Source organism: Dipteris shenzhenensis, chromosome 1, assembly GCF_047967505.1.
Source record: "Dipteris shenzhenensis isolate YYH24624 ecotype China chromosome 1, Dip_SZ_1.0, whole genome shotgun sequence".
Lineage (NCBI taxonomy): Eukaryota > Viridiplantae > Streptophyta > Polypodiopsida > Gleicheniales > Dipteridaceae > Dipteris > Dipteris shenzhenensis.
In genome coordinates, this window is record NC_141596.1 from 55,516,166 (window position 1) to 55,588,254 (window position 72,089).

Below are 72,089 nucleotides of genomic sequence, written 5' to 3' on the forward strand. Positions count from 1 at the left end.
TCCAAACTCTTACTAGGTGATCTATTGATCACATGCATTGTAGTCTTCATTGCCTCAGCCCAAAAACCACCAGAAAGACTTGCATTGGAAAGCATGCATTGCAACCTTTCTTGAATGGTACGGTTCATCTTTTCTGCAACTGGATTTTGCTCTGGAGTACGAGGGGATGTGAGCTCCCTCTTAATCCCACGTGTATCACAGAAATACTGAAAGTCATGAGAGAGATTCTCTCCACCATTGTCAGTCCGTAGGCATTTAAGTGTTCTACCTGACTGATTCTCAACCAAGGCCAGCCATTTCTGAAATACCTGGAACACATCACTCTTCCGAGCTATAGCATAAGCCCACACTTTCCTAGTTGCATCATCAATGAATGTCACATAGTATTCAGCCCCGCCTAATGACCGTGTAGGCATGGGACCACATACGTATGAATGCACCAAATCAAGCATTTCAAACTCTTTCTTTCCCCTTCTTTTATGGGCTGATTTAGTCTGCTTCCCATAGAGACAGTGCTCACAAAATTCAAAATCAGAGAAACTCAAATGCGGTACATAACCCAAACGGCATAAGAGTTTCATTCCATTCTGGCTCATGTGCCCCAACCTGCAATGCCACAAAGAAGTGCTTGGCTGCTCGGTTATTGCAACAACATGATCAAATACCCCTGATACATGTAAGGGATACAAAGTCCCACACTTGGCACCCCTGGCCAAAAGCATAGAGCCTTTCTGAATTTTCCAACTCTGAAAGCCAAAAGTAGTGTGAAAACCAGCATCATCTAGCTGACCCACTGAAATAAGACTCTTGGTCAGCTTAGGCACATGTCTCACATGTTTCAAAACAAATGTAGACCCATTTGCAAAAGAAAACTTTATGTCACCTGCTCCCACTATGTCACATGCATAGTCATTTCCAAGATGCACACAACCTGTCTTTCCACTATCATAAGTGGAGAACCATTCCCTATGGGGAGTAACATGGAATGAAGCACCAGAATCCAAAATCCAATCTTGGGAATATGCATCATCTGAAGTGGTAAGCAACTCTGCAGATAAAGTAGACATGAAGAGAACATCATTGTCACTATCATGTGTGACTGCATTGATCTCCTCGATCTTCACTTTTCCTTTGTCCTCCCTTGGACTCTCTTCCTTTTGATTTGCACCCCAATTTGCATTCTTTTTCTTATCCTTTTGCTCTCTTTTCAGCTTGTAGCAATCCTTTTTCATATGGCCCTTCTTGGCACAATGGTAACACTCAATGTTCCGTGCCCTGGATTTGCTACGAGACTTCCCTCTTTCTTGGGACTTCCCCTTGAACTGTGATCTGCCCCTTTGCACATTTAAGGCTGCATCCTGCTTGTTGCCATCCATAGACTTCCGTCTAATCTCCTCGGCCAACAAGCTACCCACAACATCATCAAATTTCAGTACTCCACTAGGTGCAGAGTTACTGACAGCTGTACGGAAGGTATCCCATGAGGATGGCAATGAGCATAAGAGAAATATTGCCTTAGTCTCCGCATCAAAATTCATTTTCTGAGCCTGAAGCTAGCTGAAAATAATATTGAATTCATTCAAGTGAGAAGCAATGGAGACCCCTTCCTTCATTTGCAGCTCAAACAACCTCTTCATGAGGTAAACTTTATTAGAGGCAGTTTCCTTCTCATAAGTGGCACACAGTTTCTTCCACAAATCTTCCATAGTCTGCTCATTTACTACTGTGAAATAAACTGACTCTGCAAGATGAAGTCTAATAGTAGACTTTCCTAATGCATCCAACTCATTCCAATCATCCTCAGACATATTTGCAGGCTTAGCTTCAATCCCTGCCAAGGGTTTAATCTGCTTCTTTTGAATAAGCACATTCCTTATCTGTTCTTTCCACAAAGAAAAGTTTGTCCCATCAAACTTTTTAATGCTGAAAAACTCCTTTTCAGGCATGGAAGAGGATGCCATGATGCAAATAAAGCAAAATCCCAAATGCTAGTGCCTGCAAGAGAGAATCACACCAAATACCAGGTGCACCCAAATGTGTATGCCACAATAGAGTGAAATATCACCAAAACTCAAAACTCAAAGCATCTGACTCATGTGCATATACTATGCATCCATATGAGCAAATCTGGCCCAAAAGAAAATGCCAATAAGTGCCAAATGACTCAAGCATAAACACTGTCCACTGGCATATGCATCAATAATGTCTCATCCAAGAGAGCATAGCACTATCAGTGCATCACCTGCAATGTTTCAAAGCTATCCCTCAGCTTAAAATAGCATCCATGTGCAAAGCGTCCATAAAAAATAGCATCCCACAAGGCAATTTGGGCCTATCAGCGCATCCAATAAGGACCGCAATGCATCCAAATGGCCTATAAATCATCCACTGCACACCACGAATGAGCGCACACTGCTCAAACTGCAACCAGAGTGATCTGCATAAGGTATGCTCAAGAAATCATAGTCCCATGGTAATGAGCGCTACTGAAAATAGAACCTGAGATGCTTCAAAACATGGGCGCCATTGCATAATCGGACTCAGCAAGAAAATCTGCAAATATCTCTCTTCTGCCAGAACTCCAAAATCCCAACCGATGAGTGAGAAATGGGAGTCAACACTTATCCGCTACCATGTGGCATAAATCTAAGGTTTCAAAACCTTAGAATGAAAAATTCATAACAGAGAGACGAAATTGAATACACAGAGATTTATAACTCTGAAAATCCTCCACCAAATCGCGCAAGAACTGACAGGTAGGGGTTTTTGGGCATCCGGAACGCAATGGGACAGACGGTTTTGGAAACCGTGGTCTCAATCACTGGGTCCAACACACGGACTGAAAAACGTTTTTGGAAACAGAGCTGTTTGTAAACTCCACTGGAGTGCGAATGATGAGCAACATAGCAGTTTTAGAACCTCTTGAGTCCACCGGAACTGACAGATCTGCAAATGGTTGCTCCAAACTTGAGTTCCAACACTCGGGCAAAAAACGCAGAAACTGACACAGTGAGTCAGAAATCCAATGAAATGATCCCGGATTCAAGAATAAAGGTGTTTCCAGGCTCCTGAAGTAATGTGGACACCAAAAGCAAGCAATAGTTGCCTCTACAAGTCAATACGGAGTCTCTGTCATCGAACGGAACAGGGAAAAGCTCAAAAAACGACTTTTTCTTTGAAAGCTCTTAACAGGCTCTCAAAACCACTTTGCAAAGCCAAAGTGACTTTTCCAAAGGTTCCTCCAAGGTCTCTGCACACTCGGATGCAAGTAAAGTCACCCACAAAGCTTCCCACAGAGCTTCTCCTTCCTCCCACAGAGCTGCTGAGCTTCCAACATTCACGCACGCTCAGCTAGATCACCCGGGCTCTGATACCAGTTGAGAGTGCTCTCAACGGAAGCAAGAACGGAAGAGGGAGAGAGAGAGACAGAGAGCCACACAAGTTTTGGTGGGTGCAGAACCACCCTAATCTTCTTTTTCATTCATTTATATATGTGTTTGAGTATTGTACATAACTGGGGTTAAGGCACAGTGACCTTTAACCCCACAGTGACTTTGGTTTCAGATGGATACTGCGGGGCCAGACAGCGAGATACCTCGGATGCCAGGTGGGTATTGACATCACAGTAGAGCAGCAGATTGCCCCAGTCCTTGAGAGTGTTTGGCGCAAGCTTCTCTATTGGAGCTCAGCCAAACTCTCTCTCGTAGGTCGCGCCTTAGTGGCAAACCAAGTCCTTCTTGCCACTGCCTAGTATATTGCCTCCTACTAGTGCAAGATGCATTGGGCAGCTCCGACGGTTGGTACGAAACTTCCTCTAGGCAGGTTCGGACGACACGAGGAACACTAGGGCCCGAGTAGCTTAGCAGACGGTGATCATGCCGCAGGCACTGGGAGGCTTGGGTATCATTGATCTGGAGATGTAGAGCAGGGCCCTTCTGGGCAAGTTGGTGGTTCGTGGCCTCACCCCAGGTGCCGAGCCTTGAAAGCTCCTCTTAGAGAGAGGGCTTTTGAGGAACACCCCACGCACTGGGGGACAGTGGAAGCCTTCACATAGATGGATCTTCTTAGAGGCCCCCCTTATGGGGAAGGGTTCCCCCTGATGAGGAGTCTTCACAGGGTTTGGTAGAGACTAGTAGGGGGTCTCATCCATGCTCTGCCCAGTTGTAGAGAGGAGTTTGAGCGCCAGCCCCTTATGTGGCACCCAAAGGTCAGAGATCAAGAGGGACGTATGCTTGGGTAGCGGACTCACATTGGCTGGGCACAGTGGGACAGTGGTCCAACAAGGTTTTTTGGTCGCTGGAGTAGACTACCTATGGAGGCATAGGCGAGGCTTGATGCCCTAATGCATCTAAGAGGGGTAGGGCAGTGGATGGGTGAGATCGACTTAGCCATTCCTGAGTCTTAGTGGGAAGGACTTCACATTTGAAGAGACAGTAGATAGTTGGGACAGTTTTCTCGTACTGGTGTTCCCTTGAGGATTTTGATGCAGTGCGGCAGCATGCACCCTAGCTTCTTTCATGTAGGACCTGGAGGCCTACTTCAGCCCCTCACTGGGAGTGACCCTGAGATGGATGGGAGTCTTGATGGGATACATTGGCAGATGATCAGAGTGGTAGGACGCTTGGGGAAGGATCCTCCCAGTATTTTAGAGCAGGACACCTTTTGATGGCGCCTCTAGCTTTGGAAGGGTAGACCCCTGAGGGAGGTCCAGTTGGATCTGGGGGAGTGGTTCTAGCCCTCCAGGGGCAGCCTAGCTGAGACAATAGATGAGGTGCCTTTCCTTTCCTACACCACACGGATTGGTAGGAGACTTCAGATGGACTCGTCGAGGTGGACTCCCTCGAGGGAGAGACAACGGGTGACCTAGAGAGTGCCCCGAGATGTTCGCTCTAGGTTTTGGACGTGGTTGTGGTCTAGCTTGCAGCACAGGAAAATTTTATACTTCTTCTCTTTGGCAGCACACGGAGGCTTGCCCATCAGCCCGTGGTTGGAGCAAATGCGAGTGGAGGGGCAGTGCCACTGCTGCTCAGATGGTATCTTGGAGACTATCCCGCACTACCTATGGAGTTATCGTAGTGCAACGAGGATCTGGATTAAAGCCCTCAGGATCATGACACACATGCAAAGTCTACATAGAGACTACACCTGGGGGATGGTGGCTTGGTTGATAGAGGGAGGACACACGTTTTAGATTGATGAGATCTCCCCAGCCTACCGGATACATGGTCAGAGCATTTAGAGGATTGCACTCCACGAGGCAGTCCCCCTTGACACCCTAGCTCCTCCTTCTCCTAAGGAGGACAGTGTTTGGGAGGTGGTAGCCAGCATCATGGCTTGGAACATTTGGGTGGCTCGGTGCAGTCTTGTGATGGGAGAGCACCCAGTTCCACCCTCGGCTACCTTGGTTGCCATCTGGCAGGATATCATTTACACTCTATGGTCCACCTGGGAGTGTGGGACTCCAGGCTCTAGGGCGACTATTGAGAGGGGTGCTCGTTTCTGCACGGCTTGGCTTGCAGGTGTTTTCTACATCTTCACTCTGTGAGGGATTCATTGGCTGTATAGTCCCCCCACTTGGCTGTTAGCCCTAGTTCCAGGGATCCCCTAGGCAGTGAGCTGGGCTTCTCTCAGGCCGGTTTTTCTTTCAGCCTTTTTTGATTTTTTCATACTCAGCACCTTCGGGGCTGTTGTCTTGTATGAAATCTTTCAAGCATTAATAGAAGGTTCCTTTATTTGAAAAAAAAAAACCAAGCATTCTAGATGTTCAGCTACATCTAGTTGCCCATCGAGCAGATTGACAGGCATATGCAAAAGCATGCACTATTGTCCATGAATGTTTTTCGTGGAGTATTTTATGAAAGGGTTGAAAGGGCTTGTGAGGAGAAAGGCATGGATGGAAGGTAGCATGAAAGAAAGTTGGTGGTAAAAAATCAAAATTTTAATGTTGTAGGATAGCAATGATGCAAGAGTTGAAGGGGAATGTGGTACAAGGGAAAGGTATGCAAACAAAGATGAGTGTTGCATTGGATTTAAAGTATAAAAAAATTTGTCTGTATAATTCCAATAGAATGGAGAAATGGATTGAAAGATATAAATAGATAAAAAGAGAATGAGAGGAAGATAAAAGAGCTTTTAGAAGAAACAATAGAGGGATTAGGTACTTAAGTAGTGTGGAACAAGAAATTGCTAAGGGATGTAATCTTCATGTAAGTAGTAGTCTCCTCCTCTTTTATGGTTCTCATGATGGCAAGTTGGAAATAACATTGATGTCTTTGAAATACCAAAATTTATTCTTTTAAATTCATGTTCAATATATTTCTTTAATGAAATGTGGTTACATGGGCATCACTTGCACATAAAGAAGTTTGATGTGAAGCATAATGCATTTGATCGTGGAATCAAGGCAAAATTCTTCCAAGAGAGCTCATGCAAGGGATACCCAAACAGTGGAAAGTGAGCTAGATTATGTTAAAATGATACAGGCTAATATGTCCCCCAGCAAACTTTTGGGGGGGAAAATAAATGAATTAGTGGCCTCCATGTCACCGCCGCTGGACCCAATTTACCTAAGTTTGTGGAAATAAATGCGTCCTCACCCCCCTTAAGGTATAGACAAAATTAATCACTCTCGATAGTTCTAGACCCTTCTAGATGAATCTGGCTCCATCTCTCACTTCCTCTTTTCCCTCTCTGGTTGCCTTTCTAACTGTGAGCTCTCTCCCTACTTGATGGCTCTACTCCATGATGGCTCCCTTCCTCGTTGCTCTCTTGGCCTTCGCCAAATACCTAGCAACACAACGGTCCTCAGGTATGGCCAACTAGCTGCTAACGTGGACAAGAGCTTCTTACAAAACTCTCCACTGGGAGCCAATTCCGAATCGGGGCATTAGTCCAGACAAACGCGCTATCGACTCTAGCTTTTGCTAGACCTCTTGCATTCCACCAGGCATTTCCACATTAAGTGCCTCTGATCTTCTATGGCTTTGCTGCATCCCCGATTAACCTGCACCATTGGAGTCCTTTTACCCACACACTCGAGCGTTCCTTAAGATGAGAACCCTTTTATTAGCACTGCCCACCAGAAAATCGCCATTTCAGTACGCGTCTAAAGTGGACATCTTTAACATGATTTTAATCTCAGAAAAGTCGAGTTCGTCCCTCTGTCTCTCCCTCCACTCAATCTCGCCCTCACTTTCTCTTTTGAGAGATGTGAGCAAAAAAACCTATTTTCTAATTTTGTTGGAGGGTAGAGTTTGGCACCATGTGCTATCTTGTTGACATGGCTTGGTGAATTGTCACCTCAATGGTCCAAGGGCTTTGCTAAAATCGTACACACCAATAGTTTCATACAGTTTGCTAAAAACCTCCACTCGTACACTTCGAGACTCGCAAGTCCCTTATGGCTGACGAGGTTGGCGATGACATTGCAGATAGCGTATCCCACCTTCGCCTTCTTCCTGCCCTTCCCCAACCGGGATGTAGCTCGGACCACGGTTCTGACGATGACGACGATGAGGGGCAGCTCCCCGTGATCGTGGGTTTTGTCCAAAAGCCAGACCGACCTTGGTCCCTTGCTAGACAACTTTTTCCCAGCAAAGCCGGTGGCCCCCCTGTATGATCCTCAGTCCCTTTCTGGGGCAACGGATTGTTTGTAACGTTAAACATTCGATGCCACCTCTTTGGTTTATAGAATAGGCTGGCCTTTCCGACATTGTCCACATATAAGAGCTGTACAGTGTTCAGGAATATTTTCTTATCTTACTGGGATCACGGGGCTGGAAAAGAATACAGGCAACAAAAATTTTCGTTGTTTGTTCAAATGACTTTACCTTCAAAAGGAGAAACTTACATCATAGGGTTGATACAAATAGGGGCTTGGCTAGCTACAAATATTGGGGATTATATGGGAGCTACATGAAAGAGCCAGGGGGGAATAAATTTTCCACAACAAAGAGTACTGGCAACACTCTAAGGAAACATAGTCAAGCTGATCATTGGTAATTCCGCTACATACAATGGCATCTTCTCAGTCTATTACGAGTAGTGATAGTAACCTTCTAAATGCTCAGATTGTCTAAATGGGTAAAGGTTTGTAGATGGCGAGCAGTAGGAGTCAGAATGTACCTTCTCTTGCATAGCTGTGAAATGATGTCGTCAAAATGCATCCCTTTAATGGAGTGACCATGGTACTTACGGACCTCACGTGATATATGGATTCATTTTCAGTAGAAGCCCATCATGTAAGCCCATAGTTGCAATCAAACGCGTTGGCTTGAATTCCCAACATTTGGAAACGTTTGCGAATGTTTGGAAGATCAAAACTTCACACTTTCATTCATGAAATCATGAATGCTAATTGCTGTATGGCAAGTGCTTTTGACTCATGTTATATGATGCAATTATGTATATGAACGATGAACCAAGAATGCGAATTGCTGAAGGGAAATTCTATTGTCAACTTTTAGTTTGTGTGACTTCTAATGTCTCAATAGGTGAAGACCCAATGTGGATACATGAAGCATGCTGCAGAAGTAATATGTTTTTACAAAGATCATGGACTTTCTTATATTTATAGTACATGTATATTTATTTTTTATCTGTAGGGCAGATGTATGTGTTTAAAGGCAGGGGGAAAATACATAAAGTCTGCAAATGTGGCGTTTTCAAACATGCTGAGTGGTGGTGTCTCCTGTTTTGGCTCTTAAACCATATTTGCACGCTTTTTTTCCCCGGGGTTTCTCTTCTCTTTTCATCCCTCTTTCTACTTACGTAATTTTTGATATAGTGAGTTGGTTTCCTGCTATCGTTACACACCATATTGTCATGGCTAGAACTCTGTCCTTCTTCTTCAATCCTTGCTTTGCTGTCCCTGTAAGAGTCCCTTTGACACCCACTTGTCCTGCCTCTTTCTCCACATTATCCTGTTATTTTGCTTCTTGTACTCGTCGTCGCATAAGAGCCATGCAAAACAAGTTTGGACAGTGAATTTCACAAAAGTGCATTCTGTATGTCAAGCTTACCGGCATGAGAAGGAGAGCATGCATAGAGCATACATTGGAAAAGCAAGGAGCTGCATAGAACATGAAGGTTGAAGTGTAGAAAGAAATAAGTCTATTAATGCCACGGAAGAACAACATGCCTACGGGACAGCAAAAAACCCAGCTAGCACATCTGGTTAGGGACAGCACAGGGCAGCTCCCAAGGAGTGCAAAGCAACTCCAAATTATGCATACAGGCTGGGCCCGTAGTTTGTAGAGGTGCACATAGAGCTTACGGAGGCTCAACTTGCATGGGACGTGCAAGTGTACCTGTAGGGTTCAGATCTGCAAAAAGGCTCTATGAAAAGTGCATGGAAACATTTTCGAGGAACACTCGAAGCATGCAAAAATTTATAAAACCAACACATTTATGAAATCGTTTTTGGGCTTTAGCATGCGATGCTCCATAGATTATGGAGTGTATGTCTTTGTTATAATGGTAGTGAAATGTTGTGACTCTGAGCTAGGCTGTTAATTGTGACTAAGACTTCCCTCCACGTTTGTTTTCCAATGGCTGCAGATTGCATATAGGCTCTGTGTTGATTCTCCCGCTGATTTTGGCTACACAAACCTCTGGAAGTGTTTGTTCTCTTACACATCTTTTGAAGTATGTTCCAAGCATTCGGTGGTCATGATGTGCAACATTTCATTTCACATACAAAGTGATGTTGGACAATGCATGTCATGGGCATCCACAGCCCATGGCATGGCTGGCCACCTGTAAGCCAGTTCATGCCTATGACATACACATACACAGTTGCCTATTGAGGCCATGCCTATGACGTACACATACACAGTTGCCTCTGCTGAACTTCTATCTACCCTATATGCACAGATGTGTCTGCTGTTTGTTCCCTTGTTGCTTGCGAGTTGGCTATTGAGGCAGCCATTTGTCAGGCCATCGGCAGATTCAGTGTTTGATGACTACGTAAAACAGGCTTTCTACCCTAGATGGAAAACAAGGGGGAATTTTCAGTTTGATGCATATTTGTTCAGTGCCTGCAACAACCTTTTCGTATTTACCAGGAAGAGATTACAGTGAAAAAAATGTTTACCGGTCTAGCTTTGCTGACGGCATCAGAATCAACTGTGGATAATTGCTGCTAGTCCAGAACCATGGCTTTGCTAATTGACATTATCTTCACTGCATGTGAACAGAGCTTATGCTCAGTGTTTTCATGTTATTTTTTTGGGGGAGATGTAACCAGCTAGGCTGAGGTTTCTTATTTGTATGCAGTACTCCGCTTGCATCTATGGTTTTCCTGTGGCTGCACAAACTGTACACGGCTAGCTTAGATGGATAAAAATAATAGATGCTAGATTCATTTTTAATGGCTTACTATTGCTTTTTCTACAATTCAGACTTCTCGTAATTGATTGCAAGCTTGGTTAGATCCTGTGAATTTACCTGCAGGAATGGACTCTTGTTGTGGGATCTGTGAGAGACCTTGGAGCTCTTATTGCAGGCTTGGCAAAATATATATGAGTTGACAATGGTTTCCTCTGTTGACAATGATTGCAGGCTTGGCTAGATCCTGTTAATTTACCTGTAGGAATGGACTCTTGTTGTGGGATCTGTGAGAGACCTTTGCAGTTCTTATTGCAGGTATGGCAAAGTGTGTATGGGTTGACAAAGGTTTCATGTTGTAATATTATGTGTAGTGAAATGGTTCTAGTCAGGTGCTTCTTTTCCCTGTTATTGCAGGGCATTAAGCCTTTCTAATTAGATGAAGGGTTGGGTGAGTCCGAAACGATCAAATGGATACTATTTTTTGAATCTCTTAGTGTTTTCAGATGTGGAAAGTTAAGCTTGTTTACAATGGGTTATTTTTGTTAATTCTTCTCTTACTCTATATGGATCTTATGTTGAATTTTTTTCTCAGGTTTATGCACCCATTGAGGGGAATAGTGAGGCATTTCACAGGACCTTGTTTGTTTTCATGTGTCCCAACATGGCTTGCCTTCAGCAAGATCATCATCATCAGTTGAAATCATCTGCAGAAAAGTTGCGTCGCAGGTAGAGGGCAGGACAGCCCGGCTATAGTATGGGATTTTGGCTTGAAATTTTTATAACTGATATTGCATTTTGGGAAGTGTGAAGGTTTTTCGTTGTCAACTGCCTCATGATAATGCATACTATTCAAAAGATCCACCAAAGCATGATGGGCATGATGCAACGGTTGCGAAGGGAGGTATGTCCATCGTGGCACTTTGGTGACTTATGATTGGTAGTAATAAGTTTAATATGCATGGACCTCATTTTTTTCAAATCTGAGAAAGCTAGATGCATCTTCTTCTATTGTGAACTTGATTGATATTTTTCTCTTTATTTTGTGCCAGAGGTGAGTAGTTTAGTGCTCTAGGTCCCACACAAGCACAACGATTAAGTTTGAAATCAGACACATGATTCAGCACTTTACATACATAAATTGAAAGGAAAATAACACACTACAATAATGAATTGAGGATTCATAGAAAGAAGGTTCAGAGAAAAGATAGAGCAGTAGATGGGGTGTGAATGAGGCCCTTGTACTCAGCCTAACTAATAGTGAGTTGTTCTTGCAAGAGGAACAAACAAGGAAGAGTAAATTTTTCTCAATGTGTGGCAAAGGCTGCTTGGGGATAGCAGTCAAATAAAACACAGGTTGATGAAGGGCAGCCCAAGAAGAAAGGAAAATGCCACTATTATAAAAAGCGAGGTAACTATACAAGCGAAGCAAAACGAGATTAAGCTCAATTTTGCATCTCAAAACACACATTTGCCGAATTTTACAATAGCTACAAATAAGTTGACAACTCAGCAAACTTTGTGAAGGATGAGTGGGCTCTATGTATGTGTATATGTGTGTGTGTGTGTGTGTGTGTGTGTGTTTGTGTGAATGTTTGGCTCTATTGGACCCTATGGACTTTATGGATGGACAGAAATCATAGAGTCTTTGGTGATCCACTATTTTCATCTTTTCTTTTTTTCAAACGCTCTTTGCAACAATCATTCTACGATTGTTTTCAGACTCGTTTGATTGATCAGGATGTGTATACAGCTTATACTGAGATCTTTAGTTGAGTAGTAGCTACTTCGTTTTTGAAGTAACTATGAATGTAATTATTTTACAGCAATAAAAGATTTCTTCCCACAAAAAAGAATGTTTGGCTCCACGGGAGACTGTGCCTCATCTCCTTTCGCATTGCTTCCATACTCGTGATTTTTAAAGCTTCCTTGGGCAGCGTTTGTGTGCTCGCTTTCCAAATACTACCTTTGGAAAGTTCTTCTGGATCTTTGGGATACACCCATCTAGACAGGATTTTGATCTGTTTTTTGTTTGGATTTGCTACTGGGCACTCTTGACTCTATGGAAGGATAGAAATCATAGAGTCTTTGGTGATCCTGCTTTTTTACCTTTTTCTTTCTTCAGGAACTTTCTGCAGCAATCTTTCTGTGATTGCTTGCAAACTAAGTACATAGATCATGATGTGTATTTGTCTTATACAGAGATCTTCTCGTGATGTGTTTTTTCACAACCCGTTTTGATTGCAGCAATCTTTCTATGATTGCTTGCAAACTAAGTACATAGATCATGATGTGTATCTGTCTTATACAGAGATCTTCTCGTGATGTATTTTTCCACATCCCGTTTTGGGATAGTGATTCTGTAATATAAAGCTACAAAATTTTCACAAAAAAAGAAGAAGTGTGTATGCATGTATGTATATATGTATGTATGCATGTATAGCACACGTCTCTGAATTTGAATGAAACAGGCAACATGGTACTTTGATAGTGGAGCTTCAACACACATCACCTCCAAGACGGATTAGTTTAGGTCTTTGAGGGCTGCTCCAGTTGGTAAAAAGGTTGCCTGTGTTAATAATTCTGCATATCCAGTTAAAGGCATAGATGAAATAACTCTTACCATTGCTGATGGTATATATGTGTGCGTTTGAAAAGTGCTATTTGTGCTGGGTATGAAAAAAACTCTGCTATAGTTTTTTCTTTTGCAAAGCAAGGTTATGCTGTAAATTTTTGAGGATGACAAATGCACAATGAGGGATAGAGAGGACTACATGATAGTCACTTCTTGAACATTGGACCATGGCTTGTATCATTTGGACTCTTTTGGGAAGGGAGAATAGGATGCATATATGGTTGCTACAGCATCTACAACTACCATGCATGAGGCAAAGTTATGGTACGCCAGGTTTGGGCATGTGAATTTGGTAGCCTATTGTTGCTGCTGCAGATAGTACAGAATGTGCATCATGTACAAAGCATGTGTGTGAAGGGTGCATCTTGGGTAAAAAGCATAGGAATGATATTCCAAAGGGATGGGTCAGTAAGAGCTGTCAAGGAATTGCAGCTCATTCACAGTGATGTGTGTGGTATTTATATTGATGATTTCTCCAGATTTTGGTGCCTTCGTGCAATGGCAGAAATTGAATTGGATTTCAAGGTGCAGACCCTCTGTTCAAATAGAAGTGGGGAAGCTTTGTCAGATGCATTCAAAGCATACTTGGCAGAAAAGGGGATAAAGAATCAGTGCCATATATATCATATATGAATTTGAAGGCGCTGATCATGGGGGAAAGAGTAAAAAGCTGGCTGTTAGAAAAACCAGCCTGTTTCTAGAGGACCCAGCTCACTGGCTAGGGAATCTCTGGAACAAGGGCTGACAACCAGGGTGAAGGTCTATTCAGTCAGCGAATAACTCCCACGGTAATGACATAAAAGACACCTGCAGGCCAAGACTTGCAAACATGCTCCTGCCATTGTGAGTGACTATCATGAGATTGAAACTGCACTATGTTGTGTTTTTAAGGATGAGTTTGGGAATGTTCTTGGATTCATCTAGGTATATGCTTCTGCCATAGTAGCGGACATGCAAATTTCACCTTGTGAAGTTTTCGTCCAAGTTGCGGCCTGCTAGTATTGTGATAATTCTTTCTATCTTAAATGGTGCATTGCCCTATCAGCTAGATTTAGATTTAGATGCTCGTTGGGGAGACACTAAAATGAAAACGTTTATAGACTTCACAAGCAGTTGTAGCTTGAATGAAGAGATTTTGGACTACCTTTTGATTAGCCTTCTCCTTTAGTGCTAGCCTTCATCATGGCTGAGTCTGCCCTTCACCTCCGGAGTGCCGAAGACTTTGTATAAATGGATGCTTAAGTATGTGTGGGTGTGTGGATTTGTATGTGTGAGAGCATATTTTTGTACTATGGTCTACACCCACTGTTGGGCGCTGATGACGTCAGTGGGGATGTCATAGTAGCTAGTCCTTGCTATGCATGATGGAGTTTATGGTTTTCAACCTTGTGAGTGACTATCATGAGATTGAAACTGCACTATGTTGTGTTTTTAGAGGATGAGTTTGGGAATGTTTTTTGATTCATCTAGGTATATTGTCGGTCACTCTAGAATCTGAAGTCCCATGCTTCTATATGGCACATAGGGTTTAGATGATAACTTGCCAGATGGCAACGAGGGTGGCTGCTGGGAGAACTTGATGGCCTCCCATCACAAAATTTCAGTGGGCAACTCAGATGTTCCAAGCAATGATGCTGGACACCTTCTCCCATACACTATCCTGTGTTGAAGGTGAAGGGCGTAGACGAGAAGGAGGTGTCGCATCATGTAGCTCTATCCAGAGACCTCACTGGCCTTGGATCCCTTAGGCTAGAGGGGTTGGGTCAGTGAAGTAGGCATGACCTCCCTCTATCAACCACGCAGCCATCCCCCAAGTGACGTCTCGCTGCATCTTCTGTGTGCTAGCCAAAATCTGAATGGCTCCCATGCAAATCCTATGTTGCTCGGCAACCCTAGAGATAATGCGGGATCATATCCAAAACTTTGCCTGCACAACAGCAGCATCAACCATCTACTTGCATTTGCTTCGACCATAGGCAATAGGCAAGCCTCCATGCACCACCATGTAGAAGAAATGCTTTATCTTCCAAGGCCTACGGCTGGTCCCAAGACGTGATCAAAAATCGGATATAACCTCCAAGGGAACTTGCTGCTCCAACCAATGACGCTCTCTCGAGGGAGACTAGGCTGCTGCCCCCAACGGAAGATGTTGTCCTATATGAGTCGTGTTTGAGGAAAAGGGCATCTCTTGGGCACCCTACACGAACGGGCCAAAACCACTCATTCGGATCCCATTGAATCTCTCGAAGAGAACAACACTCCCATAACCATAGGCACCACCTTTCTTTCTCCTGTTCAGGCGAGATTGGAATTGAGTCAATGGCCCAATCCTTGCCCAAGCAGGCTACTACCCTGACCCTCTGCCACTCTAGCAAATCCAAAACCTTGTCAGCCTTAAGGTCCCTCATAGTCTCGGGTTGGAGAAGGTTCCTAGGTCCCACTTTAAAGGAGCCAAGGGACTGTCGCAAAAAGAGGTTCCTAAGAGGCACCCCGGTCCTCAAAAATTGTCCACACCAATGATGAGGCTCCGTGGCACTGTGCAATCCCTCCCACCATGCCTCGAGAACTGTTCGTACCAATGATCTCTGCCATCTGGGAGCCTATCTCCCTCATATGAGAGAGTGCGTGACTTTGCCTACGCGGGAAGGCAGCTCCAAGTCCCAAAGACCTAGTTGGGCTGCTGTCCCATTGTGCCGAACCGATGTAAGTCCACTACCTCGGCATGAGTCCCTCCTAGTCGTGCACCTACGGATGCCATATTGGTGGCTGCCTCTCAAACTCCTCCGAGCATGTTGGAAGGGCTTGAATGAGTCCTTTAGACAACCGTTGCCAAGCCCTATGCAGGCTCCTCATTAGGGGGGAGCCCTTCCCTGTGAGGGGAGCCTTTGAGAGAATCCACCTGTGGATTGTTGCCATTGATTTCTTGTACGGGGATGTTCTTGAGAAGTCCTCGCTAAAGTAAGAGCTTCCATGGCTTAGAGCCTAGGATGAGACCACGTATCACAAACTTGCCTAGTCTGCATCTCAGGATCAATAAGCCAAGTTCTCTCTTTGCTTGGGGTAGGATCACTATCCGCCAAGTGACCCTAGCTCTAATGTTCCTTGTGCCATCTGAACCTACCCATAAGAAATTGCGGACTAGGATCATGAGCTTACCCATGCAGCATCTGTGAAGACACCAATAAGAGGTAATATACCAAGCCGTAGCCAAGAGGACTTGATTGGCCACTAGGGCCTTGCCTTCTAGAGAGAGTTTGGCCAAGCTCGAGTATGCACCTCACACTCTCTAGCACCGAGGCGATCTGTTGCTCTGCTGAAATATCAATGCCCACCTTATAGCCTAAGTATCGCTATTTGTCCATGCGGAATCCAATGGAAGCCAAGCATAGCCCCCCAATCTTGGATCTTTGGAACCTCCTTAGTTGCTTTAAGGAAGCCAACTGATTTGGTTTAGTTGATCTTGGCCCCAAAGGCCAAGCAATAGGTCTCTAGGGCTTCTCGGACCTCCTCTAGGCTCTCCACCGTGGCCTCCACATACAACGACATGTCATCAACGTACTCTGAGTCCATCAGCTCCTTCTCCTGATGAATCGGGAGCTAGATCCCCGTGATACTTGCAGCTTGGGAGTGCAAAAAGTAACCCAGAGCCTCTGCCACAAAGAGGAAGGAAAGACGCAAGAGGGCATCCCTGATGAACTGAGCGGTAAAGAGCAAAGGCCTCTCCCGTGTGACCACCTATGAGCATATGGCTGGCACTCCTTGCATACATAGACAAAAACCCTTGAATCCATTTGTTTGATAATCCCAACCTCTACATGGTGCCTCTAGAAAAGACCACTCCACCCTATCATAAGCATTTCTTGAAATGGAGAAGAAGGATCGCGATAGGCTGTGACTCCTCCCAGGCCCAATCAACCACCTCCCAAAAGATGAAGATGTTGTCCAAGATACTACGTTCTTGAACAAAACCTGTATGCGTGTCATGGATAATATCGGCGAGGTTGGGCTACAACTGCAAGCTTAAGACCGTGTTTTGGCTAGGTTACAGCATAGATACCACAAACACTTTTGAGGTCCTTGGCCAGTCTTCTTGCATCAATGATAGGAGAGCAAACTTAGGAGAATCGAAGCCAGCCAATGTAATAGGCTTACCATCATGAATGAACTTTATTAGCATTCTGTCCAGATCCAAAGAGAACTCATTCCAAAATTACATCAATAGGGCCCATGTCAACAACAATTAGATCATCCACAAATGTGTCCTCAGATAGTTGCATCTAGTGGCTGAGCAACATTGCTTGCTTTAGGAGTGGTGTCCATTAGCCACCTCCACTTTAATTCCTTGAGAGGTATGCAGCCTCACTGCTTGGATGGACTTAGAGTTGATGAAATTATGACTACTACCACTGTCAACTAGTATGTGGACAGGGCTGTTTTGTTTGAATCCCTCAAATACAGAGTTCAAGCTCCTTTACAGCCCATTATAACATCTGCAGATATACTGAACAGTTCAGCTGTGCATCAAAATATCCCTCATCATCCTCTACACAAGGGTATGCATTGGGAAATCTGTCATCAAGAGAGAAGTAATGTGCAACTTTAATATTCTGGTCCTGACCAGCACATTGACACTCGACTTCGGAAGGGTATGCATCGGGAAATCTGTCATCAACAGAGAATTCATGTGCAACTTCAATATTCCATTGCTGACCAGCACATTGACACTTGACTGAATGCTCACTCGCTGAACCAACTGGGATCAAAGGTATAAGAAGTACCCTTTTTGGCACCCTTAGTAACATTATCATCATCTAATTTATTGTCATTCACACAATCATGGAATTCCATTTCCGTCGCAGCTTCATCGGAGGATGAGTCCTCATCAATCTCTATAATCATGGTGACTTTAGCTTCAGATTTAGCTTTACATTTGCTCCTATGGTTCTGCACAAAGGCAACATAAGTTCTTTTTTTTTTGTCTTGAAATCCTCTTCGCTAGGTGGTTTAGCCTTAGCATCTTCCTCCTTACATGATTTAGAATGTCCCATGGTACTACCATACACAGCAGGAATTCTGGGAATAGAGGGAACTGATGAGGATACTACTGGTTTCTGGTCCAATGAAGGGCTAACTTTCCTTATGGGCTTGTTGCTAAACAGCCTAATACCCTTCTCCTTTCAATTATACTTGGGCTCATAATGTTCAGAAAGTTGCATAGCCTCCTTCAAAGAGCCGGGTCTCTGAGCAGAAATATCAAAGGCTAGGCCAGGATGAAGATCATGGATAAATTTGAACATCTTGCCTCTTTCATCAATTCCATGTGAATAGAGATAGTTTCCAGACTCGCTTGATATAATCCTTCACTGTTCCTTGATGTGACAAGTCACACCACTCACAAACATATTGATCTCTAGCAAGGGTGGAACAAAGTCTTAAACATCTCTGCCTTGATCTCATCCCATGTGTTAATAATCGTTCCTTCCCTTTGGAGATGCCTCCACCAAGAGTGGGTAAAATCCTTAAGGTGCAAAACAGCAAATCTGATTTTGCCTTGATCTCCTTTTGGGTATAATTTGCTGAGCCTATCCTCCAATCTACTAGGAGAACACGAGTCACCCACCCTTGAACTTGGAGAGAATAATCTTGTCCTTAGCATCTTTATCTTGATGTGGAGCCCCTTTTGGTTCAGTTCCTTTGACTATTTGAATATACTGGTGAAAAGTCAACACTGCCCTGACATCTGCTGGCAATCCCTTATATTCATTAAAATTTTGATATATACCATTAGCATCAAGACTATTACCTCCAACAGCTTTAGCATTTGGAGAATCCTTATCCCTGTGAGCTGCCACTCCACTGGAATGATAAGCTCTCCTAGCAGAGGGCATGAACCGCACTAGATCAGCTTCTGGAACTGGATTATCCTCTGAATCAGGTTTTGCTTCAGTCACCATACATCTCTTCCCCTTTGGATTTGTCTTCTCTTAAGTTGATCAAACCCTCTGTTCATATGTCTCTTCCCCTTTGGATTTGGCTTCTCTTAAGTTTTTTTTTGCAAAGAAAGGAACCTTCTATTAATGCTTGAAAGAAAACCTCATACAAAACAGCAGCCCCGAAGGTGCTGAGTATGGAAAAACCGGAAAAAGGTTGAAAGAAGAAACCAGCCTGTTCCAGAGAAACCCAGCTCACTGCCTAGGGAATCTCTGGTACAGGGGCTAACAGCCAAGTAGGGGGACTATACAACCAGCGAATCCCTCGCGGAGTGAGCTTCTCTTAAGTTGATCAAACTCTCTGTTCATAGTTGATGAAAGTTTCTGCAATCTTGATCCATCCTCTGATTATTCAGCTTGATTTCATTGGTCAAATCCTTGAATACTCAGAGCATTGGTCTCTTGCAATTTTGAATTGATAGCTCTGGACAAAACTTGAATTTGATCTTGATTATTAGTCTCTGTAGGAGCTGGATCATTGCCTTCAGGTTCCTCCCTACGAAGTGATGCCTGAGCCTGCTCCCCAGCTACTGGTCCCAATCCCTGGATTGCAATGCCAGCAACCCTTATCGAGTCTTCAATTTCATTCCCATCCATTCTAGGGTCTGAATCAATTTCCTTCTTCAATTGTTTGCTAGTCTCCCTTGTAAGCATCATCCAGAATTCCACTAAGTCCTTGAATTTAGAGCGTAGTACAAATGCAAATGAAGAGCATAATAGGTGATTCCCAACTTTACTGGAAATTGCAGGGAGTTGGACAATCCAACGATCGCACCTGGCAGAAAGAGTATGTGCTCCGAAATTGGGCAATTCAAATCCAAATGGGATAATGCTTGGCACGACTCAGCTGGTCGTGATTCTTCGAATCTGATTTGAGACCGCGTCTCAATTGCTCTTGCATGAGTATGTCTAACATGAGTTGAAATGTTGGTGGTGCATCTTGAGTGACTAATGCATTCACAAACTGCCCATAATCTAGTCCAAGTCCATTGATGAGTTTGGTCCTATTACTAGAGCAAAACATACCTGATCGCCATGATAAGGACGGGACGGGTTGTAGTGGTGGCTACGTTGTAGGCGAGCAACCAAGTGGAGGGCTATCAAGTCAGCTGGGATAGAGGCGGCTGGGAGGGAGGGAGGGAGAGCTCTGGTACTCACCTTAGAGAGGAGATTGTGATTCAGTATATCCAATTGGATTGGAATTTTGGATCCTTACTCTAGGAAATCGTAGCAATTTTAGGAAACTGCCTTCATTAGCTCTCAACCCCCAAATGCAGCTCTAGACCAGAAATTTCACTGTGGTTTCTTAGGTCTTTGATGCAGGATGACATTGCGATCACATTGATGCAAAAACTTTGGAATTTTGTCTCTTTAACATGCTGACACATGGCAGGCACAGGTTGGAACAACTTCTGGTGACCAAATTTGGTACAGAGCTGTGTCATAAGGTTAGGATTACTTGCTCCAATTCTCAGGTGAAATCGACAACAAATCCAGGGTTTCCCATGATTTATGCTCTGATACCAATTCAACAGGACCAGTTGGCAGAAACTAAACTGGAAAAATGCGCAACCAGCTAGTCTAGGATAGCATTGCAGGGAAAATAGCAAAAAGTACCTTCTTTAGTTGAGGGTAATTGCAGGTCAGGGTGCTGGACCTAGTATCAGGACTTGTGAGGGGCTGCACAAGAGATGATCTCCTTCTTAGAGTATCAAGTACTCAGCTGTGAGAGTCAAAGGAATAATAGTTGAATGAGTAGTGGTATGTACAAATGAAGTACAACAATCCTTTTATAGTTATGAAGCTTGCTATCACTTACAAGATTGTATATGGGATTAATCCACTAGTGCCATGTGGAAACTTCTCAGCAACCTACTAAAAAGGCTACTAACTAGCTAACTAGATAGCCAACTAGCTGGGTGGGAGAACAAGGCCCTCTTGTGGGTGGACAACCGTGCATTTTTGTGGCATGACAGGCAAACCTCTACACCAAGCTGGATGGTGCACTCACGTAATGTCCATTGTTAACGTGCTTGAGCTGAACCTCTGGCCCCAAAGATAGCATAGCTATTGCTAGGCCTAATCCTTGTCTATTTGGTGAATAGAAGATAGGCGTGTCCCTGTGGATAATCCACAGCTCCCTCCCCTGCGGTCCCAGCCACTCCTCCATCATGTGAAACACGCTCATCATGAGATAAAAAAGCATGGGGTTTCACTTGTCTCTCTCCCATGGAGGGGAAGCTAAAACCTCGGAAAGGACGAGTGAAGGAACCAACTTCTGCAATGGACCCTCTTGGGCGGGGTTGTAGGACCACAACTGGCACCTCTAGGGCATGAGGGTAATCATCTGGGAAGTCGAGTAGTTGCAAGGTCCGAGCCACCAGAACTCGCATGGAAGGGGCTGTCCTGGATGAGGCCTTGGGCATGGAAGCTCATAAAAGGGGCCATTTACCTTAGATTGCTCCGTAGAGCTGCATCCTCTACCGGGAGAGGGCTAGGTTGGGTTTGAGAGAAAGAAGCATAAGGCTCAGAGGAAAAAGAAGTGCTTGTGTGCAAAAGCTTGAATAGTTCGGGTCACAGCCTTTGGTGGTTCTGTCGGGAGATTGAGGAAGATCTCGACCTCAGGATTTTGGGGACGTTTCGAGGAGGATCCATCTGTCTGCTTCCCCCAAGGTAGGGAAGATGTTACCAGATTTTGCATTGCCGGAAGGCTCCACCCAAGGGGTCTGGGAATCTTGTTGCTGCTTGTGTGGACGCTTTGCTCTGTCCGCACGAAACTCCCTCTATTGTCATTGTTGCGCAATGATGTTGAAAGGAAAGGCTCTAACTTGTTTACGTGAGTTTTGAAAGAGAAGCCTAAGACTTGGGCTGAGTTTGAGCAAGTATTTTAGAAATAATTCATTCAGTGTACCTATTGTTTGATGCGTACCTACAAAAGCTAAAGATCTGCAACCTTAGGCCACATAATGGATTTATGTGGATTTTTTAGTAATGGCTTGGCAAAGGAACACAAACTCCAGGTGAAGGAAGTCGTAGCAAAAACCTCGAGGACACAAGTCGATATGCGAACATTTATGATGATACTATGGCCAAACATTCTTCACAAGAAACTCAGCCAACTATAGGGACTGAACAAGATAATTTTAGATGAAGAGACGATTCCTTTCTACTAGGGCTACATAGACGCAAGCCACAAGCTCATCATAGATATAGTGAAGTGACTGCAAAGCGCATTAAGAAAGTGGAGTAGCTGCCTTGTACTCTACTTCAATGGAAGATAAAGCAACTATTTGCTGCTTTTAGCTGCTCCAAGTAAGTTGAGCCAAAAACATGACCTTTTGTAGACATTCTATCATCCGATGAGCTTGCCCAGCCTGTTGGAAAGGTCACCTCCCCATCTGTAAGCCCCCATATGTGGAGAGCATGGGGGAGGGAGACCTAGGGCAAGACATGCCCAGAGGGAAAAGCTTGGAGAGGGGGTTGCCACATGGGCAACACCTCACACTAGCTCATGAGGACGGGGGTGCAAAGAACAAGGCTCTCCTGTGAGTGGGTGCCTGTTCCAGAAAGACTGCCTTATGTGACTTTGTCGGGGGTTTTGAGGGCGAATAGTTTGTGTGTGTGCGACGATGTACTAGGGTGGATACCGGCTCAATGCCGATCTTCCATGCCCACTTCATCATGAAGGAGACTTTCACCCCGAGCCGCTCTGCACACTTCTGGAGGGGCCAATAGTATACATGATCCACCATTGCCTCAAGCGAAAATCAGAGGGGCTGCCACATGATCAGCAAACAGGCTGCCATGTGGGCAGTATATTCATGGACTTACCTGGCAGAGAAGGCACCTTATGGAGGGCAGAACAAAGGTGGAATTGCCATATGACTGTCCACGACTGGAGCAGGCCAGATTGCACAGGGTTTCCAGAAGCTATGGGCTGCGAAGAGATGGCGCTGATGTCCGCAACAGGTACAGGTGATGTCAGCAGTGGTACGGCTGTCTGCATCAGCACGAACGGACCTGGTTGAGGTTATTCTAGGGACCTGGAAGGGACCAGGACAGAGGCTGAGAGGACAGAGGCTGAAAGGCCGCGAAAGGGCCAGAAAGGGGCAGCCAATGGGCTGCCCACTGGTCGGTTTACAGACCACAAGGTCGGGTGGGTAGGGGCAGTCTGGTCGGCCAGACCTGACCCCTACCAGGTTGGTTGGTTCAAGGGCCTTGTGTCCTATATAAGGAGGGCCTCCATGCCCTTATTCAATATCTTCTGGAGTAGCAAAAGCAGGAGCAGTAGGAGCAGCAGACACCAGAACACTTGGAGCCTATCCTGGAGGACCAAGGGAGTTGGAAGGCTGCAGACCTAACTCAGCAAGGCGCTGCCCAGCTAGGCTGATTCACAGGCAGTAAGGTGGAGAAGAACACTCTGGATAGAGAGTCTACATACACTCGAGGTGGAGCACGTGGGCTCAGAGATCTAGAAGTGCTTGACATCTAGTAGGAGATCCTGTCCTACTTTGTGGACGGACGGAAATATAAAGTGTTGCTTTTATATTTGTCTCTGACCATTGTCTATTTACTGGCTTGCACACCAAGTGCACATTAAGTTAACAAGTTTGTGATTCCACACCCCACACCACACTATGTGAGCTCCTGGGCAATTCTATCAGTCTTCCGTTGTGCGTACCCCCTATTGGGTCATGGTCATTTGTAACATAGGCTGCATCAGTAAATCCATGAAGCTGTTACATAGACAAGCCTGTAATACATGGTACCTTTTAGATACCTCAAAATCTCTTCACTGTGACTTCCTTGATTGATGCATAAATTAATTCACTTTATGGCAATGTCAAGTCTTGTCGTGTCCAAGTAAATAAGGCTGCCCATGAGCTGCCTATATAGAGTGGCATCAACGAAAGCTGAAATGTTATTCACTGTCAGCTTATCATTGACATCCATGGGATCTTTTGAGTTTTTACAATTGTAACAAGCAATTGTAATCCATATCCTCACTTTTGGGAGACGAGTCTCTTCTGGACATATTGCCGAACGCCACATTTTAGACACAGAAGAACAACTGTTGGTGTGGGCAACACATGTGTCCTCCCCTTGGGGCCCACTAACCTTGCATAAGCAATCACACATATCTCCATGCAACAATGTGCTATTCTGCCTCATGGAATTCACTGCTAGTTGGAACAATAGTTTCCAACACTCTGGTGTGGGCAACACACGTGTCCTCCCCTTGGGGCCTACTAACCTTGCATAAGCAATCACACATATCTCCATGCAACAATGTGCTATTCTGCCTCATGGAATTCATTGCTAGTCAGAACAATAGTTTCCAACACTCTGATGCAGATCTCCTCCTCCTCCTTTTTTGGTGTTTTGGTTCTCATACGGATGGTCTTTTGTGTACTTTCCCGCAGAGACAAATGGTGCATTTTCCTATTGATATTATCATTCGGACATCAGCCTTGGGTATGGATGCTTGCTTTAGTGGTCACACCCCTTAGCTTTTATTCTTTCTGTTTTTTCTTCAGTCTCATAGATCTGTTTGGTCTTCCGAAGTTGTTAATGAACTTCTTTCTTTCTTTCTTTCCCTTCAACAATATCCCATAGCTCAAAAGCAACGAGGCAATTTTTGACCACATGCTTCTAAGTGCGATAATGGCTGCCTTGTACTCTGTAATGTTCCAAGTAATTCTTGAGCCAAGAGAAAACATATAACCTGTTGTAGACATTCTATCATTCACAGAGCTTGCCCAGCTTGCATGAGTAAAGCCATGAAGGTAGATGTCTTTAACTTTTTCTTAAACAAGCCCGTAATACCTGAATCTTTTTGGTTGCTTTCTGGTGTGACTCTCTTTTTTAATGTGTAAATTGACCCACTTCATGGACTGCGTATACAATGTTAGGCCTTGTAGTATTCAAACAAATAAGGCTGTCCCTAGCGGCCTATAAACAGTGGCATGGACCAAAGCTGAATGTCACTCATTGTCAGCTTATCACTGCCAACCATGGGAGTCTAATAAGTGATGCAATCCATACTTAAAATTTTCTCATCTTTGGGAGATGGTCCATGAGTCTCTTCACCTGCATAACCTGTGGCATAAGTTTGTTTGACTCTGCCTCTTATCTACACATGCATTTCTTCCTCTTCCTCTGCCTTTGTGTCTACCTTTGCAGAAGTACCTTCACCCAAATTTGCAACTCCAATGACATGGCTTTTTACAATAGACGCATGGTCCTCTTTCTTTGTTTTTTTCCATTTTTTTGTGCCTGCATAGGCTTTTTGCCTTCCACGACAAATCCCTATCTTCGTCACCACTTTTCTACTGAGCACTTATCTTTCTTGTTGCCGATTCAGGATTATCTGAACCAAATCTGCATCCCTCTAGTATCTCTTTCAACTGATTAAGCCCATTTTTAATCTGTGTCACCCTTGAGCTGTATACAACAATACTTTCAGTCTCTTCCTCTTTGGTTATGCACGATGGACAGAGGAGCACTTCTTGTGTGCCTGCCCAGCCTACTTTGAGGTCCAAGGATAATACCACTACCTCTTTTAGGAGGGGGTCCACTCTCATGGTTGATCCACTTCCATGACTAGGTTTGCGTTGGGCTCTATCTGATTGAGATGAGAGACACTATTGAGACAAATTAGACAACAGTAGGAGGTGCCTGCACCACAGGAGGCTGAGGTAGACTGAGCACATCAACATGCATGGATTTCTATGCATTTGAATTAGTTCCAGGGCATTGGAGGAGGAAGAGCTAGCTGACATGAGGGTACCATGGATCAGTGGGGAGAGATGACGCTATGCTGCCAAGCTAGAGACGTAGAGACCACACATGACACAGAGAGTGACCAGAGCAAGCACGACCGCGGTATGGCCGATCTCAGCTCTCCTGCCAAAGATGAGGCATCACTCTTGACATAGCCCATCAGATATAGAGGTCGAGGAGACCACGTTCCTCCACCATAGCACGAGATAGCTCTACAAATACAGATCCGGGACATCTTTGCAGCGGACTGGAGAGCCACCACGGCATTGGGTTTCGGATTTTGAGTTTCAGCTTTGAAATTTGAGTTTTGAGTTCGAGCTCTTGAGCTCTTTAGCTTAGCATAGCACTCAGCAAGGGACCTAGCATGCCCTTTGCTTCCGCCCACAGAGTCTTGTATGAGTTTCTTCTCTTGATGTACTTTTTCTCATAGGCCCGCGAGGCCTTCTGAGGACGTTAATATTTCTTTCTTTCTTTCTTTTCTATTATATTAGCCTATTTTTTAAGGCTAATATCCTTGGAGTATTTTTTGCTACATACAAGTCCTTCAAGATAGGCTTGTGTAGCATTGTTAGTGCTTTCAATCTCTATATGCTGATTCGCTGAAAATTTGGGCCTTTTGTCATATTCTTTGGGGCAATCTCTTATTGATTCAATGAAATTCACTTTTTAACAGCAAAAGCCCAAGATTTTGATAGTAAATTTGTCCAATTTTCTGCTAATATTTCAAATTTCATGCATCCCAATGCATCCGAAACCTGCAATGTACGCACCGTGGTGTTCACATCGGGCATGGTAGCTCACAGGGTGCCCCCCTCTTGTGAAAGATGAATGGGAGACAGTGACGTATATTACAAAGTGGCATATCTAGGTTGCATGTTGCAGTCTAGTGAATGAGTGGACGGTATACCTGCCCTACAGTAACCTTTGTTAATGTCTGGTTGGAAATTGTTTACAGCTTGCACTATATTTAGGAGCAGGGCTAGGAAGGTTCTAGGAGAAAGAGCATTGTGTGCATTTTTGAAAGGCTTGGCCTACAGGGACCTTTTACACTTGTTCCAATTGAGGAGTTTGCTGGTCATATTGACCCCCACAATGGTTGTTAGTTGCCTATTTCAAGTTAGTGAGTTGGAATCATATCATGAAGATTGCGAGTGGGCTGTCTTTTCCTTTTCTTAGCACCCTTGCTAATAGCTGTTCCTTGAATAGAAATTTGCAAGCATAATAAACACAAGAACAGCAGGTGGAGCATTGTCTTCCAACATAGATAATAGTCTTCATTTCAGGAACAACGTGCATGGGGGAGATAGGTTCCAAAAGGTAAGCCATATGTACCCATTTTCCTTGTTCTATTTTTAAATTAGGTTTAGTGTGATGCATAAATGCAAGCAAATATTTGCATGATGCATACATTTATAGCTATAAAACATTCCAAATTTGTATCAGAAGCCTAGTTGAAACAAATATGGTGAGATAACACAGAATACTGTTCAAACATATTACATCTTACACTTGAGAATTTCGAAGAAACTGCAAACTCTTCCAAACACTTGGAAATTAGTGACGGAAGGTTGAGAAGAATAACACTGTTTGTTTTCATCTAGTAACCTGCATGATACCTTGTGTTCTTTATTGGGATTTAAGTGAATGTTGGTCTTATTTCTTCATCTATGGACATTCGTTTTGTCTTTCTCCAACAAATTTTGAAATAAAAAGTGCAAGCCTTTTGAAAAATGTTAATTTTTGAATTTGAAAGATTTCAAAAGGTTGCATCATGATTTTTAATTCTGGTCATTCCAGCTACACTTTGCAACTGGTGTGGTACGTGGAGGGGTGAAAAAGCTTGTGGAGGTTGTAAGCAGACACGATATTGTTCCCGTCATCATCAGGTAAAAGCAACTGTACTTTTCTGTTGTGTTTGATGTCAATTGAATTATTCACCTCAACATGGGAGGTTCATGTCTTTATGAGATTGTTGTTGTGCATGCCCACAGAGAGGTGTAGTGCGAGTCCTTTCTCACTATCTTTTCTGCAGGGTAGTTGGGAGTTTAGCCAGGACACATTGCCAGGGTTAACTGCTGGATGGAGGTCTGCACAGTGGCCTGGGACTAGGGCTGGTTTGGAGGCTGTTAAGGGCCAGATTTGACCAGCCTCTTCAGGCAGGGTTGGGTCCACATTCGGCCAACCAACCACGTCAGGTGACCCAACCAGTCTGGTCGGGTTAGACCGACCATACACAACCTAGTTGGGTCGGGTTGGACTGACCAACGGTCTGCCCAGTCAGCAGGGGAACTTCCGCTATAAATTGGGCTCCCTGCCCTTTTGTATCACAACCACTTGTGGAGGTTTTCTCAGCAAGTTCATGCAGAGTTGTCCCTGACATCCCGTGTACATTTCCATCTATTGTTGTTGGAATCAGATGGTGAGAGAGAGAAGAAGATGAGAGAGAAGAAGATGCAAGGCAAGCTGAAATTGTATTCATGCATGGTGAATGATTTGCTTACAACCACCTCTTTTCTTATGTCTACTGACCAATCACATATCACTTAATGACTTACCACTGACCAATCACATGCAAGCTGGTGACACCCTATGACACCTCATCTTCTATAATCACTCAAGGTCAAGTGACTCTTGACCCTTCACAAAGGACAAGGTACAGACACCATTAAGTGTCTTCACAGTGACACTCTAACCTTAGAACCTTAGACACACACAACAAAACCTTAGTCACACACACCTTAGGCTCCGATTTATCCAACATACCCCCCTTCAGAGCAAAGGTGGTGAGATCCAATACACCAAAGAGTGCCCTACCGCAATGCTGCAGAGAGCAGATACTACTATCCAACACCTCCTGTGTGATAGCATATCTCCCAATCAGCTTGCGACCAGCAGTTGAATATATCACTTTGTCACCCCCCCTTACTCTGAACTGGGTACAAGTTAATTTGAATGCCTAGAACTGATCGTTCTTCTCGTCCTTATTGTGACTGTCTTTCTCAAGAATTAAAGCAACCGTATCTTCAAAAGTATTATTAGCCACACGAAGTACTCAAGAGTGGATTCAAAGCGTGAACATCCTGCATGTTCCTCATGAGAACCACCATTTTGTCTTCATTATCCGGTTCACATTTAAGGCCTGCTAGCTGAGTAATAAGGCAATACATAGTACCGAGATGATCACTGAATTTATCTGTATCAGCCATCTTCAGAACATAGAACTTAAGCTTTAGAAACACTTTAGAATTAGTAATCTTGCTACCAAAAATGCCATTGAGATTATCCCAGATCTGATTGGCGGCTAACTTGAAGTCCACGCGATGAATAAGAGTATCAGCCAAACCAAGCCCGATAATAGTAATTGCCCTTTGTTTTTTCTGCTTCCAGGTTTTATAGTCGGCCTGATCTGAAGAGGGTGATTCGTCATCATCAGAAGGCCTTCCCACATAAGAATTAATTGCATCTTCGTTTGCCATGTTGGGAATCCTTTTCCAGAAAACGTTTCAGCTGCTGTACAAGAGATAGGAGCAATGTATGAAGCCATTGAATAATATATGTCGAAGATGATAGAAATAAATAGCCAGCCGGTGTTGAGTATAAGAGAGAGAGACAAAGCCAGTTGTGTCTCCTTGCTGAGTATGAACAGCTGATCATAACAGCAGCAGGACTAAATGGCCTCTACTGCCCACACAGCCCATCCATCCTCTGGACTGTCAATCGGCTGCCTCTAGATCCCTGTGACTGCCTCCTGCACCTCCTGCTCCTGTAGGAATGAGTCAGGGATGCAGATGCCCTTCTAGGGGAGCCCCCATCAGGGCTGCTTGAGCTGCAAGATCGCTGGGGATTGATTTGACATTGTGGTACCTGCCAGGATACCAGTGGCTCCACCCCTATGCAGATCCCAGTCTCCCACCTAAAAAAATGATGCAGCATCTCTAAATGACCGTCGTGCTTGTGCTGGCCGAAGGAGAAACTAAGGCTGCCTGGATGTGGGAAATCCCTCTTCTAGAGCTTTATTTGTTAGCAAGGGTGGCATCTCTTTTAGTTTGTCTCCTCCCCATTTCAACACCATACTACTAGGCCTAGTGAGTTTGGAGTCTTCCTATTGCTAATTTCTTCAACCCCCTCTCCACGTCTTCTTCTGTGATGATACCATGTGTGGCCTTGATAAAGAGATGTCGGTTGGTCTTTTCACTCCCTTCTCTCTTGTAGAGTTCCTTGACAAACATTATCGTGTCTTGCCATGTTGCATCTGTGCATGATTTCTGTCAGGATTTATTCAGCTCTTTACAGGTATGGGACATCCTGCATTGGGATATTGCTTTTCTATTCCTTCCCTCATATATGTGAGCCTGTGTATAGTTCCATCCTCAAATGGGGAGATGCTGTGGATTTCTGTTTTCCTGAAGCTAATTTTGTTCCTTCACTTCCGTTATCAATCCTGAGGTACTTCATGATAAGCCTTGTGAGTAGACTTATAATCATGTATTGAATCACGCTTGACCCTTGTGAGGTTTTACATGTGTGGCGTCCCGTGTCCTACAAAGAGGGGGAGCTGTTGCATATCTGAAGTCTGAAGCACCTGGCAACCTTTGTCATGTATGATGTGCAGTAAGCCACTGCTCCATGTGGGGCAAGAACAAATTGATCATCTAGGTTGGCTCCCCAAAGCTTTGACGATGTAGCATTGAAGTGATTTGTGTACATGTCTTTGGGTTGCCTTTTCAGTGGTGTTTTTGGTTGGGTAAGTAACTACTTTCTCATGACAATGACTCGTGCTGCATCTAGTGATACCCTCTTCCAGCCTCTTCTTTCTTCACTACCATCGACGATGCAACCAGTTTTGTGGCTTCCACCTTGGGATTGGTGGAGCATGGGATTGAGGGCGCATGGGGCATAGGATGGTAGCCACTCATCTTTCGATTCAAAGACAATTAGGCTTGCCTTGCAGCACCATGTAGGCTGATAATTTTACAAGACACCCCCAAATCCACTTGGAGAGGACCTCCCACCCTACAGTGGAGGAGAGGTGCACCCTCCTACAGCAGTGGGACATAGCCTACAAGGAGGGGACATTGCTTCTTCTTTTTTTTTCCCAAAAAGATTACTTCATTAAGTATGAATGAAAACCGCAAGAGCTTAAGCGGGAGTTTATCATGCCATGCATGAGAAAAAACCAGCTCAAAAAGAGCTAACGGGGCATCTATAGGGGAACGGGGTCTATGAGATTCAGAGACCCTGATTTGCACTGTTTGGAATTGTAATGGTATCTTATGGTCAAATCCAGGAAATTTCTTGGAATCATACACAAGACAAGACATAGCTTTCTACACAAAGGCCCATCATAGTGTGCTTTGCCTGTAGTCATTGGATACACATGGGAGACAACATATATATTAGGATGAGACTTGGGAGAGAAATGGAGTGCGTGGATTGGGAGGAGTGGCAATACTTTACAGATGATCTCTTACCGGGATGATCCCTGTTGAGAGGCATGCAACATATTTCATATTTCTTTTGAATCCAACTCGACGCACTTCTCGATAGGACGGCTTCATCACAGTATGCCATTTCCCTCTCGAGACCTCACACCCTTAGTTAGGATTTCCGTGAGGAGGCTAAGACTTCACCATACGCAGCCCTCAATCCAACATCATGGATTTCTGAAGCCGCGGGGAAGACTTCAACACAAGGACCAATATGCGTCATGTATTACTTCTTGATGTTCAAGATGATTCTTGATTCTATTTTAGTGCCGGATATTGATCTAGGTGAGAGTATCCGTAGACAAGTGAGCTCCGCTCACGTTGTATGGACACACTTTCTTGGACGTGGGTAGGATACTTGACCTTGCCATCTACAATCGTCTAGATCGATGGCTTTCGTCAGGTGGGTTAACTTGCTTTTTCACACTGGGAGGGGAGGGCGGAGGGGCAGATAGTTTGACTACCTCATGGGATTACCTGTCGGCCCCACATATCATTAGATTCTTTGTTTCTCCACCACCATGAGGAGTTGACCACACCTATCTTCTCTTTAGTATATCCATCTCCCATTGCATGACGCACACCAAGACACCATCCACACAGTACACATCATGACATCCGCTTCGACCATTACCTCTCCCTTGGGTACTTTGCATGTCTTTCTAACTTACTTATAGATTCTGAAGACATTATGCTCCTAGAAGATCGAGCCGCTTTGATCATCTGCTTCCTTCATGAGGCCGCCTTGCACACTTCTGCACACACTAGTGCCCCACTTGGCCACCGTCCTTGGTTTAGTACCCTGCAAAATAGCTGATATGATGATGAGTGTAAGGCTTACGTTATCAACTAATATTCGAGACTAAGCATCACCTTCAAAGCGCAGCAAAGATGATACACGAGTATTGCCGCTTGGTTTGCAAGAAGGAGCGGTCTTTCATTTGCTAGAACGAGGAGTATTTAATAAATATTCTGATTAGTAACAACTCCAAGGAGGACCGGTCTTTCATTTGCTAGAACGAGGAGTTAATAAATATTCTGATTAGTAACAACTCCAAGGAGTCCACTCTCCTATAATAGAGACCACACTTAGGCATCTTATGCACGCATACTGTACGACATTCCCCGCCAACAGCTACTTCACCTCTCACAGCTACTGCCTCTTGCTCACTGTTCACCGCCGGTGGCATCAAACATGCAATTTTGCAGCTCCATATTGGCCAAGTCAAAGATCGTGAGGGACTATGTACCTATATATTGCATATGGACTAAGTACTATGGCTTCGATCTTAGTAAAGCTTTTCAATTAAGCGGTTTGTACCGGTTTCTTTGACACATGGATCCTTAATACCATCACTCCCATTCACAAGGCAGGGAATCCCATGAGCTCGAAAAACAATAGGACCATCATGATTGGGCATGTCGCGCCCAATATCTATGCATCAATGCTCGACATAGAGAATAGTCAGTTTGCAGAGCTCTAGGGACTTAGAATTGATGGACAATAAGGCTTTTGGGTTGATCATGTGACTAGATCACATCCTTATACTTAGAGGTGTCGTTGAGGAGGCCAGAGCATGAAGACAGAGGGTTTATTGTTGCTTTGTTACTTATCCTCATCCATGACATTAGTAGCTGAGGGTAATGAGAGATGTTGGTATGCCTGTTCAGGGAGATGGTTTAAGATCCTAGGACTCGGTATGCGTAGATTTCCCCTTTCAGTATAGCCTTGACAACCCCTTTGTTCCGCTCACTTACCACAATGCTAGGCAGGTTATCCAAGGAGGATCTCATACAGCTACACACATTCAGAACTTGGTTAGCCTATAGCGAGCTTCCTGTGAATCTCAGCCTCCACAGAGATTATTGCTTATAGATATTGGAGGAGAGCTTGTTTGATTTGTTAGGCTACAGACAAATCTACCTCCCCTACTTTTTGAGGATTTGGCACTACGCATACATACCGACATTAGCACTCTATCATGGGTTGTATGCCATTGCACCCCTGTGCACCATTGGAGCCTCTCAAGGACTTGGCTCCTCAGGTAGCATAGTGATGCCACACCTCAGCTCCCATCCTCTCAATGGGATCAAACACTTTGTAGTATTGTTTTATGTTTATGTTGTACTTGCCTTGGGTGCTTATGGCCGCCTAGAAGCTCCACCCATTCAGCTCATTGTATTTGGCCTTTTCAGTCTCATAGACCCTTAGGTGTTTCGAAAACTTATATAAACTTTCTTTCTTTCTTTGTATCCTCTTTAATTTTCTTCATCCACAAAGTGTCTTTTCCTTCTACTGTTATAATGACCTGCCTTGATCTTGCTTGTAATGACATCCCCTACTAGGATAACTGGATCAGTTGACAGCTATAGGCAAAGATCTTGACACGAAGACTTTATGATTTTAGGTGTTAGTGTCATCATATGTGTGCCCCATTCATGATGGTAAACATGGTCACCATATCTTATACATTTATGAAATGTTTTTTAATGCATGATTGAGTTTTTCAGAAAACTAGAGTGATTTGAAACCAGTTTTGTTCAAATACAAGTCACTTACGGTGATTCTCATTCAATCAGGATCAGGAAAAAGTTACATGCATTCCTGTCTGAAGTCATTCATAGCACATGAAAAAAATTGAATGTTTTTTAGCACTGTTTGCATGTCCATGGAAATTCCAGGAGTTATAATGGGCATGACGATAATTTGCATAGATATTGGACGCGACATGCCCAATCATGCACTCCCCACTAGCATGAATTAAAGCAAAGAAGTACAAAGTCAAACTAAAAGCTAGGAAAATCTCGAAAGAAAAGTGCACCGCTTCACATGGTTTCTATATTGCTGCTTATGATATCCAAGTCCTAGGGCAAATTGCCATTTTTTAAAAGAGACTCTCCCTACCTGCTGTAGGGGGCCTCCCCTTCCGAAGGACTGGGAATAACTGATGGTTTTTGAAAGGAGAGGAGTCTTACGCTTTCAATGAGTAACTTTTGTTTGCCGCCAAGGAGAGCTTTCCTTTCTCCAACCTCTGCACACTGAGGGGTTCCCACACCTCTATTTCAAAGCCCTCCAGGCTCTATTCTTAAAAGTATTTTAAAGCTCTAGCCTTCACCTTCATCTAGGCCCAGCTTGTTTGCAGTTTCTTCATCACCAGAGTATATGGAACAATTTACATGTCTTAATTGTTTTGCAGTCTTAAAAAACCAATAAACATAAGAGGAATCATAAGCTGAAAGGCCTTTATAAAGATGTAATAGTGTACTTGATTGTAGTTGGAGCACTGGAGAGGTAGTCATGCTACGTTTTGCCGCAAAGTTCAAGCTGACATTGATCGAGGAGCAGCTAATAATATGCAAGAGGAACTTTCAAAGAGTGAACTCCAGGCTTCTGTGCAGCATACTGATGCGGGGCTAGCGAGTCCTGCCTGTAATAAGTTATGGCCAGAGTTTGAGATTGTAGATGAAGAGGAGGGTTCTGATGGGCAGCAGGCATCAACAGGTGGAAACATAGTGACGAACTCTATGAAGGAAGATGACATTTCAAGGCAGTTTCAACATGTAGAGGTAAGGTTCCTATGATTAATTGCATAATATGTAGATTCCACACGTTCCTTTCCCATAAATGCTAAGGGTGGCCTCACTATTTGGCAGCCTTCAAAGGAGCAGCAACATTGGGCAAGTTTCCAGGCACGTTTGTCCCGAGCTCCAGGTCAAATTCTTAGGTACTGCTGACCAACCTTGTTTTATATGAACAAGTCTGAAATAGGAAAAAGTAATGCCAAGGATCTGAAAGTGTATGTAATTTAACAGGTATTGTAGGTCAGGAGATGCAAATCCCTTGTGGGCCATGTTAGATGGAAGACCAGATAGTACCAGCATTCCAGTTTGCCCTTTTTGCAATGGACCTAGAATTTTTGAGTTCCAGGTAATGTTTGGTTTTTTCTTTATTTTCCTGTCATAGCAGGTGATAACTATGGAATTAAACTCTCTGTCCGAAGAGGGGGAAGCTTTGTTTTAAGGTTCCTATAGTCAATCAAAATGAGGTGTGAAATCGTGTTCTCTTAGCTTTGGCATTTTCAAAGGGAGTTAAACTTTGCAACATATTGTATGAGCTCACAAATCTGTACTATCTTTGAATAACACTTAAAACACCAAGGAGAGAACAGTACTATGCTTATTTCAGTTTTTCCGTAAGAATCTCATTCAAGTAATGGGGATGGAAAGATTACAGTTTAAAGAGGTAAAACGTTGATTGTAAGAAATCCTATATTTACTATATTTAAAAATGTGCTAAGGAACAGAAAGGAGACTGAAATAGCAGAGAACAAGGAATAATTGTATTGCTTGAGTGTCTGTAGTGTAGCTGTAGCATCATCCATACAATTGGGCCTCTCTTATATAGAGAGTGAAGAGTCACACATGAAAAGGTGTGTATTCCAAAGTGTATGTGCATGAAGAGGTGTGTACCCCTTGTGAAGGGTGTGACCACCCTTGATGACAGGGTACATTACAATAGGAGTGTCTCTTCAATAGAATGTCTCTTGTGAAGGGTTGTGCCTCATAGGAAGTGTCCCGTCGAAAGGGCATACCCTTCCACAAGTGTCCATTCATCAAACCATCCATAAGTCTAGATATAGAGAAAGGAATACGTCACAGATCGTGACATCCCCTCCCACTCAAAATAAGACCCTGGTGGAGATAATGAACTGGTGTAGAAAAAATCACGGTAAATTCTGAAAATACTACTGTAAAATGTCAGAGTACTGTTGTAAGTCTTCATCAGATTGCCAAAGAGCGTCGGAGTCGTCCAAATCTCGCCAAAGAACAAGGAATTCCGTGATAAGTCGATGTCGAGTCTCTTGCTGTCGATGGTCTAGAATACGCTCAGGAATAAGGAGAACATAATCGTCTTCGATTTCGGGGACATAATCACCTGCAGGAGGAATTGCTTCATCGCTTGGAATGTACGTCTTTAGCCAAGAAATATGAATGTCGGATGGATTTTACTCCATGATGGTGGTAATTCCAATTTGTAACTTAAAGGTGAATTTTTCTTGATGATTCGGAAAGGTCCATAGTATCTTTGCAGGTTCACGTTGAAGTGTGAGCAAGAAAAAGGTGCCTGGCAAGACTTTCGAGGCAGATAGCAGCGTTGGTAGAGGCTTGGTGCAGAAAAGGGCAGACTGCGTGGAACCAAACACGCTTTTCCTGCGTTGAATTCAGATGAAAAGTGCCTGTGGGGTGCGAGGAGTAGATCTGGGCCTGGCTGGTCGGAATTGGAAGGCAGCAAAAGGGCGCTGTTCACAGGCTAAGGTGGCGAGATGAGCCAGCAGGATTCAGGCTGGTCTGAATCACGATAGAGGGGCAGAAAAGCTGCTGGGCACAGGTAGGTATGGTGGTGATTGCGACAAAAGGTGCAGCCTGCTTGCATGTGGCGATGCTTGCTGCGTGCTTCCAGGGCTGATTCACGGCAGCATGGGTAGGGATCTAGTGTTGAAAGATTGGCAGGAACCCAGGCAGCAAATCGGCTGATGGAGTGCTGCGTATGGCGTGGAAGGGAGGCGAATCCTGCGTGATGAAATTCCGTATGGGTGTCAAATGTGAATCGTCATTTTTTTGTGTGGCTGCCTAGGTTGGGTGGTTGCCAAAAATTAAAACATGGGTTTAATTAACCCTTGGGTAGTCTAGGGTTAGGCCTAAGGTATGGGGCTGGGTTTTCCTTTTTAGCCCCTCTAGGTACCCTTTTATAAGGTGCTTGGTGCCAAAAAGGTGTGCCTATTCTAAGGGGTGTGACCCTTGGAATAGGTGTACCTTTTCATGAAGGGTTGTGACCCTGTTTTCAAAAGGTGTGTCCCCACACGAAGAGGTGTGTCCTTTTTTCCACGATGGGGTGTGTCCCTTGGGTGAGGAGTCAAAACTCTTCATCAAAAGGTGTGTCCGATGGTGGAAAAGGTGCATCCCTTGGTTTTGGGACAGCCCAAGCACATGAAAAGACACGATTTTTGTCGTGTCCATTCACATCAACTCGTGATGTGTGGGAGATGGAGAGGCCAATGATGACTTTAGGCAGGGTTGGCGCTAAAAATTTTTACGCTCATTCTCTCCATCTCTTCCATGCACAATGTGCACGGATATCCTTCTTGCGGAAAGAGATGTATCAGATAGGCGCTAGAAGGTGGGGGGCATTTCCTACAGGCAGGAGCGAAATTTGCTTTGATACCACTGTAAGAAATCCTAGATTTACTATATTTAGAAATGTGCTAAGGAACAGAAAGGAGACTGAAATAGCAGAGAACAAGGAGTAATTGTATTGCTTGAGTGTCTATAGTGTAGCTGTAGTGTCATCCATACAAATGGGCCTCTCTTATATAGAGAGTGAAGAGTCACACATGAAAAGGTGTGTACTCCAAAGTGTATGTGCATGAAGAGGTGTGTACCCCTTGTGAAGGGTGTGACCCTTGATGAGAGGGTACATTACAATAGGAGTGTCTCTTCAATAGAATGTCTCTTGTGAAGGGTTGTGCCTCATAGGAAGTGTCCCGTCGAAAGGGCATACCCTTCCACAAGTGTCCATTCATCAAACCATCCATAAGCCTAGATATAGAGAAAGGAATACGTCACAGATCATGACATTGATTATCAATATAGGAGATATTTAATGGCCCATGAAGCATCAGAGTCTCCAATCCTTGTCTTACTGAGGAGCCTCTATCTTCAATTCATAATGGAAATGACCCAATATGACTAGCAACATTTATCTCTTGCAATTGATCCATACTTGTCGTTGAACTTCATAGAGACAATAGAGCTTAAGATCACCTACGCAAGTGAAGAACCAAATTTTCACTGCTAGGTGAAGTCCGATAAAGAATGGCACCCCCTCAAAAGAGAATGTATCTGACCAAGAGAAGCCATCACTGTGAGCAGGGCCGGTAAGCAGAGATGATCTATCACTAATCCTTAGGAATGGCTCTCCGAATGACCAAGTTGAGGGCCAATACCATGACAGGATTACCTCAGCACTCCAGGGTGACCATATCCAAGAGGGCACAATCCATGGGAGACGGGTCTTCCTTATGCAGCTTGCTTTGGGGGAGGTAACATGCACTAGTTGATCAGAGCCTGGTGTGTTTGGGTCCCCATTTGTTTTTTTCATTCCTTGGTAAGGTCCGTATGATTATGGAGGATCTAGATTCTCTCCTCGATGTTGGAGACCTTGAGTGGGGGCATCTTTTACTTGTGAGTTGAGGTCTCAAGGCTACCTAGACAATGCCGATGCTGTAGGAAGATGGGCAACTCTAGCCAAGTCCTCTACCCCTTTCGCTGGTTGAACCTTGCTTTGCCTGAGTTTCCTTCAGAGCTGGCCTCTGTGAGGGAGGAGAATGATCGTTGTGCACCTCCCAGATAAGCCTTGTTAGCTTGCTAGTCACAGGTCTTTCCTTAGTCAAGTCCTAGGTAGGGATCTTCTCGTTGGTGTTTGGACTCGAGTTGAGGGGAAGTAGAAGGGGATGTATGCATATAGAATACCAAACGAAGGGCACATTGGCGATAGTAGGCACGTGAGTGGCCAATGGCACACTCACATTGATGCAGAGCAACGAATATGTGACTAGTGGCATGCCCACTATTGATGCAGAGCAAGAGGTTGATGCCCTCTATGGTCGTTTTTTAGAGGTCTCAACTTTCAAGTTTCTCTTTCAAAGGAGCCCTCGGTGATAGCCATGACTTCTTGCAAGAGCCTCCCCCGCCTTGTGCTTCCTCCCAGCCTCTTTAGTTTCATTCCACCCTTCCTCCTCCCAGCCAGCTGCTTTCCCTCTAGTAGATCCCTCGCCGGCATCAATGGTCACATTGACCAACCCTTCCTAGTCCTTTGAGTCACCTCTTCAAGTTTTCAACCTGGCATTGTCTTCTTCACTTGGTTGTCATGCTCTTCTTCAGCTTTCAAGCTGCAAGTTCCGCTTGGGACAGCTACTCCCTTGGGAAGTTCGGTGCTTGGGTCCTAAGAACTACACCTATGTTCTTGAGGAGTAGCCCTTAATGTTTTAGTGATAATTTTGCATATTGCAATAATTCTTGCTATCTTAAGTGGTGCATTGCCCTCTCAGCTAGATGGTCTAAGCATTTCTTTGCTTGGATTCTTGTTTGAGAGAGACCGAAATGAAATCGTATAGTCTTCACAAGCAGTTATAACTTGAATGAAGAGAATGTGGACTACGCTTTGATTAGCCTTCTCCTTTAGTGCTAGCCTTTGTCACGGCTGAGTTGGCCCTTAGGGCGACAGAAACTCAATATGAAGGCCTTTGTATAAAATGGAAGTTCCAGTCTGTGTAAGTGTGTGGATTTGTATGTGGGAGTGCATATGTTTATAGTATGGTCTACACCCACTGTAGGGCGCTGATGACGTGAGTGGGGATGTCATAAATCTGGTCCCACTTATTAGTGACTATCATGAGATTGAAACTTCTCTATGGTTGTATTTTTAGAGTATGAGTGAACTAATGTTCTAGCAGGCTAGGAGTAGCAGCCTCAGTTTCGATGCATTCTGTGCCCTCTAGGTGGATCTTAGAGAAACAATGCCTTTGGTGCACTCCCATGTGGATCTAGACTACTTTTTTTAAAAAACTCAAAAGGCACTTCTATTAATGCTTGAGAAAGCCAAGCATATAAATCAACAAAACAAATGGTGGTGGCACTTGGGTGCAAGGTGACACACTGGGTACATCGACAAGTGCATTATAGTTCCCAGATAGGAGATTTTGTCGTATGCTGTGACCCCTTTCTGAGCCCTTGTCCTGGGCCAGTTAGGCACAAGCTACGTAGGTCAGTCTCTCAGCCTTAGGTCAAGTCAGTGGTCAGTTCTTGTTCACTAGTACCCACTGGAGAATAGTAGGTCAAGTGTTTCCATCTTATAGTTTAGGTCTTATCCTAGGTTAGGAGTCCCTTTAGGGTCCCCAAAGGCTGGACAGGTAAGCAGGGAAGGCAGCCTGCAAAGGCTGCCCAAAAACTCCCTGGCAAATGAGCCAGGGAGGGCTTCTTATAGGCTGGTTGTAGGCCAGCCAGTCTGTAAAACAGACTGAGTCGGTCTGGTTACAGACTGGGTTGGCTCAGTCCAGCCCTATAAAAGGGCCCCTTGGCTGCTCTGTTTTCTCATTTAGTTTGCTCCTGCCTTCAGTTCTCCTACAGCTCCACTTCAGCCTCCTATGCAGCCCCTGAGATCCTCAGATCTGGCCCTGCTCTAGCCTCAGTCCCTTGGCCATCAGTTCAGCCTGATCTGAAGGTGACCACGCAGCACAATAGTCGGAGGTTTGGACCAGGAAACGGAGAGATGTTTGGACACTGTTTCCTCAGCTTTCTCAGCTCTCTTTTACAATTTACACAGCTCACTCTCAGCTCTATATTTCAGTCATCTCTCAGTTATCTCATAGGATCTATCACTTCTAGTTTTCACTCTCTCACTCACGTAGTAACCTTGCATTCCAGTAGACAGCACAAGCCTCTTCCTTGCCTTGTAGAAGCGTCCTACATCGTCAGTGTGGACAGCATCAAGGTCTCGGTATTGGTCGGCATTGCCTCTCAGGTCCTTGGGTCTGCTATACATGTGCACAGTGAGCTCTTCAGATGCACGTTCCGTGCTTTCTCGAAGAGTGTTCTTTGTATATCTCAGTTCTCCAAGTATAAAGCAAATTCTCCCTTGATTGGGGGAGGGGGCCGTCAGTGGGTATAGGGATCCAATCGGTTGTCGACTCTACTCTCTCTCTACCCTCATCTTCTTTCTCTCTCTATGATAAACAACGCTCATTTCTCGCTAAAGGTTTAAAGGTCTTGCTGTGAATTACACGATCAGATAATCGTTGCATGCTACATTGGTATGAGAGCTTTGGTCTGTATCCAGCTTAACTAGCGTGAGTGTATGGTTGTGTTGAGATTAGAAAAGGACACACAATCAAGCGCCATGGAAGGTCAGGAAAAGATTTTAACCGCGAAGACTTTAAAGACTACCAACAAGATATGCTTCCGCCAAATGCTCAAGAAGTGATGGCGAAGCTTCTAGAGCAAAATCGGGTCCTGCTGCAGCAACTCGAAGAACATTCATCCCAGATGGAAGAAAGCAAAAGACAGCTGGATCAGACAAAACAACGTCTGGAGGAAAAAGAAGTAGAAAAGCCGCTGGAAGAAAGAGGAACCACAGATTTTGAAAAACTGCTCTTGTTGATGCGTGAGGAACGCAAAAATGAGGAGGCACTGCTGCAGCAACTCGAAGAACATTCATCCCAGATGGAAGAAAGCAAAAGACAGCTGGATCAGACAAAACAACGTCTGGACGAAAAAGAAGTAGAAAAGCCATTGGAAGAAAGAGGAACCACAGATTTTGAAAAACTGCTCTTGTTGATGCGTGAGGAATGCAAAAATGAGGAGGCACTGCGACGCGCAGAGCTCGCCCAAGCAGAAAGGCAACAAAAGCTAGACCGAGAGGCGATGCTTCTCCAACACAAACAGATGTTAGCCGCTATGCAGGCAAGTGTGAGCGCAGCGGCCGTCTCCGCCACAGCTTCGCCATCGACAAAGGTAACACCACTCACTCGGTCCACTCCAAATTTTGTTAAGTATGATGGTAAGTGTGACCATTCAACAATCTTGCAATTTATTCATCAGTTTGTAGCTCATTTTCTGTTAGCGCGGATTCATGATGAGCAAGATAAAGTCCACCTTGCAGCCCCTCATCTTATAGGTGAGGCGTTTACTTGGTGGCAGCATTGGGCTTGTAAGCATACTGACCCAAAAACGTTTAAGACGAATTTCGTTTGGGCAACGTTTGTGGCCGATCTCAAAGCCCGTTTTCTCCCACCCCAATATATGCTTAACCTGGAGGATGAGTTCGCTCGTCTCTCCCAGAAGGGTTTGCCTGTGTTGACATACAGTAATAAGGTCATCACATTGGCGCAACAGTTGGGCGTGACGGAGAGCGCCATTATGAAGTAATTCATTTGAGGTTTGGACACGAACATACGTTTTACCATTCGGAACTTCGACCCGTTGGATTACGAGCGGGCGTTGACTCTCGCAAAGAATCAGGAGATGATGCTGAACGGGAGAAAGCCCAAGCAGGTCCAGAAAGATTCAAAAGCCCCGCAGCAGTCAAACAACACAGCGGGTAAGGATCAGAAGAAGGACAGACAGTTCCAAAAGAAAGACGGCTAGGCTTCTAGTCAAAAGGAGGAGTCCAAGCTAAAGATGACTCCGGATGAGAAGGCTAAAGCAGGTATTACGGGAGGCTATCTACAGCCCGACGAGCAAAAGCGGTACCACCAAGAACATCGCTGCTTTCATTGCCACCACATTGCGGGGCATGGCAAGAAGGATTGTCTGAAGTGGCTTGCCGAAAAGGCTGTGAAAGCACCTGCTTCGTTCGTGGCTAATGTATTGGCTCTTCCAGCCTTGTCTCCATCCTGAGCTACGAATGCCGTCTTCCTTGCTTTGAACGCCGTTCCCACGGTGGTCTTTCAAGGTAAGGAGGAGGGCGACTTCTTAGATCAAAAGAAGGCGCTCATTCGAGTGTACGGCATAGCTAACGGGCATCAGTTTATTGTCCTGTTCGATATGGGGAGTTCAGAAGATGCCATCTCCCCTCAGCTTGCCAAGACAATGGGGTGCATCTTGGTGCCTCACGAGTTTGCAGTAGACGGGTTCACGTCCGGCTTGCGCACACACATCACGCATAAGGACATCCAGTTCACTTTTTCAGTTCAGAAGGCCATGTTTACGCGAGATTTTATATTGACTCCTTGGATGGGGTGCGACATGATCCTCGGGATTCAGTGGTTCCGTGAGCATGTTCCAACGCCTAATTGGCGGCGGGACACCTTCACGATTGTGAAAAATTTACTTGAGCCCACTGTGATACACGGTGATCGCAACATACGAGGGATTCCATTAATCTCTCATATTCAAGCAGGTCGTGCCGCCCGTAAGGGTGCCATGTGTGCACTTGTCTATGTCCAGTGCCAAATCACTGCAGTTCAATTCGCTCCTCCTATGGGAAAAACAATGGTGGATCTCCTCCAAGAGTTCAAAGACAAACGACAGTTGCTTCTTCATGATGCCCATGACGCCCTTACCGATGGTCTCAGAGGTATCAACGAGACTTTGGAGAAGTTAGAGCGCTATTTCTATTGGCCAAAGATGCGGAAGGATGTATACGGCTATGTGCGGAATTGTCAAATATGCCAAAAGGTCAAGGCTCCCACAAGAAAGTGGCAGGCTTACTTATGCCATTGCCAATCCCCGATGGTCCTTTCCAGGACATAGGTATGGATTTCGTGGGACCACTTCGAGCATCCGTAGGTACGCGTAATACTCAATGTCTTACTATTGCTAGTTGCTTTAGTAAATATTGTATGCTAATTCCCTGCAAACAAACGGCCAGCGCTGAAGATGTAGCTCGTTTGTTTATCAAGTATTGGTATCCTATTGGAGGGTTGCCAAAGACCATAACATCCGACAGGGACTCCAAGTTTACGTCTAACTCTTGGCGAGCCTTGTTTGATAATTTTGGTACTAAGCTGCAGATGTCAACCGCTTTCCATCTGTAATCGAACGGCGAGACGGAAAAGTATAATGGCGTGTGATATTTTGAAATCATATTGTCATGATGCTCATGTTAAGTGGTAGTAGTTTCTTTCGCTTGTCCCGGCCATTCTAAACGATACCTATTCTTCGAGTATTGGTCGCACACCTTATGAAGCGGCGTTTGGACGGCGATTTACCTCACTCCTCACCCGGATGGTGTCTCCATCTCTTGAAGCCAAGAAAACCACCAAATCCATGGCAGAGATTACGGAGTCCGTGAAAAGCCGCATCGCCAAAGCTCAAGCATTTTATACACGCCAAGCTAATAAATCCAGTTGAGATGACCAGTATAAAGATGGTCAATGGGTGTATTTACGCATTATCAAGCAACGATTGAAGCAGGTGGGCAAGCGATGCTCTAAGCTGTCCTTCAGGAGCTCCGGACCATTCCCTATTATTCAAAAGATCAACGATGTCTCAATGAAGTTACGCCTACCAGACAGTTAGACTATGCACAACGTGTTCCATGTAGCTTGGTTGAAGCCATATTTTGGACATCCTATTGAGATTTCCGACGAGCAACAACTTGAAGTTCTTGATGAAGCCGAAGTTTTGCAGCCAGAACAGATCCTTCTTCATAAATTTAAGCATGGGTCAGGATGCAAGATCCGGGAGTTTTACACCAAGTTCCGTGATCAAGGTACACATGAAGCAGTGTGGTTGGACGAAGATTTTTTCCAGGAGTTTCCCCAGATATTGGCGGACTACTTGGAAGCAATGAACCTACCGCCAAGTTAAGGAGGAGGGAATGTCACATGCACCCCTACACTTGGGTGCAAGGTGACACATTGGCTACATCGACAAGTGCATTATAGTTCCCAGATAGGAGATTTTGTCGTATGTTGTCACCCCTTGTCCAGGGACAGTCAGGCACAAGCTACGTAGGTCAGTCTCTCAGCCTTAGGTCAAGCCAGTAGTCAGTTCTTGTTCACTAGTATCCACTGGAGAACAGTAGGTTAAGTGTTTCCATCTTATAGTTTAGGTTTTAGCCTAGGTTAGGAGTCCCTTTAGGGTCCCCAAAGGCTGGACAGGTAAGCAGGGAAGGCAGCCCGGAAAGGCTGCCCAAAAACTCCCCTGGCAAATGAGCCAGGGAGGGCTTTTTATAGGCTGGTTGTAGGGCAGCCAGTCTGTAAAACAGACTGAGTCGGTCTGTTTACAGACTGGGTTGGCTCAGTCCAGCCCTATAAAAGGGTCCCTTGGCTGCTCTGTTTTCTCATTCAGTTTGCTCCTGCCTTCAGTTCTCCTACAGCTCTACTTCAGCCTCCTGTGCAGCCCTTGAGATCCTGAGATCTGGCCCTGCTCTAGCCTCAGTCCCTTGGCCATCAGTTCAGCCTGATCTGAAGGTGATCACGCAGCACAACAGTCGGAGGTTTGGACCAGCAAACGGAGAGAGGTTTGGACACTGTTTCCTCAGCTTTCTCAGCTCTCTTTTACAGTTTACACAGCTCACTCTCAGCTCTATATTTCAGTCATCTCTCAGTCATCTCATAGGATCTATCACTTCTAGTTTTCACTCTCTCAGTGACGTAATAACCTTGCATTCCGGTAGACAGCACAAGCCTCTTCCTTGCCTTGTAGAATCGTCCTACATTGTGAGTGTGGACAGCATCAAGGTCTCGGTATTGGTTGGCGTTGCCTCTCAGGTCCTTGGGTCTGCTATACGTGTACACAATGAGCTCTTCAGAAGCGCGTTCCGTGCTCTCTCGAAGAGTGTTCTTTGTATATCTCAGTTCTCCAAGTATAAAGCAAATTCTCGCTTGATTGGGGAAGGGGGGCCCTTAGTGGGTGCAGGGACCCAATCGGTTGTCAAGTCTACTCTCTCTCTACCCCCATCTCCTCTCTCTCTCTATGGTAAACAACGCTCATTCCTCGCTAAAGGTTTAAAGAAGGTCTTGCTGTGAATTACACGATTAGATAATCGTTGCATGCTACATTGGTATCAGAGCTTTGGTCTGTATCCAGCTTGACTACCGTGAGTGTATGGTTGTGTTGAGATCTGGAAAGGACACACAATCAAGCGCCATGGAAGGGTCAAGAAAATATTTCAACCGTGAAGACTTTAAAGGCTACCAACAAGATACGCTTTCGCCAAATGCTCAAGAAGTGATGGCGAACCTTCTAGAGCAAAATCGGGTCCTGCTGCAGCAACTCGAAGAACATTCATCCCAGCTGGAAGAAAGCATAAGACAGGTGGACCAGACAAAACAACGTCCGGAGGAAAAAGAAGCAGAAAAGCCGCTGGAAGAAAGTGGAACCACAGATTTTGAAAAATTGCTCTTGTTGATGCGTGAGGAACGCAAAAATGAGGAGGCATTGCGACGCCCAGAGCTCGCTCAGGTAGAGATGCAACAAAAGCTAGATCGATAGGCGATGCTTCTCCAACACAAACAGATGTTAGCCGCTATGCAAGCAAGTTTGAGCGCAGCGGCCGTCTCCGCCACAGCTTCGCCATCGAGAAAGGTAACATCAGTCACTCGGTTCACTTTAAATTTTGTTAAGTATGATGGTAAGTGTGACCATTCAATAATTTTGCAATTTATTCATCAGTTTGTAGCTCATTTTCCGCTAGCGCGGATTCAAGATGAGCAAGATAAAGTCCACCTTGCAGCCCCTCATCTTATAGGAGAGGTGGTGACTTGGTGGCAGCATTGGGCTAGTAAGCATACTGACCCAAAAGCGTTTAAGACGAATTTCGTTTGGGCAACGTTTGTGGCCGATCTCAAAGCCCGTTTTCTCCCACCCCAATATATGCTTAACCTGGAGGATGAGTTCACTCATCTCTCCCAAAAGGGTTTGCCTGTGTTGACATACAGTAATAAGGTCATCACACTGGCGCAATAGTTGGGCGTGACAGAGAGCGCCAAGATGAAGCAATTCATTCGAGGTTTGGATACGAACATACGTTTTACCATTGAGAACTTCGACCCGTCAGATTACGAGCGGGCGCTGACTCTCGCACAGAATCAGGAGATGATGCTAAACGGGGGAAAGCCCAAGCAGGTCCAAAAAGATTCCAAAGCCCCATCAGTCAAACAACACAGCAGGTAAGGATCAGAAGAAGCACAACCATTTCCAAAAGAAAGACGGCCAGGCTTCTAGTCAAAAGGAGTCCAAGCCAAAGATGACTCCGGATGAAAAGGCTAAAGCAGGTATTACGGGAGGCTATCTACAGCGCGACGAGCAAAAGCAGTACCACCAAGAACATCGCTGCTTTCATTGCCACCACATTGCTGGGCATGGCAAGAAGGATTGTCCGAAGTGCCTTGCCGAAAAGGCTGCGAAAGCACCTACTTCGTCCGTCGCTAATCTATTGGCTCTTCCCGCCCCGCCTCCATCTTAGCTACGAATGCCGTCTTCCCTATTTTGAACGCCGTTCCCACGGTGGTCTTTCAAGGTAAGGAGGGTGACTTCTTAGATCAAAAGAAGGTGCTCATTTGAGCGTATGGCACAGCTAACGGGCATCAGTTTATTGTCCTATTCGATAGGGGGAGTTCAGAAGATGCCGTCTTCCCTCAGCTTGCCAAGACAGTGGGGTGCACCTTGGTGCCTCACGAGCTTGCAGTGGACAGGTTCACGCTCGGCTTGCACACACACATCACGCATAAGGCCATCCTGTTCACTTTTTCAGTTCAGAAGGCCATGTTTATACGGGATTTTATATTGACTCCTTTGATGGGGTGTGACATGATCCTCAGGATTTAGTGGTTCCGTGAGCATGTTCCGACGCCTGATTGGCGACAGGACACCTTCACGATTGTGGAAAATTTACCTGAGCCCGCCGCGATACGCGGTGATCGGAGCATACCAAGGATTCCATTAATCTCTCATATTCAAGCAGGTCGCGCCGCCCGCAAGGGTGCCATGTATGCACTTGTCTATGTCCCCAGTGCCAGATCACTTCAGTTCAAGCCGCTCCTCCGATGGAGCAAGCAATGGTGGATCTCCTCCAAGAGTTCAAAGACAAACGACAGTTGCTTCTTCATGATGCCCATGACGCCCTTACCGGTGGTCACAGAGGTATCAATGGGACTTTGGTGAAGTTAGAGCGCTATTTCTATTGGCCAAAGATGCAGAAGGACGTACGGCTATGTGCAAAATTGTCAAATATGCCAAAAGGTCAAGGCTTCCTACAAGAAAGTGACAGGCTTATTTATGCCATTGCCAATTCCCGACGGTCGTGTCCAAGACATAGGTATGGATTTCGTGGGACCACTTCCAGCATCCGCAGGTATGCGTAATACTCAATGTCTTACTATTGTTAGTCGCTTTAGTAAATATTGTATGCTAATTCCCTGCAAACAAACGGCTAGCGTTGAAGATGTAGCTCGTTTGTTTATCAAGTATTGGTATCCTATTGGAGGGTTGCCAAAGACCATAACATCCGACAGGGACTCCAAGTTTATGTCTAACTCTTGGCGAGCCTTGTTTGATAATTTTGGTACTAAGCTGCAGATGTCCAGCGCTTTCCATCCGTAATCGAATGGCGAGACGGAAAAGTATAATGGTATGGCATTTAATATTTTGAAATTATATTGTCATGATGCTTAGGGAAAGTGGGAGCAATTTTTTCCGCTTGTGCCGGCCATTCTAAACGATACCTATTCTTCAAGTATTGGTCGCACACCTTATGAAGCGGTGTTTGGACGGCGATTTACCTCACTTCTTACCCGGATGTTGTCTCCATCTCTTGAAGCCAATAAAACCACCAAATCCATGGCAGAGATTATGGAGTCTGTAAGAAGCCGCGTCGCCAAAGCTCAAGCATCGTATACACGCCAAGCTAATAAATCCAAACGAGATGTCCAGTATAAAGAGGGTCAATGGGTGTATCTACTCAACGATGTCTCAATGAAGGTACACCTACCAGACAGTTGGACTATGCACAACGTGTTCCATGTAGCTTGGTTGAAGCTATATTTTGGACCTCCTCTTTCAGAGATTTTCGACGAGCAACAACTTGAAGTTCTTGATGAAGCCGAAGTTTTGCAGCCAGAATAGATCCTTCTTCATAAATTCAAGCATGGGTTAGGACGTAGGATCCGGGAGTTTTACACCTAGTTCCGTGATCGAGGTACCCATGAAGCAGTGTGGTTGGACGAAGATTTTTTCCAGGTGTTTCCCCAGATATTGGCGGACTACTTGGAAGCAATGAACCTACCGCCAAGTTAAGAAGGAGGGAATGTTACATGCACCCCTGCACTTGGGTGCAAGGTGACACACTGGCTACATCGACAAGTGCATTATAGTTCCAAGATAGGAGATTTTGTCGTATGCTGCAACCCCTTTGTGAGCCCTTGTCCAGGGACAGTCAGGCACAAGCTACGTAGGTCAGTCTCTCAGCCTTAGGTCAAGTCAGTAGTCAGTTCTTATTCACTAGTACCCACTGGAGAACAGTAGGTTAAGTGTTTCCATCTTATAGTTTAGGTCTTAGCCTAGGTTAGGAGTCCCTTTAGGGTCCCCAAAGGCTGGACAGGTAAGCAGGGAAGGCAGCCTGCAAAGGCTGCCCAAAAACTCCCCTGGCAAATGAGCCAGGGAGGGCTTTTTACAGGCTGGTTGTAGGCCAGCCAGTCTGTAAAACAGTTTGAGTCGGTCTGTTTACAGATTGGGTTGGCTCAGTCCAGCCCTATAAAAGGGCCCCTTGGCTGCTCTGTTTTCTCATTCAGTTTGCTCCTGCCTTCAGTTGTCCTACAGCTCCACTTCAGCCTCCTGTGCAGCCCCTGAGATCCTGAGATCTGGCCCTGCTCTAGCCTTCGTCCCTTGGCCATCAGCTCATCCTGATCTGAAGGTGACCACGCAGCACAACAGTCGGAGGTTTGGACCAGGAAACGGAGAGAGGTTTGGACACTGTTTCCTCAGCTTTCTAAGCTCTCTTTTACAGATTTTGAGACGATCCCACATTACCGGTATGGCAGTTTGGCTGACAAAGGGGGGCCATGCTATTTCGATTTCCATAGAGGGAGGCATCCACTGGTTCTACAGTCCATGACTCTGTTTGTTAGCCCTTATGCCAGAGGTTTCCGAGGCAGTGAGCTGGGTCTCTGGCATCCGAGGCAGTGAGCTGGGTTCTCTGTGAATATACCGGATTACGGCTGCTTTCTTGTTTTTTGCTTCCGCAATCAGTGCCACACGGATAGCTCATTTGTATGGTTGGTTTTTCAAGCATTAATAGAAAGTTCTTTTCTATGGGAAAAAGAAACCCCTTGCTTGAAAGATAGTGGCTATAGATTTGGGTATGGCACAACATTCTCTGTATAAATGGATGCTCAAGTATGTGTGGGGGTGTGGATTTGTATGTGTGAGAGCATACTTTTATACTATGGTCTACACCCACTGTTGGGCGCCGATGACGTCAGTGGGGATGTCATAGTAGCTAGTCCCTGCTATGCGTGATGGAGTTTATGGTTTTCAATCTTATGAGTGACTATCGTGAGATTGAAACTGCACTATGTTGTATTTTTAGAGGATGAGTTTGGGAATGTTCCTGGATTCATCTAGGTATATGGATCTTGACTAGTCATTGGCTCGAAAGTTCTCCTCATTTTTTTCTGTCTAATGGCACATGAAGGGCTCCATTGAGGAAGTTATCAGAAGGGAGGTGCTTTTGACAAGAGTAAGGGAATGCTAGCCTGGCTTTCAACGGGAGGCATGATTTGCACATTGAATCGATCTCCCTTGGTTATGTCAGGAGATTCTCAAATGGCACTCTGCAAGAAGGACAATGTCGGGGAGACCATCGTCAATCATCACAGCGTAGCACATCTTGGCAGCATGCTGCAGCCTTATGATGAAGGGGAAGCAGACTAAACTAGCTGCCAATCTTATCAACATGTGGCTGGACTTTGTGTGTACCTTTTGCTTGCTTTTGCATTTTCATGACATGCTGTGGTTGGCAACTGCTCGGGGGTTACCATAGGCATTGAGCCAGAACTGGGAGATGTAGGCTGCAAGACGGCCAGTTTCTTTATTCTGTGTCAGTGCCTTGGGGATAATTGCTTTTGTATCGTGTTTTGAAATTTCATGCAGAAAGTTCTTCCCTGGGGGGTAAAAGGAAGTCTGATTGAATAACTTTTTCCTGCTGGTGAGTCATGAGACTCTAGGAAAGAGATTCTGGACTCAATTGTTATGGCTTTGGGTGGAGAGTCAGAATCACAAGTTCATGTGGTGTAAATGCGTTGTTGGGATCGTGAAATAGAAAAACAGATGTGCTTGAACTGAAGTTACAGCTCTGAAACTGCTGCCCTTCATAATATTAAGACACCTTTTCTGTGTGAAGTAAAGATGCTTCATTAACTAACAGGGACCTTGCAAGTTGCTATTGCAGAAAGGAAAAATTGAGTATAAACTAGCTGCTTGCTTGGCAAGAGAGTTTAGACAATTTCTGTAAGGGATTTATGTTTTCTCTTGGAAGCCCATATTTTGCTGTCATAGATAGGCAGAGGTCAAGTTGTCTGTGTTGATCTTACTATATAAACTCTTGGTGGTCTGTTGGTCCAGATTTTACCTCAGTTGCTATACTTCTTTGGAGTCTCAAATGAACCAGACTCCCTTGATTGGGGCACGATAGCTGTTTATTCCTGTGAATCATCATGCACATCATCAAAGGCGTACATGGAAGAGTTTGCATGGGTGCAATTGGAATAAAAGCAACAGATTTGAGCTGGTAAGTCACAGAAGGAGCCATAGTGACGTCTGATTTCTTGGCTGTTGGTTGAGGTATAAAAATAGATGTAAATTTGTTACTGAGCATTGAGTTTGTATTGCAACTAAAGCACTTGGGTTTGAGGCCCATACTATGCTTAATTTTGCATACATAAGAACTTCCTGGGCCATCCCATTATCTTCAAGCAAACTTGTACGAGAGGTTTGGTAATTGTGTGACTGACAGAGATACAGAGCATTTATGTTGCAATCGATTAAAATATGCTCTGGCAAAGGTTCTAGCAATTCATGTAATCAGAATGCAAACATTATACTAACAAATAACTTGGAAAATAACAAAAACTCAACAAGTTCAGGCCTATGGGCCTTGTTGCTTCACTACAACCTGAATACAAAAGCAAGAAGCTCATAACTAGCATCAATAGAACTACAACAGGTAGAATAATAAATAAGCGATTTGTGATCATCTACACCAAGGTTGATAGTTCGTACTTTACATGCATGACAGTTGTCCTTCATATTTCTCAGTTGTAGACAGTTGTCTATTTAAAAAGTTCTTGCTTATCATGATATGATTATTGAAATATGACTTACCTGCGGTACCATGTTTTCAGCACAGTGGACTATTGTTAAAATTGCAGTAAAGAAGCTTGTCTAGTTAGTGTGACACGGGCTTTAATGCTAACAAAGTTGGTGACCTTGTTGCTTAATATTGCGTGAAGACAAAATTCAACTCTTACACAGATCTCATGGATTGTGGTATAATTTGAGTCATCTGATTGTTTTGGGATCACAAAGAAGATTAGATTGTGAAGTCCCAACCTACACAAGTCATCTTAAAGGTGTGGAGGAGACTCTTTGTGCCACAGGTACTAAAGAATTTCATGTGGACCTTTTTGAACGAGAGATCTTTAGAGGGGCTCAAGGATTTATTATTGATGGGAAGTCAGCTCTTAGGAGGCATAAAATGCACCTTCAAAGATCTTTGCAATTCTGACTCTCCGTGTAAAGCTTGTCATTACCCAATCGAAATGTAAACCTATTGTTCAACACTCAAACGAGAAGAATTTGAGATTGCAAATCTTTTCAATGCCATAGGCAAATTCAAGTAGCTAGACTAACTTAAGGGCAACATGACTTGCATCTTGTCACTTTACAAGTCTTTTTAAGCATATAATTGTTTTCTTATTGCCTTTGAAAAAGAGAATATTGCAGGGATTTCATATAGCAAGACATATGATTATACATCCATGTATTGGGACGGCTACACACCAATGCTCGTAGCTTATCAACCATTGGGGTAGTCTATCACATCACATTGTTTATGCTACAATGTAATGAGATGTAGAATAAACTTGTAATGTATTCGCAATCGAAGCGGAGATTGATTTTCATTGAATGTTTGGATATGTATGCACAATCTTATAATGATTGTGATTAGTGGTGCACACATTGCATTTGACTTCATCAAGTTAGACAATAATACATATATGTTTTATTTGAGTTGCATTACAAGGTCATTCTAAGTGCAATATAAGAAGAGGCCTTACTCAAAGTGTTACTTGCTTAGAATGTTACTTGTGCTTGGACATCAATACTTGGTAGCCAATTTGACAACATTTGCTAAAATTCAACAAAAGTGATGTGATGTCCACGTAATGAATGCCATAAATCATGTGGCATACCGTGATTGATTCATAAGGTTGAAAGTGTTTCTAGATCCATTAAAGTTTTTTAATCTCGCATGAAAAAAAGCATAAAAGAGACCTAGAAAGCTACCATCAAGTTAATTGTATCTTCTACAAGGAGCTAAAAATTACATTACAAAGCTCTATAGTGGAAAGATGCCATTTATTGTCAAAGGTATATTTTGGACTTTAGAATAACAAAATTTGGATTTGTACAATTGGATTTATTCTAGTCTTAACAAAGGTATGTTTTTCTATTACCTTAGTGGACATGCAAATTCTTTGAATCTTCGACCAAGTGGTGGTTAGTTATTCAACTTTATTGAAATATTTTACACGAGTACAGAAGCCCCAACAACTAAAAATTCTCAATTTCTATCACCTTCAGAAGCCCCAATAATTTTGGATGTTAGAACAATAAAAATTTGAATTTGTACAATCTTTGAATTTTCATCCAAGTGGTGATCAACTGTTAAATTTCATTGAAATATCTTATGTAGGTGCAAAAGCCCTAACCGCTAAAAATTCTCAATACTTTTGGACTTTAAAACAATAAAAAATTGAATTTGTACAATACGATTAATTCTTCTCTTACAAAGGCATGCTTATTGTCAAAGGTGAATGTGTCAACTTTGCCTAAACATTGTTTTTGAGTGATGGTAGCTATTAACTTTAATGTTTGGAGGACGTTTGTGTATATACATGGGATGAAATAATCCATGAACCACCCAATGCAAGAAGAAATAGTAAGATGGAGGAGTGTGAAAGAAGGGTTTGGAGGAAAACAATGTCAGCTCATGGGTTCTCGACAATGCATATTTGTTCATTTCGATGAGCTTGACACATAGTTGTAATTGCTAATGCTAAAGATGAAGGCCTTGGCATGTTACTATTTTTCTCACCAATCATACAATGGCTTTTAAATCTTTAATATTTCATCAACATGGCTTATGTTTGGAGCGTTGATAGTGCATACACATTGCATGAGTAGCAAGATGATGGTTTGCGTTGAGTGATAGCTTTGTGCTCTACTTAAAATGTTAATGAAAAATGATCAATAGGCATTTTTGTATGTGGAGCACTTAATTGATACTTACAGGTACTGGATTTTGAAATTCTTTATGATATGTCATCACACACAATTAAAATCAAGCCAAGCTTTACTACAATCAACTTTGGGGCATAGGGAAATTGATGCCCTTGTGAAAAATTGAGAGGCAAAAAGTTGCTTGAGCCAAAACACATACGTCACAAGTAATTTATGATTTTCCCCTTCATATAGAACTTCTCAATCCTCTTTGTTTATACTAAAAGCACTTTCAGCAGATGTACTATACTGAAAGCGAAAAATAAGGCAAGTGTTTGGTTATTCATGTTTATGGCATTTCATTAAAACAAGGTCGTCTTTAGTCATAGATTTGGGTAAAAGCCTTCTTGACTATTGAAAGCATTGGCGATAGATGGGTGCCTCGGTTGCCTTAAAAGGCATCCTCAAGATTTTCTACAGTCATGGAGCAAAGACAGTAGAACTTAAACTTGGCATGCAATTTAGCACATATATTTGGTGGACCCCATATATAAGGAAAAGTCTAACTTCTCTTCATCATTCACAACAAAGGTCTTAAAACTCATACATCTTTTCCACTTAGATGTCATACTTCTTATGTTTGGCAAAGATTTGTGATCTTGGTATTTTGATTTTTGCATCTTGCGAGTGCTTTACAAATAGAAGCAAGGCGATGCACCCACAAGTTGAAATCTACTCTATGCGCTTGTTCAACAATAGGAAAATAAGAGATGAATCACCAACTCACCTATGAATAATCCGATTATAACTTGAATTATCATTTGAAAATACTTAAGAGGCAAACAAAACGACTACCTTAATGTCATGTGGTTGACTTGCCTTGTTGAGAAGACATGAATATGGTTGTCTTGCATGATTTTCTCATATAGCTTTGATTGGGTGCGGGCATTTATCATAGGGAAAGAAGCCTCACTTTGGCCACTCATCCAAAAGCTGCTACAAGCATGAGTAGGCATTGCCTCCAACTTTATTGTGAGCAAAGAGATTCTCTTTAATTCATTGCATCAAGTCTCAACTAGAAGGACAATGCCGTTTAGGTTTCATAGGTACACAATGCCCTTCAAAGAAGAAGTTATGTGATGGTGGACATGGAAGATTTTTTCAAAAAAATAGTTGGTTCGGTCCTCAAAACTTTGATCCCAATATTGCTATTGTAATTCCAACATCCTTGTGTGCTTTGCCATCTAACAATAATGTTCTTTGCAATAGTCAATAGTTGAATATTTTTTATCCTAGTGAGTGAACATTTACTTTTAGACTTGCCTGTGTCACTATAATGTGCATCCTCATTACTTTAATGCTTTTTCTTGTAGTATGAACATGTGGAAGGCACCGATTTGAAGAGGGCCATGTTTGGTGTGGAGTCATAGCTAACTTTATACTAGATAGTTGAGCAAGAGCATCAAATGCCAATCTTCGTTAGATTATTGTGGAAACATACACATGATATCTTGAAAATTGGGTTTAGATAATTCGGTATTTTCATTCTTGATGTAAAATGGTTCAAAGTTATCTACAATGGTATTTGTATGTTGATAAGTATCTGATAAAAGCATTGTCATTTTGAACATACATGGTCTTTCATATGACGATATGTGGTCCAAGTTGTTGCTCAAAGTAAACCAACTTTTAAAGGTATAGATGAGGATATGGAGATGCCAATGCTTCTAGTTGGTGGATCAAATGGTGCAGATGATAGTACATGTTCTAATGCATCTGCAACATCATCATCAAGTAAAATTTTAGCTTTTATAAATCTTGATGATATGTGTGCTATAGACATAGAGCTAGAGACATATTTATATGCTTAGTGGATGATGCAACCCCTGATCATAGACAACAAAGATATTTAACCATAAACTTCATAAAGATGTGCTTAATATTTTTATCTTTTAAATGACTAAAATTTAATTGCATTAAAATTTGGGACATCTTGTAAAATGCTTTCTAAAATAGGATGGAAATACTAAAAAAAAATGCTAGCTAGCTTTTCTGATGGTCCGCTATTTTTTATATCTCTTTGTCTTTTGCACCCAAAAAATTTCCAAGTGCGATCAAAGAATAGCAATAAAGCAAACAGTATTGGAAAAAAATCATGCTCAATTATGTCTTTGTAGTCAAGATTGAAGGGTGATATATTAATTAACAAATGAAATTCATATAGGCTTACCAAACCAATCCATAGCGACATACCACAATAAAAGAAAATTTTGAGAAAACACAGAAAGCAATACAACAAAGTAGGGATCAACCATATGCCAAATAGTCCCAAGAAAGATGAGAAGAAACAATATACCATATTGAATAGTAGGAGAATGGGATAATACTTTTTAAGTAAAATGTAGTAGAATCATATATAGGTTAAGCAAGAATATATTGATAAACATTTTAGAGAAAACAAATGCTAATTAGTATCTTGGTCATCAGACATTTGGGTATTGGAATGGAGTAGGACTATTTGGAAGTAGGATGCTTTTGACATAAATCATTTTCCCCTTATCCTCCTATTTGTAGAAGATAACTACACACTTGTAAAGAGGTAATGAAATCTATATAAGACTAGTAAGCCTTGTGGAGAAAATCTAATACTTTTCTAAGAGCTTTAAAAAAAAAATCTAATGAGAGAGATATTTTGTTTCCAAGACAATATGTCTCAAATAAACAAGCTTTAAGAGACTACTACTTGTAGAAGGTCATTAAATAAGCCAAACTCAAGTGAAGGAGAAGAAAGTATTGCATACCACAAATTATATTTAGGACTTTGAAATTGACATTAATTGGTAGTAGCATTCTTTGTATCTAATCCAGCCCATCATTTCCTAGAATATCTGCCTATCCAAATATACAAATGATGTTGTTCTAAACATAGTTGATGAATCTAGATACAAGATTGCAAGCCTTATGGAGAAAACCTGGTACTTTTCCAAGGTTTATTCATCCTTAAAAAAGATTCTAATAAAAGAAAGACTATGTTTCTAAGTAAATTTGTCTTAAATAAATAAAATCTAAAAAAGTGGTGCTTATAGAAGGTCATTTGATAAACAAAATTCAAGAGAAGAAGAAAGTCCCACATACCACAATACAATTTTGCATATGCTAAATTTAGATTTGCATCCATAGGACTTTGAAATTGATCTTTGAGATAATTTACTATAGCATTCTTTGTATCCAAATTGATACATTGACATCCACGCTTAGCCCACCATTTTGTTGAATATATGCCTATCACAATAAGGATCTTGTTCTATAATGACTAAAGAGAAATTTAGATAATCTAGAAAGAGAATGGAAGTCTAAGCTATAGACTGTTGTGGGATTTAGAAGCTACAATGTGACGACTGATGATGAAAAGGTTTATTCTAACAGAGGGCTAACTGACCATGGTGTGGGGATTACAAGCTAAGGCCTAGCAAAATGTTGGAGGATTGGGAGGGGAGAGTGGAGTGCACAAGATAGTTACCCACACACGATGCTTTATTGAACACAAAGATGAATATGTACATGAACTCATTAAGATTAGGGTAAGGGTTTGACCCTATGCCCTATTTCTATTGGGTAGCTTACACCATGCTTAACAACCCCTCTTAAATTGCAATGGGTTAATAGAGGGTGCATGTACAAGATCTCTTCTGGATTTCACTGGAGCATATGATGTAACCAAGACTTAAAAATATAGATTGAAGAAATCATAGTATGTGCGTGTGTGAGGATATTGATTAGGTAGTAGACATTTGTAAACAAATTCAACTTAGTACATACTGTACATAAAAGTACATTTCCCTTCTTTATTTGTATCTCATACTTCACCTTTGGGAACAAATCCTAGAGAAAAGGTTGTAGGGATGAAGGAACCATACCAAAACGAATGTAGTTTGCTTGCGTCAAAGATTGTAATCAATTGGTGTGATGATTTCATGCTACATATGGCTAACATGTCAAAGCTTAAGATGTCATACTTCACGATCGATTGTGAAACTACTTTGTAGAAGATGCATTTAGATGTGAAGCTAATTGGTGTAGCATTAATGAGACAATGTAGTAGATTATGACAAACAAGGGTGTCACCAATTCAAAAAAACTAACATGTATGAGATATGCTACAGTAGAGTAATCTTTGTCATAGAAGATTTTGCATAGTTTTTATGGACATAATAATCCAATGTATGCATAAAAGTAGGGGTCTAAAGTGCACGTACGGTACTATGTTGTGCTGAAGAGACCCAAAAAATGATAAGGCATGGAAGCATGTCAACCCTATATGCTCAACTATCATGAGATGAAGGTGACCTATTGTGTGCATGGCAAATATAGGATGTCACATCAATCATAGACTCATAGTGGAGCTAATAGTAAGAAGGCCTAAAAGCATGAAATGCCATAAACAACATGAGATGTCCCTGAAGCATTTGAGATACCATATGCTACTATTGGCAGGACACATTTGAGTCCTAGATCCAACCACTATCTACATAAAGTATGGACAATTTACTACAACCATAAGTGCATGATGGAACATTAAGGCCAAACCTAATCATGTCTATTGCATTAGGGAAGGATTAGATTGATGCATAAATGTCCACATATTTAGGAATGATCTACATTAGGGAAGGATTGCATTGGTGTCTGAATGCCTGCATGTTGATGAATGATCTATTGATCCACTATTGTGGTGATAATTGAAAATGCGGCATAGCTAAGCCGATGCTAGAATGTATTGATGAGACCGATCTCTTGATCATAACTAGTGGTAGGAATTGAGTCTAAGGACATGATATGCTCCATGCCCACATCATTAATTTTTAATATGTACGATAGTAGTTTCTTTTATGGAAGGGGCTTTCTAAATTTAGGGGACTTATGGACAAGAGGGGGTTGAAATAATACTTATCTTACATAATTATGGTATGTAAATGTAATCCTACATACTTTCTTAATGACGTGCATGGGTAGTATTTCATGATGTAGGTAAGCATACAAAAGGAACATGAGTCTATTCAAGATTTTATGCTCAGCTAGCCAGCTACGATCAATCAGCTTAGCATAGCTCCAGATGACAAGTCATTGTGAGTCTGTTTGATTACAAGATGTACACAAATTGATCTCCTCGATCTCTGTAGGTAACAAATCCAACAAAAACATACAAAGAATTGTTGAACCAAGTTGTTGCATTGGAAAAGAGTGCACCCTCCAAAAAGAATTTCAAAAAGAGACTCAAGCAAGTAACGATGATAAAGCCTCAACCAAGCCTGATAAGTTGAATTTGACTGTGAAAAAGGCCTTGAAAAAAATGGTCACGAAGAGAAGTTGAGTCAAAAAGAGAAATGATGCAACAAGTGCTCCAAAAAGGGACACACAGAAGATAATTGCATGACAAAGTACCATGGGATTTGTTGATATGAGCATGATGAGTCCATTTATTGGCATGCTAAAACAAAGCTGCTAGGTTGAGTGTGAGTCCAAGAGTAAGGAGGCACGACCGCCAAAACTTTAATAAGGTAAGGGTAAAGGAAAAAATGGGAAAGATAAGTATTAAGGTCCTTCATTGATTCGTCATTACTTTTGTAATACTAACCACACCAAGATTGAGTGCTTGTTGTCATGAGAGCATTTAAAACTACTCCAAAGCAAGAGGGAAAGATGAGAAGTCAACCTTGCGTGCCATGGAATATTAGAATAACTTTTGGGTTTAGTTGATGCCCATGTAGTAACTCATTCGCAACAACAACCAATCACTATTGAAGACGGATCAACATCTTCTACGAGCGATATGAATTGAAAGGCATAGAAGCATATTGCCTCATGACTAGCTCAAGAATTGAAGCATAAAGTTCCAGTTGTGGACTTATCTCTTGATAAGAGTATGATGCCACCAACAATTAACTCGGTAGAGGCTTCTACAACCTAGCTCCGAGTTTTGAAGGGGACCCATGTCGTAAAATGACAAAAGCATGGGACACTTCCATTACATGAAGGGTAGTCTTACAATAGCAAAATTAATTAAAATTGCACCTTATTGCAAAGAGTTTTGTTGCAACTTCAGACTGAAGAAGCGCCTATCAAAACCATAGATTCAATAGTTACTATCTTGCTAATTGATACTCCAATGGTAGATGATGAAGTACTAGTGATTACTATCAAAATTAAAAAGTAAGAGGTCTTAGGAGTTATTGTGGATGGTGTTTCTGGAGTAAACATCAGATCTACCATTGTAGTTCATAAATTGCAATTGAAGGATATGAAGTCTTCTCCCTTTTGAGGTCAGATGGAAGATCAATGACCTATGGAATGCATAGATATGCTCTCTAATGTTGTTCTTACTATTGGTGCTAATCATTACATAGTAAGTTTATTGGTAATGGGGAACCGAGTTTATGACCATAAAATTTGGAGGTAAGGAAATTATAGATTTCAACCAATCCAAGTAAGGTGCCTAAAAGTTGTAGGCCTCATGATACTATTGTTGACCTAAAATAAAAAATCAAAGAAATAGAAAATGATGCACAACAATACCTATATTGCAGTAATTTCACTTAGGATGTCATTGGTGAAAGAGAAATTGCTAGGCCTCATCTCACAATCACTCGGTTGAGTCGTAAAAAACTACAACTAGAAGCAGCTCAAGAATTGAATTTGGGATCAGACCAGGAACCAAAAGCAATGATCATCACTACTTATGTGGTTGACGATTCTTTGTAGGAGTCAAGAATTTATTCATATAATATAAATATGTTCTTGCTTGGAGTTATACAAATTTGAAGTGAGTGCCTGCCAAAATTTGCCAGCATAGAATTCCCTTATTACCTGATGCTAAAACTATCAAGTAGTAGAGATGTACGATGAACCCAAACCATACAAAACAAGTAAAAGCCAAACAAGATAAGCTAATCCAAGCAGGATTCATATATACAGTTGACAAAAGTGATTGGTTATTTACTATTATGGTAGTCCTTATGAAAAATGGAATACTAATTTGTGTTGATTATAGGAATCTTAATGCTAGAACAATACTATGATGTATACTCATTTGTGCATGTCTGATAATGGTGCCATTGAATTGGTTTATCTGAAGGGCATGGTGATTCCTGAGTTGATCAACAGGAGCTGAGGCAAGGCTTACCAAAGTGCCACAATGAGTTTGGTCACAATGGCTAGACGGAGTGCCATGTGGCACCAAGTCTCTTAAATGCACCATTAATGGCACCAATAATGAGAACTATAGCGCATGGGTTTCGGCTAAGGAGTCACATGGGACATTAGAAGTGATAGTGAATCATCAACAAATGAGCCATTAGCTCATGCAACACTTCACACTGCTTCCTCTCCGCACTGCCTACTCCTCCCCTTTATTCTCACAGCTATTCTCACAAACTTGGCTTATCTTCATTCTTGTTGCCTTCCCGATTCCTAGCATAGCTATGGCTTCTTCTATGTTCAGCAAAGGGGAGAGAGACACAAAATGCCAAAGAGTGGCTTTGCAACTACAAGGACTATTCCCAATTGGGCGCCCTATGGATATGGAAAAATGGCATAAATTGATGTGGAGTTGGGAGGTGGAACAAGAGCTCTTCAACTCTTATGAGTCTGACACACACAACACTAGAATTTTATGCCAAAGGATCCACTTGGACAAGTGGCTATATGTGAAATCTTCATGCTGGCACCGATGATCAATTGCCACTCTAAGAAGGAGCAATAGGCAACCGCAACACATTGTGATAGGTAGTTTGAGGACCAAACTTTTCATCAGTATCATAGGGTTACCTCATCAGCAACACAAAGGATTTTTGGGATATTTGTGATCAAGGGCTTGCTCTAAGGTGCATGTGTGTATCTAGTAGTAGTCACATGTTTGTTTGTGTGTGTGTGTGTGTGTGTGTGTAGTGAAGCACACTTAGTGCTAAAGCACATTTAGTACTAAAGCACACTTAGTACTAAAGCTTACTTAGTACTATCTAAGACCATGACACTGATGATGCAGTAGAAGATACCATCTTAAGGAGATGCCAATGATTTAGGAAGTCCCTATGATGTAGGGCTAATTGCCTTTGATGTAGGAGAGGTGCCTATGATCTAGGCCACCCTCTCTCCCACTCTATAAATGAGAGGCTTCTCTCTCACAATCAACAGAACTCAGAGCTCTAGGTTCTAGAAAACCCTTTAGCCCCCTAGTTTGCCACATCATTATCTTCTTCCTCACTTCCGCCTCCTCCTCTCCATTTTGCCTCTTTCTTGGAGATTTTTGTAAGACCTTGTTCTCCATCTAGAGTGCGCCATACCTTAAACCCTAAATAGAGGTTCCAACTTAGTAGGGCATAACTCCACCTCATAGGGTTTCCCAAAATTTTCCCTCTACAATGTGTGTCGACACAAACTTTGCCCAATGAAGTTCTATACAATTTAGCTTCTATAGCTGAAATTTTAACTACCCTTTGTACACAATTTGGGCAATGTTGCAAGATACGTCCTGATGAATTTTGAGCCCGTATGGTTGTTAGAGTGAGCAAAATTTAAAGAAAAACTAGTCGCACTTCTTCAGCTTGGCTATGGTGACCTGACATGCAATTGTGCCCATCCTTTAGTGTAGACCTTGGCTGGTATACAAAACTTTATTTCTGCTTCAAAAGCCCTATATTTGCTGCTTCTATCAGTGTGAATTTTGGTCTCCAAGATTGCTACTATTTTTGGTTCATATTCTTGTGGCAGTTTGGGAAATGGATGCTTGATCCAAGTTCAAATATTATAAGGATACTATATTGATAGTAAATTTTCAATTGGTAATGATTGTTCATAATGACTACCTCTTGTTGCTCTTATAATGCTTCATATGTGAAAGAAAAAGGGAAGAAGAAGAAAGAGGCACCTAGATATGTCAATAGAAAAGTGACAAAGCTTGTGAAGAAAATGCCATATTATTCTGATGTAAAAAGACTAGGATTCTCTAATTTTATTGGTTGCAATATGCACTTGCATAGTTGAGATTTATAGCCATTTGCAAGAGAACGCACACTGCCTAATCATAAAGGTCAGACCCTCTCATTGCTACCTTTAAAATAGACAAATTCAATGGCCAGGTCTTCCATACTTGGCAAATGAAAATTAAATTTGTGCTTATGAAGGAGAATTTGTGGGATTTAGTCAAGCAAGGGAATCGATCACCACAAGAGGGTGAATCCATTGCTACCAAAGGAAAGGAGAAGGCAAGTACAAAGCATGCAAGCATTGTGGAAAGATTAATCATCTTGACAAAGATTACTATAGGATCAATCCTTGCACTTATTGTGGCAAAAATAATCACTCTGAGAAGTTTGGCAATGAGAAGAAGAAACTCAAGGCAAATATGGTTAAAGAAAGAACTCCATTACCAAATGAAGTAACACTTTTTGTGGTAGCTCAACAAATGAAGAAACAAATTTTGTGGTAGAGGAAGATAAAGATTGGTCCTTCTAAAGTCCAACATCTTTGAACTTTTGTCATCACTAGGTCATGTAGTCAAATCTGAGGTTCTCTACCTAGAGTAGTACTCCAAAAGGAATGTTATGTGTTTTTAGTTCTTATAGTCTTTGTAAATCACCTTTGGTCACCATATGATGTAGGCCATGTTATATGTTTTTGCCTCCATGGTACCTCTTGCAAACATGAGGAACTAGGTCCACACAAAGGCCTAAGATAAATCCTTGTACATGCAAGAGAGAGAACCATTTGGGGGGGGTTTATCCCATTTTTGTAAACCTTGACTCTTGGGCACCCTTGCTAGCATGAGATCCTAGCCAACCATAGACGTATCCTTGACCACCATGAGATGGCATGTGAAATTATGTGACTAGCCTATATCCTTGATATAGCATGAGGCAAACCCTTGAGGGGTGGTATGTTGGGATATTTGTTATCAAGGGCTTGTTCTAAGGTGCATGTGTGCATCTAGTAGTAGTCACATGTTTGTGTGTGTGTGTGTGTGTGTAGTGGAGCACACTTAGTACTACCTAGAAACATGACACGTGATGATGTAGTAGAGGAACCCTTTTAAGGAGGTGCCAATGATTTAGGAAGTCCCTATGATGTAGGGCTAATTGCCTTTGATGTAGGAGAGGTGACTATGATCTAGGTCACCCTCTTTCCCACTATATAAATGAGAGGCTTCTCTCTCACAATCATCAATAGAATACACATTTTGGTCTTCTCTTGTGTTCTCAACTCTTGTTATGATGCATCTCTTCTCTCCCACCACTCCCTGACAAGGATGCTGATCCATAGCACTTCTTCAAGTTCCCGATGGAGTATATTGGGCTAAAGAAGAGTCTTGGGTATATCCCAAGGAAGTTCATGGCCAAAGGGCTTGGAGCTTATGAAAACAAGGTGCAGACAAATTGGGTGGAGACCTCCATTGACACTTCTGACAAATAAGTAAAGTGATTTTGTGTGGTGCACTAAGATCTATGTAAGCTTTGGCCACACTTATGAATGATCTATCACAAGCTCGAGTTAGGAGCAATGGGATGGCTAAGCATCCCTTGACTCAACCTCGAGGTTGCTCCTCATTGACACAGCAAGTGGATCAGGTGAGTCTTCAACAGGGATAGAGAGAGAGACAAGGCTACAAGCAAAAAGCAAGTGATTTGAATGCAACAGACAATGAGAGTAGGATCTACGATAGAGGAGTCGAATGTGATCATCATCAGTGAATCCCACATTCAGGGTCTCCTCCCCTAGTCTTGAGTTTTATTAAAAAAACTTGTTCCACCATTGCTCGCATCCATAGACATACTATATTTTCTAGAACCCACTTCCTCCTCCCTCCACTACTATGATAGCTTTGTCTTTAGGCCCCAACTTCGAACAGGGACCCTTCACTCCTCTAACATCTCCCAATAACCTTGACACAGTCTTGTCCACCCCATACTCAAGTCTCCATGGGTCGTCAGGAAACCACAATAGGAGAAAGAAAGAAAGAAAGTTTATTAAAGTCTTCAGAACACCGATGGGTCTATGAGACTGTGAAACCCTAGTACAATCAAGCTATGAGGGTGGAGCTACTAAACAAGCATCCAAACCAATGGATAATGTAAAAATAATGTAGAATGATAGTTCTAAGTACTAAGTACAACATAGTCATGTCGGTGATCGAACTACAAATCAGTCACATCATCATCATCATCCTCATTAGGACATCATAGATGGATGAGGCATTGGAGGCAAGAAATTGGCCATAGAGTCTTGTCAGCCACTCATCCTGTGATGTCTCTTGGTCATAGCTCTATGCCTAACAAGAGCTACAATAACCCTTGTCAGACGGGCTCTGATGGTGAACATGGAGGCAATATCCCCGAGTGTAATTTGTGCATCTACACTTTGTCTGAGCTGTCGAGTCACTGGCTCTAAGTCCCGATCATGTGGAGGTCTCATTTCGGGGGGGGGGGGTCCAGGAGAGATTTGGCTAAAAGAACTCCGTGATAGAAATCTGGGAGGGGTCTGCTAAGGAAGAAGTCTACTCCTATCTTCGTGATCAAAGTATCCTCTCACGATGCCTAACTACCTCATGAATGAAGCTTGCCAAGCATCTCTGATCTAGATAGGAGAGGAATCAGTACAAGGCCCCACAATTATCTCTGAAGATGTAGTAGAAACGCCTACGGATCTCATAATAGATGGGACACCTGAAGATGAAGTGCTCCTCTGTCTCAACCTCTTGCATACCGCATAATGTGCATAAGCGCCTCTCCCTAGGTAGATACTCTGCCCTACTGCTCTCTATACGAAGTCTATGTGAAGAGACCCAAAATTGCCCAATAGAGATCATCAATGAGTGGGGTAAGTGGATCCACCTGTACCTGGTGGATCAATGAAACCCTCATCTGTGATATGTAAGCAGTGATCTCTGTAGAAGCTAAGCTTCACTGGGAGTTCGTTCAATGCCAACTAGGTTCGGAATGTGTATAGTTGTAAGAGATCCTCATAGATCACCTAGTTGACATCGTGTGACATGAGGGGGGAAAAAGGAGCATCCAAACTATACTGGAAGAGAGGGAATCTATCCATGTGGAGTTTGAAATATGGTACCTCTACCCTTCACTTGATGCCATAGGAGAAAAACATGGTACCTTTGGCCTTCACTTGATGCCTTAAAAGAGAAACATGTGGGTACGATGATGGCAATTGATGCCAGAAACACACTGGAGACAAACAAATAAGTCCAAGGAGTTTTCTAAGGGAACATTAGAGAACCAGCCCACCCTCGAGACTACCCAAGGAACAACAGGAGTACCACTAGAAACTCATGACTTCACCCTTCAAGGTCATAGAATGGACGAGGAGAGACTTGTCACCAAGCTCAACATGGAGTCCATGTTGGACAAAATTCATGTAATGGGCTGTACCAAGGTGTACAAGGTTTGTGTGAGTTTTTGTGTCACCACATGGTGGTTAGTCTGACAAGGTTAGGTGGTAGAAAGTTGTATTAAGTGTGACTGAGAGATTCATGGGCTTGATTGAGAGATCAGTGGAGTAATTTGTGGATCTGGAGGTGCTCTCCCTTGGTCACATGCATTGTATCAGTTGCCCTTACAAGGGCTCCTCTACTCTTGAATAAACATCCTTTCCACTTCATTGTTGATTCACTTCATGCTTTCCTTGCTGTACTATCATGTGGTATTAGAGCCACTTCTCCCTCCTTGGGCCTTACTCTCAGTGCCATGTCATTGTCTTCTTCCAAATCCATCATTTCTTCCCTCTCTTCCCATAGAAATTCCTTAAGCTTGTTCTCTAGATTCCCTAAACCATTCTACACACCCTTTAAGCTCAAGCATCTACATGACTGGGCGAACCTTTGGCTAGGAGAAATTTTGAAATGGTCGCATCTTTTGCCCGTGCCAACAAGATGTTTGCTCGATGAAGTTTCTGCAAGCTCCCCCACAACACATCAAATCTTTCTAATTGCCCTTAGCTAGAGTTAGGCAACCTTATAAGGAGTCTGTTGTTGAAGTATAAGCTCATTTGGTTCACTAGGTAGGGAGAACTAAATGAAAAACCAGTCTTGGTGAGAGGAGAAAATAGCGCAACTTGCTAGTGCTACCTAGGTGATGTGACATAGCATTTCGCCCAAGCTTCCTACTGGATCTTCACTAGTAAAATACCTTTCATTTCACTATGAAAGCCCTCTTGGAGCTACTTTGATCAGTTCAAATTTTGCCCTCCACTCTCTACTTGTTTTTGAAATCAGTTTTAAGAGTTTCTTGGTCTTCATGTTTGACAAAGTCAACAAAGGCATATGGCTTTGGATTTGATTGGAAATTTTTTAGTATTTTGACTGAGATTGAGCTTTGGCATTTAAACTCATGGAAGGTTATGGCTAAAAATGCCTTCTTCTTGTGGTTCTAGAGCAATACTCCATATGTTAGGAATCAAGAAGAAGAGAGTGCCAAAATATGTCAAAAGGAAAGTAACTAGGCTTCAAGACAAAACTCAAGTCCCTCACCACTATCATTATGCAAAGGACCTTGACTTTTTAGATTTTATTGCTTGCAATATGCATCTATAGGGTGATGGTTCATTTTGAAGAATTGTAAAGGTATTAGACATTGCCAAAATTGGTAAGACCTTCCCTATGGCCTCCAAAACAAAGATAGATAAGTTTGAGGGAGAGGGATTTCACACATGGCAGACCAAACTCAAGTTTATTATCATGAAGAAGGGGGTTTGGAATATTGCTAATGTGAAAGAGAAGAAACCAACTAATAGGGAAGGAGAAGCTTTATGGGTACCTAGGGATGAAAAAGCACTAGCCATAAGGATGCGTCAATTTTACGAGCAAAAATCCATGAGTAGGTTTATCCGAGTGTGTTTTTCAAGAGATTTAAAAACTTGTATTTCTTTAGGAAACATGATTTTTGCACTTTTATTTTCACTAAAAGTAGATCCCTTTATTATAAAAATATGCAGAATTGTCACTCATTCAATTTTACATAACATAAAATTCTCTTCTTCATAGACATCCTTTGTACCCTTGTTGTTACCTAAAGAAAGTGTTGAAAAATAATTCATTTAAGAAACATCCCTCATTATCACTCTTAATGTAATAATACTATACATATATAATTACTCATTAAACACATTTATATCAATATGATAAGAGCTTTCTAGTGTTTTAATAGCATAAACAACAAGATATTTATGGATATGTTTCTAAAGAAGTTTAAATTGCTATAAATAAGTATTAACTTGGGCTTATATATTGCTCTCATTAAATGCATCTAATATTTAATAGTAGGATGCAAGATTTTCCAAAATATAACTCCATAGACGTGCTCAAATGGGGTTTTTCGATCAATTTGAGTGGCTGAATGACTATATTTGGACATTGGATGTGAAAGTTATGCCACTTTAAAAGTGTTGTCCATGGTAGTTTCACTAGCGAAACTACCTTGGAAGACCTACTTCAAAGGGGTTTCACTAGCAAAACTACCTTGATGGCCTGCTTCAATAAGGTTTCTTTGGAGAAACCCTTTCATGAGGCTAGGTTGAGAGAGGGTTTTCAATGTTACCCCCTATTAAGTAAGAGTTGTAAGAAGGATCATAAGGAAAATTTCATAAAGAAGTCTACTCTACATGTGGGTTTATTCAAAAGCCATCCCATTATGTTACTCACCATTCCCAAAGATTCATGTGAAGATTTGTGTATAAAATAGGCATTACTATAATACTTTGCATATTAGTGAAACTATGTTTTATTCCGATCTATTTTTGCCATATTTTTACATAGTTGGAAGCTTCTTTTTTTCCTTTGCTCAGATGCTTGGAAGATTTTGCCCAAAAAATGCTCGTCCCCCTAGTTATAATTGCACTTGGATTGAGTGACTCCTATATTCATCATATTGATAATTGTGACACTGCACATGCTGCATGGAGGCATCTTGAGATTGTTGTCTTTGGAGCATAGAGGAAATGTTCCAAGTATAGTTTTCTCATTAAGTTCTTTGATCTGAAGTTGGATAGAGGAAAACTAATCTCTTGACATTAAAAACATATTGACTGAGTTAGCTAGCATCAAGTTTGATCTTGATGATGACATTGGAATTGCTATCTCGCTTAAAAGTCTACTTGAGGAGTATGGCACTATTATAACAATGCTCACTAATCTACCTAAGGAGTATTGGAATTGCTATCTTGCTTAAAAGTCTACCTGAGGAGTATGACACTATTGTAACTGCCCTCACCAATCTACCAGAGATCAGTTTGGTAGAAATAGAGGCATCCCTCTTGGAAGAGGAAAGGAAGATTAAACAGAGGAATGACTACAAAGAAAATGGGGCATATTTGGTCAAAGGCAACTTCAAGGGATCTACCACCAAGAGCAAGATTAAGTGCAACTTTTGTGGAAAGCCTGGACACTTTGGAAAAGAATGCTATGGAAAGAAGAAATTTTTAGCCAATTTTGTGGAAGAAGCAAAGAAAGAAGATGTGGGGGTTAAAGGCCAATGTACCTTAACCCCAGTTATGTACAATACTCAAACACACATATATATGGATGACATAGAAGATTAGGGTGTTCATCACCCACCAAAAACTTGTGTGCCTCTCTCTTCTGGCTCTCACTCTCTCAACTTCTTCCGTTTCGCTTCTGTTGTTGTTGAGATCTCTCAACTGGTATCAGAGCACATGTGTTCTAGCTGAGCCTGAGTGTGTGCCTAGAGCTCGAAGTCTGCTATAGCTCCTTTGTGAGAGACTCTGTTGTGTGACTTTACCTGCATCTTGGTGTATAGAGACCTTGTAGAAACCTTTGGAAAGTTCTCTGAGTGGTCTTTTGCAAGCTAGCAGGAGGTTTTGGAGGCAAAAGACAGTCTATTTTAGCCCTGAGAGTCTTGTGATGAAGATATCTTTCTCTAATCTCGACCTGAGATCAAAAGAAAAGTTGTAGAATACATTGAGTACTTCATTTTTTGCTTTTACAGCTCTATCATCCGAGTTTTCAGTGAAAAGTTACAGGTCCTGCAAAAAGTGACAGATTTTCATCATTAAAAAGATGATGGGACAAACTTTTCTTTGTGGAAAGAACACATAAGGGATGTGCTTATTCAAAAGAAGCAGATTTAACCCTTGGCAAGGATTGGAGCTAAGTTTGCAGATATGTCTGAGGATGATTGGAATGAGTTGGATGCATTACCAAAGTCTATTGTTATACTTTATCTTGTAGAGTCAGTTTATTTCATAGTAGTAAATGAGTAGACTACGAAAGCTTTGTGGAAGAAATTATGTGCCACTTATGAGAAGGAAATGACCTCTAATAAAGTTTACCTCATGAAGAGGTTATTTGAGCTGTAGATGAAGGAAGGGGTCTCCATTGCTTCTCACTTGAATGAATTCAATATTATTTTCAGCCAGCTTCAAGTTCAGAAGATGAATTTTGATGTGGAGACTAAGGCAGTATTTCTCTTGCGTTCATTGCCATCAGGGTAGCTTGTTGGTCGAGGAGATTAGACGAAAGTCAATGGATGGCAACAAGCAAGATGCAGCCTTAAATGTGCAAAAGGGTAGATCACACTTTAGGGGGAAGTTCCAAAAAAGAGGGAAGTCTCGTAGCAAATCCAGGGCATGGAACATTGAGCGTTACCATTGTGACAAGAAGGGCCACATGAAAACGGATTGCTACAAGCTGAAAAGAGAGCAAAAGGATAAGAAAAAGAATGAAAATTGGGGTGCAAATAAGAAGGAAGAGAGTCCAAGGGAGGACAAAGGAAAAGTGAAGATCGAGGAGATCAATGTAGTCATCACTGATGATAATGATAATGGCATTTTCTTCATGTCTAGTCTACTTGCAGACTTGCTTACCACTTCAGATGATGCATATTCCTAGGATTGGATTTTGGATTCTGGTGCTTCATTCCATGTTACTCCCCATAGGGGATGGTTCTCCACTTATGATAGTGGAAAGACAGGTTGTGTGCATCTTAGAAATAACTATGCATGTGACATAGTGGGAGCAGGTGACATTAAGTTTTCTTTTGCAAATGGGCCTGCATTTGTTTTGAAAAATGTAAGATGTGTACTTAAGTTAACCAAGAGTCTTATTTCAGTGGGTCAGTTACATGATGCTGGTTTTCAGGCCACATTTGGCTTTCATAGTTGGAAAATTCAAAAGGGCTCTATGGTTTTGGCAAGGGGTGCCAAGTGTGGGACACTGTATCCCGTACATGTATCAAGGGTGTCGGATCATATTGTTGTACTTCTTTGTGGCATTGCCGATTGGGGCACATGAGCCAGAATGGAATGAAACTCTCATGCCGTTTGGATTATGTACCGCATTTGAGTTTTTTTGATTTTGAATTGCTAGTTGGGACACATGAGCCGGAATGGAATGAAACTCTTATGTCGTATGGGTTATGTACCGCATTTGAGTTTTTTGAATTTTGAATTTTGTGAGCACTGTCTCTATGGGAAGCATACTAAATCAGCCGAGGAAAGAAAGAGCTTGAAAGGCTTAATTTGGTGCATTCAAACATATGTGGTCCCATGCCTACATGATCATTAGGCGGGGCTGAATACTATGTGACATTCATTGATGATGCAACTAGGAAAGTGTGGGCTTATACTATACCTCGAAAGAGCAATGTGTTCCATGTATTTGAAAAATGGCTAGCTTTGGCTGAAAATCAGTCAGGTAGAACGCTTAAATGCCTAAGGACTGATAATAGAGAGTATATCTCTCATGACTTTGAACATTTTTGTGATACATGTGGGATTAAGAGGGAGCTCACATTTCATATTCCAGAGTAGAATCCAGCTGAAAGGTTGCAATGTATGCTTTCCAATGCAAGT

At 42.8% G+C, this 72,089-nt stretch overlaps 1 protein-coding gene across 1 annotated transcript; it reads left to right on the forward strand.

The window, feature by feature from the left end:
• The first annotated feature begins 7,303 nt into the window (after positions 1–7,303).
• Positions 7,304–51,967, forward strand: LOC147906066 (zinc finger (MYND type) family protein / programmed cell death 2 C-terminal domain-containing protein). Its single transcript, XM_087382929.1, has 9 exons — positions 7,304–7,612; positions 10,561–10,644; positions 10,922–11,055; positions 11,133–11,230; positions 27,532–27,620; positions 34,497–34,787; positions 34,875–34,945; positions 35,034–35,148; positions 51,345–51,967. The coding sequence occupies exons 1-9, from the start codon at positions 7,400–7,402 to the stop codon at positions 51,489–51,491; spliced, it is 1,242 nt and encodes a 413-aa protein (XP_087239055.1). The 5' UTR covers positions 7,304–7,399; the 3' UTR covers positions 51,492–51,967.
• Positions 51,968–72,089: the final 20,122 nt, after the last annotated feature.

Coding starts and splice junctions, on each gene's coding strand:
- LOC147906066 (XM_087382929.1), top strand. CDS start 7,400: ATGGCTGACGAGGTTGGCGATGACATTGCAGATAGCGTATCCCACCTT. Junction 10,645..10,921: donor CTTTGCAGTTCTTATTGCAG/GTATGGCAAAGT, acceptor TTTTTTTCTCAG/GTTTATGCACCCATTGAGGG. Junction 35,149..51,344: donor CTAGAATTTTTGAGTTCCAG/GTAATGTTTGGT, acceptor CTGTTGGTCCAG/ATTTTACCTCAGTTGCTATA.